The following is a 54,671-nucleotide window of genomic DNA, read 5'->3' as shown; positions in this document are numbered from 1 at the left end:
TATCCATCCCAGTGCTTAGTACAAAGTAAGCACTTAACAAATACCACAATTATTATTATTTTAATTAATTTATTATTTAATTAATTGTTTAATTTCTGTCTCCCTCCGCCAAGCACTGGGGCAGACACAAGATAATACCACACCAGGAAAGGCAGGAAAGAATAAACTTGAACAAGCACCCCACAGTACCTGTATATATGTATATATGTTTGTAGGTATTTATTACTCTTTATTTATTTATTTTACTTGTATATATTTATTCTATTTATTTTATTTTGTTAATATGTATTGTTTTGTTGTCTGTCTCCCCCTTACAGACTGTGAGCCCACTGTTGGGTAGGGACTGTCTCTATATGTTGTCAGCTTGTACTTCCCAAGCGCTTAGTACACTGCTCTGCACACAGTAAGCACTCAATAAATATGATTGAATGAATGAATAATCAGGTCAGACACAGTCTATGTCTTAGCTCTTAGTGGGCAAGGATTGTATCTACCGACACTGTTGTATGGTGCTTTTTCAAGTACTTATTACAGTGCTCTACACACAGTAAGTGCTCAGGATATTCCATTGATTGATTGATTGATTGGAAATCACCTGTGTCAATGACACGGCAACAGCTGGTTTGCCAAGGATTAGATCTTGGTTGGGTTTGCACCCTTTAGTCACACCCTCCCTCAGCCCACAGCATTTATGTATAGACCCATGATTTATTTATTTACATTAATGACTGTTTCCCCATCAAGACTGTAATGTTACTGTGGGCAGGAAATGTGTGTACCAACTCTGTTGTATTATACTCTCCCAATTGCTTAGTACAGTGCTCTGCACACAATAAGAGCCCTGGAGCAGACAGGCTTTTTTTTTTCTGGATGAGTATTTCCTCGTGTGCTCTTCCTAACATTATCAAATAATAATAATACAGACAATATAATAATATAACATTAATAATCTATTATATCATAACAATGGAATTGGTTGAATGCTTACTTACTAATACCAAGCAGTATACGAAATGCTGGATATGAGTACAAGATAATTGATCAGATACAGTCCCCACTCTATTCAAGGCTCACAATCTAAGAGGGAGAGAGAACAGTTTTTTTTTAAATTCCCATTTTACAGATGAGGAAACAGGGGCAGAGAAGTTAAGTGACTTGTTCAAAGTCACCCAGCAGGCAAATTGGCAGAGTGGGAATTAGACTCCCAGTCTTGTTGGGTAGGGACCATCTCTATATGTTGCCAAATTGTACTTCCCAAGTGCTTAGTACAGTGCTCTGCACACAGTAAGCGCTCAATAAATACGATTGATTGATTGATTGATTCTAAGTGCCCATCCTATGCCCTTTCCATTAGGCCTTGCTGCTTTCTAATTGGCCACAGAAGTCACCTAAATGATAGCTGGCGCCAGGAGGAGCCATCTCTAGACCGTAAGCTCCTTGTGGACAGGGAAAGTGTCTGTTATACTGTTATAATTTACTCTCCCAAGAATTTAGTAGAGTGCTCTGCACACAGTAAGCATTCAATAAATATGATTGATTGAGTGACCCTTCCTTGTGGCCATTTGGACTGCCCCAGTCAGAGCACTGGCTTAGGCCCAGAGAACCAGAGGCCTGGTCGCACATGAGGCTGGGAGCCATACCCAGCAGATGGTCAGGGCTCCTCCAGTTTTTAAAAACCTTCAGGAAAACATGATATCCTTCCCAATGTGCCACACTCCACAATCTAGATTCCACCAGACTGAAGCTCCTTGAGGGCAGGAATCATGTCTTTGTGTCAGAGCACTTAGTACAGTGCTCTGCATACAGTAAACACTCGATAAATACCATAGATGGATTTCAACTCTATTGTATTGTACTCTCCCAAATCCTTAGTATAATGCTCTACCTGCAGCAGATGCTCAATAAATACCATCGATTGATTGATTTTCAGAAGCATTTCCTTATACCCGACCTATACCTTTCCAGTTGGAGTCACTGAGCCATCCCAGGACAATCTCTCCTGTTCAGGGACTCTTCTTCCACTGAGAGAGACAGAGGGAAAGAGAGGAACATTTAGTCTCATAAAACCATCTCTGTTGACTGTGAGCTTCCTGGAGATCAGGGTTGAGTGACCATCCCTCTTCTCCCACCCCTTCTATGTTACCTCAGCTTGCTCCCTTTATTTATTTCCACTCCCTGCCCCACAGCATTTATGTACACGTGGCTCAGTGGAAAGAGTCCCCAAATTTAATTCAGTACTCTAGATACGGTAAGTGCTCAATAAGTACGATTGACTGCTTGATTGATAGAACGTGCTATTAAGAGGGGCATGTGGAGTACATTCAAAAATCTCACTCGTTTTATGGCTTTCTTCTTTCCATTCTGCAGGGCTGAAGTTTAGCAGTATATCATTCAGATTTTAGGTTGTATTGGCACTTTTTTTCCCTCCCATTTTCCTTTCACCCATAGCCAGATTGATTTAGCTTAAAATAAGTTTGTGGAATTGTTTTTTGGAGGGGGAAGATTATATTTGGTCTAGGGCATCCAAGATCAGAGTGTTTTCTTTGAAAGAACTTGGGGGTTTGTCTGTTTGAACCTTGAGTACATAGTTGTGAGGCTTAGAATTTAGTGCAGTTTGAGAGGATAACAGTGTGCACTTTTTGTAGCTTCCTAAGAGCAGTATTGCCATTGAAAGCATTTGGGAAGCCATGAAAGCTTGTTTTCCCATCACATCGATATGTATGAATGAATGTTGGAGAATTTTTACATTTTTATTTCTATTTTAAAATACTGTACTTACCTTATTTCTAGGTTGGTGAACACTGAGTTTACTCTTTCATCCTTTTTGCCCTTTGAGGCTTTGGGGAAAGGCTGTGCTTTCAGTAGGAATAGAGTGACCAGATTATCTGAGCACAGTACTAGGAGATACGTTTCAAGTTCGTTCTGAAATTGCTGGATGATAATACTGGAGCGCTTTCACTGTGCAGAACACTGTACTGAGTGCTTTTCTATATATGTTGCCAATTTGTACTTCCCAAGCGCTTAGTACAGTGCTCTGCACATAGTAAGCGCTCAATAAATACGATTGATTGGTTGATTGATTGCTATTTATTTTATTTTGTTAGTATGTTTGGTTTTGTTCTCTGTCTCCCCCTTTTAGACTGTGAGCCCACTGTTGGGTAGGGACTGTCTCTATATGTTGCCAATTTGTACTTCCCAAGCGCTTAGTGCAGTGCTCTGTACATAGTAAGCGCTCAATAAATACGATTGATTGATTGATTGATTGATTGATTTCTAAAAATGCTATTTGTTAAGTGCTTACGTATGTGCCAGGCACTGTACTAGCGCTGGAGCAGATTCAAGATCATCAGTTTGGACACAGTTCCTGTCCCACGTGGGGCTCATGGTCTTTAACGGTCTTAGGGGAGGCAGTGTTGCTCAGTGGAAAGAGCCCGGGCTTTGGAATCAGAGGTCACGGGTTCAAATCCCGGCTCTGCTGCTTGTCCAGTGTGTGACTTTGGGCAAGTCACTTTGCTTCTCTGGGCCTTGGTTACCTTATCTGGAAAATGGGGATGAAAACTGTGAGCCCCCCCGTGGGACAACCTGATCACCTTGTAACCTCCCCAGCGCTTAGAACAGTGCTTTGCACATAGTAAGCGCTTAATAAATGCCATTATTATTATTACATTCTGGAGATCAATCAATCGTATTTATTGAGCGCTTACTGTGTGCAGAGCACTGTACTAAGCGCTTGGGAAGTACAAGTTGGCAACATATAGAGACAGTCCCTACCCAACAGTGGGCTCACAGTCTAAAAGGTTACTCTATTTATTTATTTATTTTATTTATACAAATTTATTCTATTTATTCAAGGATCTTCAAGGACTACAGTAATTCTCCATTAGCACAGTGTGATTTCCGCGCAACCCCTCTTGGAGGCTGGAGGATGGACACTCTATGCCCAGGAGAATATATGCCCATCACTTGTCCGCTGTGTGACCTTGGGCGAGTCACTGAGCTTCTCTGTGCCTCTGTTCCCTGGGGTTGTAACTGTGAGGCCTATGTGGGATGTGGACTGTGTTCACAGACTAGCTTGTATCTACCCCAGCGCTCAGTACAGTGCCTAGCACATAGTAAGCGTTTAACAAGGATCATTTAAAAAAAAAAGATTAATTTGGACTCTTTACACTTGTCTGCCACCTGCTGGCCAGGATGGTCTTAGCAACTGTCGAACTCACAGAATCGCACCAAACTGGGTTACCTGGATTTGCTTCCAATAAACCAATTAATCGATCGTGTTTACTGAACGCTTACTGTGTGCAGAACACTGTATTTAACACTTGGAAGAGTTAGAAGCAGCGTTAGAGCTCAGTGGAAAGAGCACAGGCTTTGGAGTCAGAGGTCATGGAAATGCCGGCTCTGCCAACTGTCAGCTGTGTGACTATGGGCACGTCACTTAACTTCTCTGTAACTTATCTGTAAAATGGGGATTAAAACTGTGAGCCCCCCCGTGGGACAACCTGATCACCTTGTAACCTCCCCAGCGCTTAGAACAGTGCTTTGCACATAGTAAGTGCTTAACAAATGCCATCATCATTATTATTATTATTATTGTTACAGTATTCGAGTTGGTAGACACGTTGTCTGCCCGCCACAGGCTCCAGTGCCTCAGAGGAAGCAGGTGCAAGTATCCTGCATATGCCTCCCTACTTCTGCTCCATTCTTTTCCCTTTTAAGGCCTGTCAATGGCCTCCTTGGTCACCGGGCAAGGAGGCTTTAGGAAATATAGTGAGGCCAGTGTCCATTTTGCTACTGGATGATTTTGGTATTTGTTAAGTGCTTACTACGTGCCAGGCACTGACTCACAAACCCGTAATCTTGGCGTTTTCCTTGACTCCTCTCTCTCATTCAACCCACATATTCAATCCATCACTAAATGCTGTCAATTCCACCTTCACAACATCGCTAAAATCCACCTGTTACCACATTAATCCAATCGCTTGTCCTACCCTGCCTTGATTACACTATCAGCCTCCTTGCTGACCTCCCTGCCTCCTGTCTCTCCACATACTTCACTCTGCTGCCCAGATCATTTTTCTACAAAAACGTTCAGGACATATTTCCCCACTCCTCAAGAGCCCCCAGTAGTTATCCATCCACCTCCACATCAAACAAAAACTCCACATCATTTGCTTTAAAGTGCTCAATCACTTCAGTCTCGTACTACAACCCAGACTGCACACTTCCCTCCTCTAATGCTAACCTTCCCCATGTACCTCCAGCTCATCTATCTTTTGGCTGACCTCTCTCCCACATCCTGCCTCAGCCTGGAACGCCTTCCTTCCTCACATCTGGTAGACATTTACTCTCCCCTCCTTCAAAGCCTTATTGATGGTACATCTCCTCCAAAGGGCCTTTCCTGCCCAAACCCTCCGTTCCTCTTCTCCCACTCCCTTCTGCGTTGCGCTGTCTTGCTCTATTTATTCATCCCCCCCTTCCAACACCACAATGCTTGTGTAAACATCTGTAATTTTATTTATTTATATTCATGTCTATATCCCCCTCTAGACTGTAAGCTCGCTGTGGGCAGGGAATGTGTCAAATGTATTGTTAGTGCTTTACTGAGCACTGTGAACCAACTGACTTACTGACTGACATCTATATTGAGGGGACAGACTGGCTGTCTGGTATAAAACCAGATAATGGGTCAGCCACCCCACCACTCGAGGCCATCCCTTTCTCCTGCTCCAATCTCACTGTCCCTGAAAACACTGGGGCCAGGCTACATCAGCACATTCAGAGAGTCCAGGGTTCTAATCCCAGCTTTGTCACTCCTCTGCTGTGTGACCTTGAGCAAGTCACTTCGCTTCAGTACCTGCACCTAGTAAGTGCTTAACAAATGTTATAATTATTATTATTATTCTTGGTGCCTCAGTTACCTCATCTGTAAAATGGGGATTAAGACTGTAAGCCCCATATGGGACATGGACTGTGTCCAGCCTTATTAGCTTATATCTATCGCAGCAATTAATATGGCGCCTAGAACATAGTAAGATAGTAAGCGCTTAACAAATGGCATTGAAAAAAAGAGTCCCCTGAACATAAAGCCCCTTCCTTCCTCTCCCCCTTGCCCCCTCTCCATCCCCCCATCTAACCTCCTTCCCTTCCCCACAGCACCTGTATATATGTATATATGTTTGTACCTATTTATTACTCTATTTATTGATTGATTTATTTTACTTGTACATAGCTATTCTATTTATTTTGTTGGTATGCTTGGTTTTGTTCTCTGTCTCCCCCTTTTAGACTGAACCCACTGTTGGGTAGGGACTGTCTCTATATGTTGCTAACTTGTACTTCCCAAGTGCTTATACAGTGCTCTGCACACAGTAAGCGCTCAATAAATATGATTGATTGATTGATTGATTGATAAAGGCCTATGGGAAACTTCCATAAAAGGAGAGGAACTAAAGGCAGCGGTCTGCTTTTCTATAGCCCCATTGCCTAGTCTCTTTACTTTCCAGGCCCACCAGGGCAAGGGGGTATGTCTGTGGTCTGGGGAACATGGAGATATTTGCTGAGGCCCAGGAGAGGAGGAGATTGAGAGTGTGTCATAGCCATGGGGTGCCTGGCTCAAGAGTGCTTTGGCTCTTTCCCATAGAGAAATGGTGCAAGAAAGCAACACAGGTCCTAGAAGTTCCTCTTTTTCATCTTCCTCCTCTTCCTTTTTCTCCTCTTCCTTTTTCTCCTCTTCCTTTTTCTCCTCCTCCTCTTCCTCCTCCATCAAAATGCAGGTCAGAAGAGAGGATGCATCCCTGCCCCTCAGGGTGGCCTTGGCTTTCTTTTTTTATCATATTTGCTAAGCTGCTTACTCTACCATTCTATTTATTTTATTTTGTTAATACGTTTTGTTTTGTTGTCCATCTCCCCCTTCTAGACTGTGAGCCCGCTGTTGGGTAGGGACAGTCTCTATATGTTGCCAACTTGTGCTTCCCAAGCGCTTAGTACAGTGCTCTGCACACAGTAAGCACTCAATAAATGCGATTGAATGAACGAATGTCTCACTTGGGGCTCACAGTCTTAATCCCCATTTTACAGATGAGGGAACTGAGGCCCAGAGAAGTGAAGTGACTTGCCCATGGTCACAAACAGACAAATGGCGGGGCTGGGATTTAAACCCATGTCCTCTGATTCCCAGGGCCTGGCTTTAACCACTAGACCAGGCTTCTCTTCTCCGAATTCATTCATTCATTCAATCGTATTTATTGAGCGCTTACTGTGTGCAGAGCACTGTACTAAGCTTTTGCGAAGTACAAGTTGGCAACATATAGAGACGGTCCCTACCCAACAGTGGGCTCAATGCCTTCTTCCTTTGGAGAGGGTGATCCCTTTCTTAAAAAGGCAACTCAGGGCTGGGGTAATCTCCCCTTTTGGGGATTTCATGACTAATGCGTTTCCCAGAGAGAGGGATTTGAGAAGGTGAGCGCAGATTCCCGTTTGGGAGTAACCACACCTGCCTTCCCTGAACCAGTCCCCCCGAGGTGGGTAAGCCATGGTTGGGGGTGGGGAGGACGACAGTAGGTAGGAGTTGGGCCAGCAACATTGCCAGGAACCTCGTTCAAGGTTTGGGATGGAGATTACAAAGGAGGATGGCAGTGATCAGGTACTATTATTATTATGATTATAACGGAAGGAGCATGGAGGAGTAGATAAAGCACATGCCTGGGAGTCAGAAAGTCATGGGTTCTAATCCCGGCTCCACCACTTGTCTGCTTTTTGACCTTGGGCAAGTCACTTCACTTCTCTGGGCCTCAGTTACCTCACCTGTAAAATGGAGATTAAGCCTGTGAGCCCCACGTGGGACAGGGACTGTGTCCAACCTGATTTGCTTGCATACACCCCAACACAAAGTACAATGTCTGGCACATAGTAAGTGCTTAACAAGGCAGCGTGGCTCAGTGGAAAGAGCATGGACTTTGGAGTCAGAGGTCATGGGTTCGAATCCCAGCTCCACCACATGCTGCTGTGTGACCTTGGGTAAGTCACTTCACTTTTCTGTGCCTCAGTTACCTCACCTGTAAAATGGGGATGATAACTGTGAGCCCCACACGGGACAACCTGATCACCTTGTATTCCACCCCCCAGTGCTCAGAACAGTGCTTTGCACATAGTAAGCGCTTAACAAATGCCATCATTATTATTATGGGAACTGCGACTTGCTCCTGGTTAGGCCTATTCATTCATTCATTTATTCATTCATTCATTCAATCACATTTATTGAGGACTTACTGTGTGCAAAGCTCTGTACTAACCGCTTGGGAGGGAACAATATAACAACCAATTAACAGGCACATTCCCACAACGAGTTTACAGTCTAGAGGGGGAGACAGACATTAATAGAAATAAATAAATTACGTATATGGACATAAATGCTGTGGGGCTGGGAATGGGGGATGAATAAAAGGAGCAAGCCAGAACAATGCAGAAGGGAGTGGGAGAAGAGGAAAGGATGGCTTAGTCAGGGAAGGCCTCTTTCATTCATTCATTCAATCATCTTTATTGAGCACTTACTGTGTGCAGACTACTGCACTAAGCATTTGGGAAAGTACAATACAACAATAAACAGTGATATTCCCTGCCCACAAGGAGCTTGCCATCTGGAGACAGACAGCAATACAAATAAATAAAATGACAGATATGTACATAAGTGCTGTGCGGCTGGGAGGAGGGATGAATATGTATGTATATATATATACCTGTATACCACCTGTATATATGTATATATGTTTGTACATATTTATTACTCTATTTATTTATTTATTTTACTTGTACATATCTATCCTATTTATTTTATTTTGTTAGTACGTTTGGTTTTGTTCTCCGTCTCCCCCTTTCAGACTGTGAGCCCACTGTTGGGTAGGGACTCTCTCTATATGTTACCAACTTGTACTTCCCAAGCTCTTAGTACAGTGCTCTGCACACAGTAAGCGCTCAATAAATACGATTGATTGATTGATTGATTGAATAAAAGCAGCAAGTCAGGCTGATGCAGAAGGGAGTGAGAGATGAGAAAACGCAGGGCTTAGTCTGGGAAGGCCTCTTGAAAGAGGTGTGCCTGTGCTAAGGCTTTGAAGGTGGGGAGATTATGCCCTGTACCCACAGTGTATCTATCTCCACACACGAGAGACTCAGGTGAATCAACGGAAATCTCGAGCCCCTCAGTCCCGTGGTGGAACAGATTGCTCACCGTGTCTTGAAAGCAGATGTCTGGCACCAGAGTCATTGTCTCGAGGCCAGAAGAGGTCTGTTAGAACTCAGTGTTCTCCAGGGCGTCTTAGTACAAAGCGGCTGACTTGGGCAGTATGTCCATTTGTGAGGTTGGCCCAGTGCAAGAAACAAACCCCCTGTTCTTTGTGCATGTCCCTCACCGGGGTCAGGGTGACATTCTCTGGGTAGAGCCCTCTGGACCGCTGCCCTGCATCCACTATCCCTGATACTCGCCAAGGGTGTCCAGACTACAGTCAGAGCCCACTCAAACCATTCCTTTGTGTCCTTGGGTTTTCTGGGCCTCCTGCCACTTGCACCCCGAAGAAGTGTCCCCGGGCTTCTGTCAAGGAGATATGTGACCCTCAGGCAAGTCATTTCACTTCTCTTCCTCAGTTACTTCTGTAGAATGGGGATTCAGACTGTGAGCCCTTTGTGGGACATGGACAATGTCCAATTTGATTATCCTGTATCTACCCCAGTGCTTAGTATAGTCCTTGGAACATAGTAAGTGCTAACAAATACCGTAAAAAAAAAAAAAGGAATGTCCTGTTTCCAGGGAATGGTCAGCAGACATTTCTCTGTCACCTCTATGGAGGTTTGATCAGGAAGCTAGATAGCAGGAGGAGACAAGTTCATTCATTCACTCAATCATATTTATTGAGCGCTTACTGTGTGTGGAGCACTGTACTAAGTGCTTGGGAAGTACAAGTTGGCAACATATAGAGACAGTCCCAACCCAACAGTGGAAATCACAGTCTAGAAAGGGGAGACAGAGAACAAAACAAAACATATTAACAAAATAAAATAAATAGAATAGATATGTACAAGTAAAATAAATAAATAGAGTAATAAATACGTACAAACATATATACAGGTACTGTGGGGAAGGGAAGGAGGTTATCATTTCGTATCTCCCCTGGCACACAGTACAGTGCCTGGCACTTAGTAAGCACTTAACAAATACCACTATTATTATAATTAATAATAATTATTATGGCGATCTGGTGTTGGATATGTGTGACAGTCTATTTCATCTGATCATCCCATTTGTAAATGTTTTTTATAACTGTTCTCCCTCTTAGAGTGGAAGCTCCTTGCGAGCAAGGACCTTGTCTCAGGTTTCTGTAGTACTGTCTTGAGCGCTTAGTACAGTGCATTGCAACCAGTGAGTGCTCAATTAATACCTTTGCTACTATCACTACTGGGATGGACCACTTCAATGTCAGTTCAGGAGTTCCCAGAGGAGAAGATGCTAGGAAATCTTAACCTTAAATTGCTTCTTACTGCAATCACCAGGATGTTAATCTGGTTAGAGAAGTTAAAGAAAAGAAACAATCAATCAATCGTATTTATTGAGCACTCACTATGTGCATTCATTCATTCATTCAATCATATTTATTGAGCACGTACTGTGTGCAGAGCACTGTACTAAGCACTTGGGAAATACAAGTTGGCAACATAAAGAGGTCCCTACCCAACAGCAGGCTCACAGTCTAGAAGGGGGAGACAGACAACAAAACAAAACATATAAACCAAATAAAATAAATAGAATAAATATGTACAAGTAAAATAAATAGAGTAATAAATATGTACAAACATATATACAGATCATATATATGTATATTCATTCATTCATTCAATTGTATTTATTGAGCGCTTACTGTGTGCAGAGCACTGTACTAAGCGCTTGGGAAGTACAAGTTGGCAACATATAGAGACGGTCCCTACCCAACAGCGGGCTCACAGTCTAGAAGCGGGAGACAGACAACAAAACAAAACATATTAACAAAATAAAATAAATAAATAAATAGAATAGTAAATATGTACAAGTAAAATAGAGTAATAAATATGTACAAGTATATATACATATATATATACATATATACAGGTCATATATAATGTATATACTATATACATATATATAGTAAGTGCTTAATGAATGCCATCATTATTATTATTAGAATCCATGACCTCTGATTCCCAAGCCCAGGCTCTTCTGGGAGAGTACAGTGCAACAGAATTAGCAGACATGTTCCCTTTCCATAGGGAGCTTAGAGGGAGACAGACATTAATAAAAATAAGTAATTTATAATGTATAATTTAAAGATACATACATAAGTGATGTGGGCTTGGGGTGGGGTGAATATCAAATGTCCAAAGGTCACAGATCCATGTGCGTAGATAATGCAGGAGGGAGAGTAAGTCGGGGAAAAGAGGGCTTAATTGGGGAAGGCTTTGTGGAGAAGATGTGACCAAATAATCCTTTGAAGGTGGAGAAGTAGTGGTCTGGCATATATGGAGGGGGAGTGAGTTCCAGGACAGATGTGGGGGCATAGGGAAGGGGTCGGCGGAGAGATAGACGAGATTGGGGCACAGTGAATTAGTTGGTGCTAGAGGAGCAAAGTGCACGGGCTGGGCTGTAGTCGGATAACAGTGAGGTGAGGTAGGATAGGGTGAGCTGATGGAGTGCTTTAAAATCAATGAAAAGGAGTTTCTGTTTGATGTGGAGGCTGGATGGGCAACCATTGGAGGTTCTTGAGGAACCCCTTGCAGTGGAAGACAAGGCTTGTTGTCCAGGAGCACTGAGTCTTAGAGACAGAGAGCAGGAAGAAGCACCTGTAACAGGTCACAGTGTCTGAGGCCTGGGCCTGCTCCAGGGGAGTGTCTCCCCTCCCTCCTGCCCCATTCATTTATTCATTCGTTCATTCATTCGGATTTGCTGAGTGCTTACTGTGTGTAAAGAACTGTACCAAACCCTTGGGGAAGTACAATCGAACAACAAACAGATACATTCCTGCCCACAACGAGCTCACAGTCTAGAGGGGGAGACAGGCTTTAATATCAGTAAATAAATAAATAAATATATAGACAAATAAATAAATTACAGACATATACATATGTGCTGTAGGGTTGGGAGGAAGGATATATGAAGGAGCAAGTAAGAGTGGCGCAGAAGGAAGTAGGAAAAGAGGAGAGGAGAGCTTAGGCAGGGAAGGCTTCTTGAAGGAGATGTGCCTTCAGTAAGGTTTTGAAGTGGTTTGGAAGTGCTTTAGAAGTGGTTTTGAAGGTTTTAAAGCCCCAGATATGGTAACTGGTCCCTGTGTCCCCGAGATCTGGAGGGGAGCCCTGGGGCCTGCGGAGGTGCAAACATTACCTCACGGCACTTCCTCAACAGGTTCCAGGACAGATCTTTGCTCCTGCTCTTCTTCCCATTTCCCCCTGCATTTCCAGTCGGTGAGTAAACAGGAGCCACTGGAGCTGCCTGAGGCCCTCTCCAGCCCATAATAATTATGGTATTTGTTAAGCACTTACCATGTGCCAGGCGCTGTACTAAACGCTGGGGTACAGACAAGCTAATTGGTCCCTGTCCCACTTGGGGCTCACATTCTCAATCTTCTCACCTACCCTCAGCCTTTACGTCCCAAGCTCCTCTGAACATCTTGGGCACAAAGTCCCTGTCCTACATGGGGCTCATAGTCTTAATTCCCATTTTTACAGATGAGGTAACTGAGGCCCAGAGAATGAAGTGACTTGCCCACGATCACCCCGCAGACAAGTGGCAGACCTGGGATTAGAAGCCAGATCCCTCTGAAACCCAGGCCCGTGCTCTAATCACTAGGCTGCTCTACTTCTTAATATTGATATGGACATAAGCACCGTGGGAACAAGGGTGGGTTGAATTCCAATTGTCCAAAGTGCCCCCATTAGATCATAGGCATTTTGAGGTCAGGTTCATGACTTTGATCTCTCCTGTACTCTTCCAAGCACCTTAGTTAAGTGCTCTGCAAACGTAGGTCATCGAGAAGTGCTACTGAATGAAGGTGGGCAAAGGACACTCTTGTGTGTAAGGAGGCCCTTTTCTGCACCTTAAAGGATGAGCATTCTTTTATTCCTTCAATTCAATCGTATTTATTGAGCACTTACTGTGTGCCAAGCACTGTATTAAGCACTTGGAAAGTATAATTCAGCAGCAGAGACGATCCCTGCCCACGACAGGCTCGCATTCCAGAAGCGGGGGAGATAGACTGCAAAACAAGTAAACAGGCATAAATAATATCGATATAAATAGAATAATAGCTATATTCACATCATTAACAAAATAAGAAAAAAATATGGAATGCTTCATGAATTTGCATGTCATCCTTGCACAGGGCAGAGACAATCTTTTTTTTTTAATGGTATTTGTTAATTGCTTATTATATGCCAGACACTGTACTAAGCACTGGGGTAGATTAAAGATAATCAGGTTGGACCCAATCCCTGTCCCACATGGGGCTCAAAAGTCTTATTCTCATTTTACAGGTGAGGTAACCGAGGCATAGAGAAGTGAAGTGACTTGCTCAAGGTCACACAGCAGACAAGTGGCAGAGCTGGGATTAGAACCCAGATCCTTTGGACGCTCAGGCCTGTGCTCTGTCCAGTGGGCCTCACTGCTTCTCACTGCATGGTGAGAATCCACCCTCTGGGAACCAAGAAGTGGCCTGCCATAACTCCAGCGACTGAACGGAAATTGAGGAGACGTCTCTGAAGTAGTCAGAAATGCCAGAGGCTAGAGCCACTCCCCACTTCCATAGCCTGTCTTTCCCATGTCAGATTCCTGCCCCATTTGAGCCCTCCGCTGTTTTTTCCTAGATGGGGATGGGATTGGAGAGAGTATTTGAGTGGGATAGAGATATTTTCCCCCTCTAGAATGCAAGCGTGTTGTGGGCAGGGAAGCAGCATGGTATAGTGGATAGAACAAAGGCCTGGGAAGCAGAAGGTCATGGGTTCTAATCCCGGCTCTGCCACTTGTCTGCTGTGTGACCTTGGGGAACTCCTCACCCTGGGCTTCAAGGCTGTCCATCACAGTGCCCCCTCCTACCTCACCTCCCTTCTCTCCTTCTACAGCCCACCCCGCACCCTCCGCTCCTCTGCCACTAATCTCCTCACCGTGCCTCGTTCTCGCCTGTCCCGCCATCGACCCCTGGCCCACGTTATCCCCCAGGCCTGGAATGCCCTCCCTCTGCCCATCCTCCAAGCTAGCTCTCTTCCTCCCTTCAAGGCCCTACTGAGAGCTCACCTCCTCCAGGAGGCCTTCCCAGACTGAGCCTTTACCTTCCTCTCCCCCTCGTCCTCCTCTCCATCCCCCCCATCTTACCTCCTTCCCTTCCCCACAGCACCTGTATATATGTATATATGTTTGTACATATTTATTACTCTATTTATTTATTTATTTATTTTACTTGTACATATCTATTCTATGTATTTTATTTTGTTAGTATGTTTGGTTTTGTTCTCCGGCTCCCCGTTTTAGACTGTGAGCCCACTGTTGGGTAGGGACTGTCTCTATATGTTGCCAACTTGTACTTCCCAAGCGCTCAGTACAGTGCTCTGCACACAGTAAGCACTCAATAAATACGATTGATTGATTGATTGATTGATTTCACTTCTCTGTGCCTCAGGGACCTCATCTGAAAAGTGGGGATTGAGACAGGAGGTCCCACGGGGGACAGGGACTGTGTCCAACCCAAATTGCTTGTATCCACACCAGCCTGGCACTTGAGAAATACTATAATAAGAATTATGATTGTATGCAAACTGCTTTTTGCCTAGTGCAGTGCATAGCTGTGACTAGGCTAGTCAGGCCAGGATTGCAGGCAACTCTAAACTTGTTGTGGGTAAGGACTGTGTCCATTTATTGTTGCATTGTACTCTCCCAAGCATTTAATACAGTTCTCTGCACATAGTAAGCTCTCAATTACTACGATCGAATAAATGAAATGTGTTTATATTATATTCTCTCAAGCACTTAGTATAAAGTCCTGCACACAGTAAGCGCTCTTACTGAATGTGTTTACTACACTATTGAATGAAGATGTTCAGCCAGCAGGAAAATAAATTCCTTAGGTGCTCCCTGGCTTCCGTGATTCCCTTCTCCAACCTGGCTCCCTACCTCCCTTTCAGGCTATAACGAAACATGAAATAGAACGCAGACTTCACCCATTTGCTGACCATGCTGGCTCCCACATGTATATCCCTCCCTTCCCTGGCCCAGTGCCCGGGCTACTGGAAACCGTGCCTTTCGCCTATTGTCCCGGGCACAAAAGGGAGTTTGCATGGCAGTGAGGTCGGATGGGAAATGCTGCAGACACCCTCCTCTCCCAAAACCCTAGGCCGGTGGGCTTTTAAGGAAGAAACAGAAATGGAAGAGACAACTCCTTCTCCCTTCACTTACCATCTGAATGATGACTTTACTCAGCTCCACATGGCCCATTGCCCACACACCTGTCCTGCCCAGCTGGTCAGTGGGGACACCCATCCAGAGGTGGGGGTGAGGTCGCATGGGCCGGTCTCTCATTCATTCCTTCATTCAATCATATTTATTGAGTGCTTACTGTGTGCAAAACACTGTACTGAGTGCTTGGGAAAGCACAGTACAAAAAGAAACAGACACATTCCCTGCCAATAAAGAGCTTACAGTCTAGAAGGGGGAGATAGACATCAATCAAAAGAAATAAATTACAGATATAAAGAAATAAATTACAGGCTTGACGTTGGTAAGGACAAAGGGAGCAAGTCAGGGAAAAATATGGAACCCTTCACCACGCTGCCCAGCCTAACTCCCTGCCAGGGAATGAGACTGTTGAAACTGAAGCTCCTTATGGGCAGGGAATGTGTCCGTTTATTGTTATATGGTACTCTCCCAAATGCTTAGCATGGTGCTCTGAATACAGGAAGCACTCAATGAATATGATTGAATGAATGAAACTTTTCATTAATTCTGTTGTATTGTCCTCTCCCAAGTGTTTAGTACAGAGCTCTGCACAGAGTAAGTGCTCAATAAATACAATTGATTGATTGATTGATTGATTGATTAATAACCCAGAGCGTGCACATGAGTGAGCCCATCTCTTCCTCAGTGGGACCTCAGACCCTGGGTTCCAAGGCCAACCCCTCTTCACGGTGCTCCAATTAAAACCAACTTGAAGCAAGCTCAAATCAGATCTCAGACCTGGGAACCGAGCCCCATTCCAGGATTCCAGATTGTAGTAATGATAATAATAATAATTATGGTATTTATTAAGCACTTACTATGTGCCAAACACTGTTCTAAGTGCTGGGGGTAGATGCAGGGTAATCAGGTTGTCTCAGGTGGGGCTCACAGTCTCAATCCCCATTTTACAGATGTGGTAACAGGCACAGAGAAGTGAACTGACTTGCCCAAGGTCACACAGTAGACAAGTGGCAGAGCCGAGATTAGAACTCACATCCTCTGACTCCCAAGCCTGGGCTCTTTCCACTAAGCCACACAGCTTCTGAGGGCAGGGATCATGTCTATTCCTTCATTCAATCATATTTATTGAGCGCTTACTATGTGCAAAGAACTGTGCTGTGTGTCTACTAACCCTATTGTACTCTCTTCCAAGCTCTTAATGCAGTGCTCTGCACACAATAAACGCAAAATAAATTCCATTGATGAATCTATTGAATGAATCTAGGGAGTTGAATCTGTGACCAGGTGATTACCTTAGTGGTAAACTCTTACTCACTTCCTCTTCATTCCCTTCTCTTCCCCATCCCTGCATTACCCTTTCCACTCCTTTCTGTCTCCCTCCCTCTTTCGTTTCTCATCTCCACCGTGTCTCCCCACCTTTTCACGCTGTCTCTTCCCACTCTCCACTCACCACATCTCCCTCTGGGTCCCTCTCCTTTTAACCAGAACCCTTCAACTCTCCTTCTCATTCTTTCTCTTCTCCTTGAGCTCCTCCAATTTCTTCTCCCAAAGTTGACACTCATCCAATCTCTAGCCAAAGCATCCACTCAAGCCCCTTAATTGAGAAGCAGGAGGATTAGAGAGTTGGGGTTGGGGGGGGGGGGGGGGTCTACCTGGATCCTCCCCATCTTCTATCAGGATACCTTTAAAGCCCCTTGAAAGGTGGTCTCAGTGCTCAGACTCCTAGGTAGGGGAGAGGTCTCTCTCAGGCAGGGAGGGGTGGGGGTTCCACCCCCTGATTCCTAAGGAAGTGCAGATGAGACACAACTTTCCTCCAACGTCAAAAGTGAAATTTCGTTGAGTGGTGAAGTCACTTTCCAATTAATCATTTCAAGGTTTTTTTTTTTTTCCTTCCCTTCTTCTGACTTAAATGGCTTCCCCAGATAGGCCGGAATTTAAATCCACCCACTTTTACCTATCTGATAGGTGAGTTAGCAGAAATGCTAGCCACCTCGCTCTCTCCCCTCCGCCTGTATAAAAGGAGCAAACTCTGTCCATGTGCCCTCTCCACATCAGCATCACTCTCCAGGACGCCAGGTAAGCTTGACAGCTTTGCTACCTGAATAAAACTCCTGTCCACGGGTGATTGCTCTTTGACTGGCTCCACAGTCTGTTTCCCTCCGGTTTATTCCTGGGAAGATCAGGGGCATTGGGTAAGGAAGCAGCGTGGCTCAGTGAAAAGAGCCCGGGCTTTGGAGTCAGAGGTCACGGGTTCAAATCCCAGCTCTGCCACTTGTCTGCTGTGTGACTTTGGGCAAGTCACTTCACTTCTCTGTGCCTCAGTTCCCTCATCTGGAAAATGGGGATGAAGACTGTGAGCCCCCTGTGGGACAACCTGATCACCTTGTAATCTCCCCAGTGCTTAGAACGGTGCTTTGCACATGGCAAGCACTTAATAAATGCCATTATTATTATTAAGGAATCTATGATCAGGGTTTAAGGCTGTGAGAGCAATGGAGTGTAGACTGTGAGCCCATTGTTGGGCAGGAACCGTCTCTATATGTTGCCAACTTGCCAAGTGCTTAGTACAATGCTCTGCACACTGTAAGCGCTCAGTAAATATTATTGAATGAATGAGAAGCTATTCTTCAGTTTCCCCAAGGGCAGGACTGGATGAAATAATAATAATCATAATTGTGGTAGTTGTTACACACTTATGTGCCAAGCACCATGCTAAGCACTGGGGTAGAGCCAAGATAATCAGGTTAAACATAGTCCCTGTCCCTGTCCCACATGGAACTCACAGCCTTTAAGGGGAGGGAGAACAGGTATTTAATCCCCATTTTACAGGTGAGGAGTCTGAAGAGCAGAGAATTTTAATGACCTGCCCAATGCCACAGAGCAGAGTCAGGGTTAGAATCCAGGTTTCCTGATTCTCAGCCCTATGCTCTTTCCAATAGACCATGCTGCCTTCTCCATGGGATAATAATGGTAATAATGGTATTTGTTAAGCACTTACTATGTGCCAAGCACTGTTCTAAGCGCCGGGGTAGATACAAGGTAATGAGGTTGTCCCACATGAGGATGACAGTCTTAATCCCCATTTTACAGATGAGGTAACTGAGGCACAGAGAAATTAAGTGAGTTGCCCAAAGTCACACAGTTGATAAGTGGCAGAGCTGGGATTAGAACTAATGACCCCTGGCTTCCAAGCCCAGGCTCCGGCCACTAAGCCACACTGCTTCTCATGAGATTCAGCTTCACATGGGGGCTGTTCATCCCTAGGGCTCCCAAGTGGAGGAGCTAAGGGGAGCATTTGGTGCCCATTGTTTTTTTTTTTTTGTTTTGGTTTTTAATGGTATCTGTTAAGTGCTTACTATGTCTCAGGCACTGTACTGATCGCTGGAGTAGATACTAGCTAATCGGGTTGGACAAGTCCATGTTCCTGGGGCTCACAGTCTTAATCCCTAGTTTAAGGATGAGGTAATTGAGGTGCAGAGAAGTGAGGTGACTTGCCCAAGGTCACACTGCAGATAAGTGCTGGAGCCAGAATTCCCATGGTCTAATTTACTAAGCCAGTGTTTGCATGTTTCTCCCTCCCTGCTTCAGGCATGGGCCACCCCTTGGCTTTGTGAGTGTCCCGTCCCACCCTGGGCTTTAGAACCTCTGAGCCCACCAGAGAGGCCAGAAAGTGTGTAGAAACAGATGGGCTTTAGAATGGAAAGGAAATGCCCCAAGCTACAACCACAAGCAACAGTGATTTGGGTGAGACATTAGGAAGAAGTTCAGACTTAAGAAAGGTGAGTCAATGAGGTGGGATAACACATGCAGGCATGGAACCGCTTACTTTGTTTTAGAACAGGATGGACAAGTGTCTACTTGGACTCACTTAAATGGTTCTGTTTGGAAGCAGGAGCATGGACGAGATGACCTGAGAGGTTCTCCAACTGTTGATCTTTGGAATTAGGATATAAAGGACCCCTTGGCTAACCCCTTCCCAGTCTCGCTCAGGCTTGCTGCTTCCAGGAGGAGATTTTGATGATGCGAAATTCTCCTCTGGGCCACACAGTAAGAATAATAGTATTTATCGAGTGCTTCTATGTGCCAAGCACTGGGCTGAGTGTGGAGATCGATGTAAGGTAATCATATTGGGCGCTTTCCCTGTCCAACACTGGGCTTGCAAACTAAAGAAGGAGATATCATATTTCCATTTTACAGATGAGGAAACTGAGTCCCAGAGAAGTTAAGATATGTTCCCAAGGTCACACAGCAGACAAGTGAGAAGCAGTGGAGCTTAGTGGATAGAACATGGTTCAGAGAGTGGGAAGGACCTGGGTTTTAATCCCGGCTCCACCACTTGTCTAATGCATGACCTTGGGCAAGTCATTTCACTTCTCTGGGCTTCAGTGGCCTCATCAGTAAAATGAGATTGATTGTGAGCCTCACGTGGGATATGGACTGTGTCCAACCTTTTGTCTTTCTCCCCGTTGTTGGGTAGGGACCGTCTCTCTATGTTGTCGACTTGTACTTCCCAAGCACTTAGTACAGTGCTCTGCACACAGTAAGCGCTCAATAAATATTATTGAATGAATGAATGAATGTCTCTACCCCAGCACTTAGTACAGTGCCTGGTGGAGAGTAAGTGCTTAACAAATACCACTACAAGTAATAATAATAATAATAATGATGGTATTTGTTAAGCGCTTACTATGTGCAAAGCACTATTCTAAGCTCTGGGGAGGTTACAAGGTGATCAGGTTGTCCCACGGGGGGGCTCACAGTTTTAATCCCCATTTTATCAATCAATCAATCGTATTTATTGAGCGCTTACTGTGTGTAGAGCACTGTAATAAGCACTTGGGAAGTACAGATGAGGTAACTGAGGCACAGAGAAGTGAAGTGATGTGCCCAAAGTCACACAGCTGACGGTTGGCAGAGCTGGGATTTGAACCCATGACCTCTGACTCCAAAACCCGGGCTCTTTCCACTGAGCCACGCTGCTTCCCTAAAACAATAGTGGCATTTGTTAAGTGCTTACTATGTGCAAAGCACTGTTCTAAGCACTGGGGAGATACAGGGTGATCAGGTTGTCCCATGTGGGGCTCACAGTCTCAATCCCCATTTTACAGATGAGGGAACTGAGGCTCAGAGAAGTTAAGTGACTTGCCCAAGGTCACATAGCAGACATGTGGTGGAGTCGGGATTAGAGCCCACGACCTCTAACTCCCAAACCCGGGCTCTTTCCACTGAGCCACGCTGCTTCTCCTACCATTCCAAATGGCCTCCTTACTTCCAGTCCCATGCTTTTCCACCAGGAACCATCTGGGAATGGTTGACCCTGGGAATGGGCCAAAGGGTCCATATGAGCTAAGCAGCTAGTGACCCTTGCGTACTATCTCCCTAGGAGCCACCAGGCACCATTGAGAAGAATGCAGCTTCTGGCTTCTTTCTCCTGCCTGGCTCTGCTCGAGCTGTCCTGGGCTCAGGGGCCCGGGGCCCGGGGCCGGGGGCTTCACTTCGGAGACTGTCTTGTTCGGGGGATCTCCCTGCCTGAGTTGTGGAAGGCCGTCTCTGCCGTGAGTCTCCCCTTGGTGAGTGATGCCCAGGCTGCCACGCTCTTCCTCTGCTCCGGCTGCCTGGGAAGGAGCCAAAATGGACCAGGGGGTGGGAGGAGGGGGTCCTCACATGCAGCTTCCCCTGGCAGTCAGGGGGATGGGCCACATCTCACTCCGAGCCCATTTTCCCACTGCCTTTCTCCACCAGGCCTCTGCAGTGCCGGACAGTGTCTGGGTTCCAGCCTCATGCACCCAAGGCTGAGATCACCCCCACAGGGGTCCCTCCCCAGACCCTGCATAAGTCACCATGTTCGCTGGGCATGACTTGTGGTCCTACTCTAGCTGCCAACTGGCTTTCCCCATCCCCACAGCCCATGGTTGGCTGGAGCAGTGCTGTGGGGAGGGGAGAGGGGAGTCTCTCCTTCAGGCTGGCAGTCTGTGCCGTAGAGCTCTGCCTTGGCTTGTTTCTCATAATAATAATAATAATAATAATAATAATAATAATAATAATGATGATGATGATAATAATAATAATGGCATTTATTAAGCATTTACTATGTGCAAAGCACTATTCTAAGTGCTGGGGAGGATACAAGGTGATTAGGTTGTCCCACAGGGGGCTCACAGTCTTAATCCCCATTTTACAGAGGCACAGAGAAGTTAAGTGACTTGCCCAAAGTCACACAGCTGACAATTAGCAGAGCCGGGATTTGAATCCATGAACTCTGACTCCCAAGCCCGGGCTCTTTCCATTGAGCCACGCTTTCATGTCACCCTTGGATGCATCACAAGGGGTTGAAATGGTGAAGCAGACAGCTGTAGTTCTCCTTGCAGTTCTGGCCTGGGTTCGACCGGGCGGTCCTGCCCGCCCCCACCTCTAGAGGAGATGCTGTGGGCAGGGAATCTGTCTGTTTATTATTGTATTGTACTCTCCCAACTGTTTAGTACAGTGCTCTGCACACAGTAAGCACTCCATAAATATAATTGATTGGGCTTGGAGCCATGTGGCCCTCTGGTAGATGGGCTGAACTTGGTCCTCCCCCGGGGTCAGAGTGCTGAGTTACAGTCCTGGGATTCAATTGGGTCTTGAAGTCCCAGGGCACCTCAGTCCCCCAGAACAGTGATTCCACTTTCCAACCTAATTTTTCCAGGAGTCCAAGGATGAGCTGGACCAATCAAGGGAGACCTGGGAATGTCCTCCTTGAGGTGTCCACAGAGCTCTGCAGACCTACATCCCTATTGGGCCCAGTGGAGGGTAATAGCTATTTCCAGACCTATTATTATTATTGTGGTGTTCGTTAAGTGCTTACTATACGCCAAGCATTGTTCTAAGCGCTGAGTGGGAAGCAGCATGGCTCAGGAAAGCAGCATGGTTCAGTGGAAAGAGCCTGGGCTTTGGAATCAGAGGTCAGGGGTTCAAATCCCGGCTCCACCAATTGTCAGCTATGTGACTTTGGGCAAGTCATTTAACTTCTCTGTGCCTCAGTTACCTCATCTGTAAAATGGGGATTAAGACTGTGAGCCCCTCTTGGGACAACCTGATCTCCTTGTAACCTCCCCAGCACTTAGAACAGTGCTTTGCACATAGTAAGTGCTTAATAAATGCTATTATTATTATTATTATTATTATTACAAGGTAATCAGGTTGGACCCAGTCCCTGTCCCACGTGGGGCTCACACTCTGAGTTGTCATTTTACAGATGAGGTAACTGAGGCATACATAAGTTAAGTTACTTACCTAAGGTCACATAGCAGACATGTGGCAGAGCTGGGATTAGAACCTAGGTCCTTCTGACTCACAGGCTCTTGCTCTATCCTTTAAGCCATGCTACTTTTCAACATGGAAATGAAAATGGAAATGGAAACGGCCCTACGTGGGGTCCAACAAGAAGGAACAAAAATACTGTTCCAATCTGGAATTCCAATCTAGGGCTTCAGCTCCTGGAGCTACTCTCTCTGTGGGTCTCCCAAGCCTCTGTCTGAGGAGGAGCCTGGAGAACCAGGCTGATTTGTCTCTCTGTCAGCTGGGGAGTTGCAGTCTCTATTTGAGCCTTTGTGGCCTCCCTCCCGTTGGGGACCAGAAGGAGGGCTCTTTTAGCTTCCTTTAGCAGGTTCTGCTAAAGCAGGTTCCTCTCCCAGCCCCCCTTAAAGCCCCTTGAAGCCCCTTAAAGATCATCTACAGCTCAACTGCTTACTTGGTACAGTGTTCCACATGCAGTATGCCCTCAATAAATACCACTGAAGATAGTCTTTCATACTGTGTTCTTCAAAGCTCTTAGTTCAGTGCTCTGCACAAAGTAAGCACTCAGTAAATAGCACTCAAATTGATTGAATGGCTTCTTCTTTGGCCCCCAGCTGCCTCCTAAAGGACACCACACCACTATACTGGACCAACATTGTGGGTGGGTTGCTGTTTCTAAACATCTTAGTTTAGTAAACATCAAGCGCTTAGTACAGTGCTCTGCACACAGTAAGCTCTCAATAAATACGATTGAATGAATCTCTGCCAGGCTACCGTTGTTGGCTTGTGATCTCACATAACATAATAGTGACCAGATTTGCTCCACATCTAAAAGAGGGCCAACAGGGGTAGAGACAATGCTCTGAATAGGGACAGAGGGTGAGAATGGGAGGGGAGAAAAGAAAGAGAGAGAGAGAGAGAGAGAGAGAGAGAGAGAGAGAGAGAGAGAGAGAGAGAGAGAGAGAGAGAGAAACCACATCAAGAGCATGGGCTTTGGAGTCAGAGGTCACGGGTTCAAATCTCAGCTCCGCCAGTTGTCAGCTGTGCAATTTTGGGCAAGTCACTTAACTTCTCTGTGCCTCAGTTACCTCATCTGTAAAATGGGGATTAAGATTGTGAGCCCCTGTGGGACACCCTGATCACCTTGTAACCTCCCCAGCGCTTAGAACAGTGCTTTGCACATAGTAAGCACTTAATAAATGCCATTATTATTATTGTTATTATTATTATTATTATTATTATTATTATTATTATTACTTAGACCCAGAGACCCAAGCAGGACCAGACAGAGAAGCAGAGACAGAGAGAGAAAGCAAAGAGATTGCATGACTGCCTAGCTTTCTTCCCTACCTGCTTGTCCTGGCTCTTCCCTGTGAGGTCTTCTGGTTCCCAGATAAGAACAAGTAAAAGTTCCCAGATAGGAACAAGAGAAACCAAAAAGAGATGGGGAGTTGGCCACTGAGAGAAGACAAAGAGAGGAATGGACCCTGGTATCCCAAACAAAGGCTCAATTTCCTGCTTCCCTCAGCCCCTACCTGCTTTCGCCAGCCATTCCCCTGCCCAGACCCAGACAGTTGCTATCCAACTAGCTCTTGGATGCTTTCAAAACAAATGTTGTGAGAGGGTATGTGCCGCAAAATGAATGTCGTGAGAAGGCAGGTGCCATTGCTCCTACCCCTCACCATCCCTCCTTCCCGAGCCAAAAAAAGGATAGGCTATAGCACTCCTGTACTTTCTGTAATAGCAATTGTAGTATTTTTTTAAGTGCTCAATACATGCGAAGCACTACTGAATGCTGGAGTAGATCCAATCCAATCAGATCAGATACAGTTCATGGCCCCTAAGGGCTGACACTCTATTGGAGAGGGAAAACAGCTATCAATTCTCCCTAGAGCTTGGGCCTGGGAGTCAGAGGACCTGAGTTCTAATCGTGGCTCTGCTATTTGGGCAAATCATTTAACTTCTGTGTGTCTCAGCTTCCTCATCTGTAAAATGGGGATGCAATACCTGTACTCCCTCGTACTTAGACTGGAAGCCCCTGCAACCTTTTCCTCTGCTCCCCCTCCCTTCCGCGCCACCTTGACTCTCTCCCCTTCCTCTTCCCTCCCTATTTGCACCCCAAAGCACTTACGTTTATATGTGTATATCTAGTTCTATTAATTTATAGTGAAGCCTGTTTACTTGTTTTATGTCAGTGTCCCCCACACTAGACTGTAAGCTCGGGATTGTCTCTATTGCTGCATTGTACTTTCCAAGTGCTTAGTACAGTGCTCTGCACACAGTAAATGCTCAATAAATATCATTGAATGAATGAATCTGATTATATTTTATCTATCCCAATGCTTAGTACAGTGTTTTGCATGTAGTAAGTGCTTAGCAAATATTATTAATACGATGATGATGATGAAATTGAGGCACAGAGGAATCAATGACTTACCCATGGTCACACAGCAGGCAAGTGACAGAACTGGAATTAAAACCTAGGTCTTCTGACTCCCTGTCTTTTTCCACCAGTCCATTTGAAAGTGAGTTAGTGGGCTAGTGCGCTGATAGTAACCCTCTAAATTTATTGGATCGTATTTTCCACATATCTCAATGCTGAAAATTAGTTCTCACCCACATGCCTAGGACTTGAAAAACATCAGAATGCTCTGAAGGGAGAAAGGAAGACAGTAGGTCTTTGAGAAATGTGAAATTTCTCTTTTTTTCCCTTTTTGTCTAGTTTTCATTTAACTCTGTGGGAGTGCATTGGTGGCAGGCAATCTATGGGTTCTTCTGAGCCCAGAGAGATGGGGAGTAGGAGGTGGAGATGACATTGGGAAATGTTGCCGGCTTTGAGCACCAAAGAGGAATGTTGTGGCTGACTACCTTCTGGAAACAGCTTACAAAGTTGGCTTCCACCTCCTCTTCTTTCTAACACTGTCTCCCCTTTCTTCTCCCTGCAGCAAGCACAGGATCAAGTTATGGGTGTCAAATTGCTAAAAAGCAAGCTTCTGATGGATGTCAAGGTAAAGTGACTAATTGGGAAAGAGAATTTCCATCCATTATTTTATGCTATTTGTTAAGTGCTTACTATGTGCCTGACACTGTAAAAAGTGCTAATCAAGCTGGACACAGGCCCTGTCCCACATGGAGCTCATAGTTTAATCCCCATTTTACAGATGAGGTAACTGAGGCAAAGAGAAGTAAAATGACTTACCTAAGGTCACACAATCTACAAGTGGCAGATCTGGGAGAAAAACCCAAGTCCTTCTCACTCCCAGGCCTGTGCTCTATCCATTTAGGAAGGCTCCATCTGTCTCCACTGATACCTCCAGTTAATAATAATAATAATAATAATAATAATAATAGTACTTGTTAAGTGCTTACTATGTTCCAAGCATTGTTCTAAGTACTGGGGTAGATACAAGTTAATCAAGTTGGACACAGTCCCTGCCCCACATGAGGTTCATAGACTTATTCCCATTTTACAGATGAGGTGATTGAGGTACAGAGAAGTTAAATGACTTGCCCAAGTTCCCCCTCTGAAGGCTCCAACCTGATCTGTGTCCAGTTCCCCTGTTGGTTCTGGCAGAGACCGAATCCTCCCTGGCATGCATGGTCTCTGGTTCTGATCACTTGCTGCTTGGGCTGTAACTACCCAGGAAAGGAAAAGTCAAGCATGGAGCATATCTAGCTAAGTCAGGTTGGCAGTGGAGGTGGCCACTTTAGAGCATTCAAGCCCACGGAACCTCTCTGTCTGCAATAAAAGTTTTTAATTATCTGGATTAGTCAGTTAATTACCTCCACTCATCAGTTATCAGCATTTTCCTTTGATTTCAGAAGTTTCCATCTTCTCCTCTTTCATCCTGTCTTTTCCTTCTAACTCTTCTCTGGTTGCTCCCCATTCTTTTCTTTTTTCTTCTTCTTCTCCTCCTCCCCTTCTTTCTTTTTCCCGGGCTCCTTGTCTTTCTTTTCTTCTCTCTCCTTCTCTTTCTCCTACTTCTTTCACCTCCATCTCTTTCTCACTACTTCTTCTTCCATGATGATGACTCACACAAAATCAGGGATCAGATGTGACCCCCAAGATTTTTGGGGAATGAGCTTGCAGTAAAAATTTATAGATAAGTGAGACCTAAAATCCCACTTCGGTCGGAGTTACCTGGATTTTAAGACAATAAAATTCCATTACTGGAACAGACTAGTGTTAAATCCAACCCACTATTCTATTCTATTGAGTAACCACTCAATAAACGCCCCTGATCAAGTATTCTGTCTTGGACAGTGGCAGCAGGATATCTGGAGGATATGAATGACAGTGATCCTTCATTAATGTTTAAGGATGAACCATCCATTATCTCTTTTCCCTCTAGTAACCTATCATAAGCTGCTTATTCATTTAATGTAAGAAATACCTATTCTTTTTTATAGTATTTGTTAAATGCTTACTATGTAGCAAACACTGTTCTAAGCGTTGGGGTAGGTACAAGTTAATTAGATTGAACACAGTCCCTGTCATTCATTCACTCAATCAATCATATTTATTGAGTACTTACTGTGCAGAGAACTATACAAAGCACTTGGGAAAGTACACTGCAACAAAAACAGACACATTCCCTGCCCACAACAAGCTTAAAGTCTAGAGGCAGGGAGACAGAAAACAATACAAATAAATAAATTACAGATATACTGGGTAGGGACCACCTCTATATGTTGCTGACTTGTACTTGCCAAGCGCTTAGTACAGTGCTCTGCACCCAGTAAGCGCTCAATAAATGCGATTGAATGAATGAATGAATGAATAAGTTCTGTGGGGCTGGGATGGGGGAAGAGCAAAGGGAGCAAGTCAGAGCAATGCAGGGGGGAGTGGGAGAAGAGGAAAGGTGGGGCCTAGTTTAGGTGGTCCTTTTGGAGGAGATGTGCCTTCAATAAGGTTTTGAAGAGGGGGAGAGTAATTGTCTATCGGATATGAGGAGGGATGGAGTCCCAGGCCAGAGGGAGGACATGAGCCAGGGGTTGGTGGCGAGACAGGTGAGATTGTGGCACAATGGGAAGTTTAGCACTAGAGGAGCGAAATGGGCAGGCTGGTTTGTAGAAGGAGAGTAGTGAGGTGAGGTAAAAGGGGACAAGGTGGTGGAGTGCTTTAAAGCCAATTGTGAGGAGCTTTTGTTTGCTACCGAGGTGGATAGGCACCCACTGGAGTTGTTCAAGGAGTGGAGTGATATGTCCTGAATGCGTTTGTAGAAGAATGATCTGGGCAGCAGAGTGAAGTATGGATTGGAGTGAGGAGAGAAAGAAAACTGGGAGGTCAGCAAGGAGGCTGTTGCAGTACTCCAGGTGGGATACGATGAGTAATTGTATTAACGGGGTAGCAATTTGGATGGAGAGGAAAGGGATTTTAGCGATGTTGTGAAAGTGGGACCGACAGGATTTAGTGATGGATTGAATATGTGGGTTGAATGACAGATGGGAGTCAAGGATACGCCGAGGTTGCGAGTTTGTGAGATAGGAAGGATGGTGGTGCCATCTACAGTGATGGGAAAATCAGAGGGAGGACAGGGTTTGGGTGGGAAGATGAGGAGTTCAGTTTTGGGCATGTTAAACTAAAGGTGACAGGAAGACATCCAAGTAGAGATGTCTTGAAGGCAAAAGAAAATGTGAGACTTCAGAGAGGGAGAGAGATCAGGACTGGAGATGTAGGTTTGGGTATCATCCACATAGAGGTGGTAGTTGAAGCCATGGGAGCGAAGGAGTTCTCCAAGGGAGTGAGTGTAGGTGGAGAATAGAAGGTGAACCAGAACTGAGCCTTGAGGAACCCACCAACAGTTAGGGGATGGGAGGCAGAGGAGGAGCCTATGAAGGACCCCGAGAATGAATGGCCAGAGAGATAGGAGGAGAACCAGGAGGGACAGAGTCAGTGAAGCCAAGGTTGGATAATGTTTCCAGGAGAAGGGGGTGGTTCCACATGGAGATCCTGGTCTAAGTAGGAAGGATAACAGGTATTTAATCCCCATTTTATAGTTGAGGAAACTGAGGCACAGAGAAGTTGAGTTTTTTCTTATGGTATTTGTTAAGCACTGGCTATATGCCAGGCACTGTACTAAGCACTGAGGTGGATTCAAGCCAGTCAGGTTGGATACAGTCCATGTTCCACATGGGTCTCACTGTCTTAGTCCCCATTTTACAGATGAGGTAACAGAGGCATAGAGAAGTAAAATGACTTGTCAAAGATCACACCGCAGACAAGTGGTGGAGCCAGAATTGGAACCCAGGTCCTTCTTGCTCCCTGGTCTGTGCTCTATCCACTAGGCACCGCTTCTAGGCCTGAATCATCTACCAAACAGAGGTCAATAGGCAGAAGGGGATGCATACGTGAATAGCTTACCTGGCAGATTGAATTTACATGTAGATATTTCCTACGTGGTCTTCTCACAGCCAAGCTCTCTACGTCTTTCTGTTTTGGGAATGTCTAGCCCGCATCCCAGCTGCAGAGCTGTGGGCTTGAGAGAGTAGGGCTGGTTGCTGGATTTAATTCTCTGCCATCGGCTTCCTTTCCAGCTGGACGACAGCTGTTGCTTGATCCTTTCCGTGGTCCGGTTCTATCTAGACTGCGTTTTCCGAAGCTCCTGGGTGGAGGAACTCGGGGTCCAGAGGAAAGTCACCCCTGTGGCCAACTCCTTCTATGTTGTACAGAGGAAGCTGAGTCAGTGTGTAAGTGGAGGGAGCCAGCTAGGAGGGTGGGCAATGAGAAAGCTGGCAGGCACCCTTGACATATCAGCGCCAACTCTGGTTCCCGGCTCCCCCTACTCCTTCAGACAAGAAGGGACAAGTTGGTCTGGTGAGGAACAACTTGACTAGCCCTCAGCCAGCTCATTAGGGGTCCAGTGTTGTGTGTGTGTGTGGGGGGATCCTCTATTTCTCCCATCTCCATGGAGAAACTGAACCTAGAATGCAGACATGCCCATTCAGCAGATATCTCCTACAGATATCTCCTGATGAGATCAGTTGTGGTATTTGTTAAGTCTTTAATCTGTGCCAAGCACTTTACTAAGGAATGGGGTAGATACAAGATCATCAGGTCCTGCGTGGGGCTCCCAGACTAAGTAGGAGGGAGAACACATATTGAATCTCCATTTTGTGGAGGATGAAACAGAGGCCCAGAGAAGCTAAGTGACTTGTCCCAGGTCCCACAGCAGGCAAGTGGCGGAGACAGAATTAAAACCCAAGTCCTCTGACCCTCAGGCCCCGGGCTCATTCCACTAGACCAGGCTACTTCTCTCTCCCCCGCAGGGCCCAGAGTGTGGGGCATGCTCTCCTGCTCCTTCTTCCAGTTTAACTCTCCTTGCTTTCTTCTCTTGCTCTGCTTGGTGACTAGGGCAACAGGTGTCCCTGTGGCAACGAGGCAAACAAGAGATTTCAGCTCTTCCAGGATGATTTTGGAAAGGTAATATAGACCCAGGAATTTCCCCAGCAGCTAGCCCTTGGGGATATCCTCTCTCATATGAAATGGGGGCAGAAAAAGAACCATAGTCCTAAGCAGAGTGGAGAAAAGGACGGGGGTTCCGAGATTCTGTAGGATGTCCAGGAGGTTGGCATATCATGGCATTATCTACAAGGGCTGTGCTTTTTAGCTTCTAGGAGTTTTCAATTTTCATTATGAATATTGTGTGGTTTTGGTCGCTCTGATTATTTTCCTCCTGCACAATGCTACCCCACTACACTTTGGCAAGGCTTTTGATAATATCTATATTAGGTCAAATAGCAGTGGAAGGAAAAAAAAATCTTCCGATTCCAAAGGGGTATGAAGTGTGCTGATGACATCTGACTCCCTAACCAGATTATGATAAGGGGGATTTGATTGTTGGGATTTGATGGCAAGTCAGCACCAAATGGCAAAAGAGAACAAGCTGTGGTCCAGTGGACAGGGTCATGATGGCTCTTCATCTGCCCTATTATTACTATTATTATTATAATTATTTTTATTATATTTATCAAGCAGTTGCTATGTACCAAGTTCTGGGGTAGATACAATACAATCCAGTTGAACATAGTCCCTGTCCTGCATGTGGTTCATAGTTTTAGAGGAAGGGAGAACAGGTTTTCCAGATGAGGAAACCATGGCCAAGTGAAGTGCCTTGTCCAAGGTCACACAGCATTTAAGTGGTAGAGCTGGAATTAAAACCTGGGTCTTCTGACTCTCAGTCCTGGGATCTTTTGATTAGGCCTTGCTACTTGTTACAGGTGCTCTTTGGGAGTGTTAGTGGCTCCATTTTTGCTACTCCCTCTCCTTTCTGCATCATCCTTACACTTGGATTTGTACCCTTTACTCACCTCACCCTCAACTCCACATAGCCATAATTTAATTTAATGTCTGTCTCCTCCTCTAGACTGTGAGCTCCTTGTGGGGAGAGAACATGTCTGACAATTCTGTTATATAATACTCTCCCAAGTGGTTAGTACAGTGCTCTGCACTCAGTAAGCACTCAATAAATATGATTGATTAATCAATCTGCCTTCACAGTATAATCCAGAATATGGCTACATTTAAGATCGATTTGCCCCATGCATATTTGCAATGAAACAGATTTTTATAACATCAATACAAATCCCTGGAACATTCTGCCCTGGTAACAGACAGCCTAGAATTGGGTAATTAGAAGGGTCTTCCAGAATTCACCTCATCCATTCCCCTGCATCTGAGCAGGACTACCTCTAGCTCAACTCGGACTCCTCTGTCCACAAAGATCTCCAAGGAAGGACATGTACTCTTTAGCTAGCCTAGCTCACCTGTTCCAGTCATCTTTTCTACTGCCTTTTTTCCACTTTATTTATTAAGTGCTTACTGTGTGCCAGGCACTGTACTAAGCCCTGGGGTAGGTACTGGGTAACCAGGTTGGATAGGGACTCTGGGGGCTCAGTATTAATCCCCATTTTGCAGATGAGGTAACCGAGGCACAGGGAAGTTAAGTGACTTGGCCGAGGTCACACAGCAGATAAGTGGTGGAGTCGGGATTAGAACCCAGGTCCTTTGGACTCCCAGGCCTGTGCTCTAGGCCACTTTGATATTGATTGATTGATTTAGGGCAGGCATTTTGCTAATTCCAATGTCTGGCTTTCCTCCCTTTAGCTGGATCCCAAAGCAGGAGTGATCAAAGCCCTCGGAGAGTTGAATAATCTCTTTGACTGGATGAATCAAGTATATCACCAGTAAGAACTGAGTCCAGAGGCTGACTGAAGGTCTGTTTCACTTCAAGCAAGCCACACACAGCCTCTCCATGGTGAAGTGGATACTCAGAAAATATCTAGTCCATTTGATTAGTGTAGCACCCCCCACTCCCCGAACCCCACTCAAGATAATTCAGCACCCCTCCACCAACAAAAATCAACTTGGGGTCCTGATTTATCCAGGCAACAGTCTAATCTCCAATTGATCTTTTGTGGGGGTCGCCACAGTGGCCATACACTCCCATCCTCTGCCTGAAATGGGCAAAGAAAGACCTTGGTGAAAAGGCAGGTTGATTCATTAGGAAATTAGATATTTAGAGAACGTGCCTTGGAAGACATTTCACAGCCTCTACATGATGCAGCAGCACCCTCGGTCTGCAGGGGAGGGGTTGGGAAATGAAGATGTAAATGTCATTGTTCAACCGTTGTTCTCTAAGTGCTTAGTACAGTGCTCTGCACACAGTGATGCTCAATGAATACCACTGATAATGATGGTGAAAACAGAAGAAAGTGATAAGCTGTAGCAACCAGAAAAGTCACTGTTCTTTCTGAAATCAGGCCTGAGAGCTCATTTCCATCAGCAGTCAAACCAGGCACCCACAGTTTACAATTTATGGATTTTTAACAAAATGAGTTGTGTATACTGAGTGTATTTATTCCAAACCTATTTAATAACTGTTTTGTGTGTAATTTATACTTTATTTATACAGAGAGTGTGGGGCACGTGGGGAGAGTGAGAGGTGCAAGGAAGGGGGTGAGGAATGTTAAAAATCCTTTTCTTTGGATAAATTACTGCTCAGCAGAAATATCACTAAAAATTGGAAAGGGCTATTCAGAGGCAAACTGAACCTGGGTAACAGTTTTTTGGTACTAAAAGTAAATTGTTTTGATGTCCTTTCCTAATAAAGACTAATGATTAACCTGTGGTTATCACTTGTCTTCTTTTCCACTTGTGTTCCTAAAAGGATAGAGACTTGTAATAATAATAATAATAATAATAATGATGACATTTATTAACCACATACTTTGTGCCAAGAGCTGTGCTAAGTGCTGGAATAATAACGGTATTTATTAAGTGCTTACTACATGCTAAGAACTGTGCTAAGCGCTGGGACAGTTACAAGGTATTCCCTATCCCACACGGGGCTCACAGTCTAAGAGGGAGGGAGAACAGGTATATGTAATCCCATTTTACAGATGAGAAAACTGAGGCCCAGAGAAGTTAAGTGACTGACCTAAGGGCCCCAACAGGCAGGTGGAGGAGCTCGGACTAGAACCCAGGTTTCTTGATTTTTGGCCTCTTGCTCTTTCTACTAGGCCACACTGCTTCTGACGTTTTGGCAGAGTAGGTCAGAGAGGCAGGGAATAGAGCTACTCTCGGGGGGTAGCCCTTCCTAAGAGCAAGAAAGAGTCTCTGGCTTCCAGGATCCCACTTGAAGCAGGCACAGCTACTTCAGAGTCCTGAGGTGGATTTAGATCCAACTAGGGTGGACATTCAGAGACTTAGACAGAATATCGGCTGGATATATATCTCCCACAGGTATCTCCCTGTGCTTGGCCTAGCCAAGTGTGGGTGTTATTCCAAAGACAGATGCCGTGAATCCGTCCCTCCCAGCACAGTCTTCCCTGGAATAAGCAGCTCTCTGGAGTACTGATAAGTTGAGCAATGTCCTATGCCCAACAGGAAATGTCCACAGTCACATCTGACACATATTCAAGGGAATTAAGAAGAGAAGGAAGGGAAGATGGCAGGCAAGGCCGGGGGGAATGGTAACTTTTTCTCAACTGACCGGGTAGCCTGCGTGTTACATAGCAGCCGAAGAGGGCAGAGATCCAACAGTGGAAGTCACTGGGGAGAATGATCCCATCCAAGACGCCAGGACGCCATCCAGGACCGGATCTTGTCATCACCAGCACTGATAATCCTTAGAAGGAAGGTCTGGGCCGGGGGAGCAGTGCAGAGGTGTGGCCAGAACAGGAATGTTGACGTAGTCGTCTGAATCAGAGTCGCCTGAATCATCCGGGTATTCCCAGTGAGTGTTCGGGGGGAGCTGGTGGCACAGAGTCTTCGGCACCTAGGAAAGCCCAAAGATGGCATCCCTGGATTGGAGCTGATGACTCCAAAATTGGGAAGTCAGCCTGGGGTTGATTTAAGTGGTCTGAAAATTCATTTAAAAAATCTCCTGGTGCTCTGGGTTGCCGTGACACCCACTGGTGTTGCTGTTAAATTATTTTTCTTGCCTACTAAACGTTCCTTTGTCATACACAGCCTGGTGGTATTCCCAACTCTGGCTAGTATGGATCAAGCAAGGGTCTACTGAACCCCTGGCTCAAAAGCGAATACATACAAATAATAATAATTATTATTATCATTATTATTATTATTATGGTGTTTGTTAAGTGCTTACTATGTGCAATGCACTGTTCTAAGTGCTGGCAGAGGTGGTATTCCCAACTCTGGCTAGTATGGATCAAGCAAGGGTCCACTGAAACTCTGGCTCAAAAGTGAATCCATACAAATAATAATAATAATAATAATTTTGGTGTTTGTTAAGTGCTTACTATGTGCAATGCACTGTGCTCAGTGCTGGGGAGAATACAAGTGATCAGGTTGTCCCATGTGGGGCTCACAATTTTAATCCCCATTCTACAGATGAGGTAACTGAGGCACGGAGAAGTTATGTGACTTGCCCAAAGTCACACAGCTAACAAGCAGCAGAGCTGGGATTTGAACCCATGACCTCTGACTCCCAAGTCTGTGCTCTTTCCACTGAGCCATGCTGCTTCTCCAAATCTATGCATCTATGAGAAATAGCATGGTCTAATAGATAGAGCACGAGCCCAGGAGTCAGAAGGACCTGGGTTCTAATCCCAGCTTCACCATTTGTCTGCTGTGTGACCCTGGGCAAATCACTTCACTTCTCTGTGCCTCAGTTACCTCATCCGTAAAATGGGGATTAAGAGTGTGAGCCCCATGTGGGACATGGACTGTGTCCAACCTGACTAGCCTAGTAGAGTGTCTGGCACATAGTAAGTGCTTAACAAATACCATTAAAAAAATGTAGGACTCTTATTATCCCCCACAGCAGAGGAGAGCTACCATTTTCACGAGGCACTGAGCAGCCTCCTGAACTTATTTGGGTTTCCCTACCTAGGGATGGTGTAGTAGGGTGAGATCAGATCGACCAAAACTGTAGGCCTTTGAAAGACTTGGTTCAACTGCTTAGCACAATGCTCCGCACACACCATCGGAGGAGTGAATAAGCTAGACTCGGCAGACTTCAGCTTGTTCATCGATCCTGGCCTTCTAGGCAATATCATGGGATTGAACCAAACAAGGAAAACAGCCTTGGGTTAGGGAAGTAAATCAGGAAAGTAGAGAAAAGAGATGGATGAGGAGGAAAAAGAAAACAATTTGCTGAGGGGAGATGGTGCCCCTGTTGCAAATCTCTACAAGGCTGCGGCATCTCTCCACCCCAGCAGAGATGTTGCAGAGAGTTTCTGTTCAAACTCCCAGGTTGGGGGCACTCTTGTTGGGGTGCTAGATCCATCAATCAATTAATCATGGGTATCTATTGAATGCTTATTGTGGACAGAGCACTGTACTAAGCATCTGGAAGAGTACAGCCCAACAGAGTTGGTAGGCATGTTCCCTGTCCACAAGCAGCATGGTCTAGAGGATAGATCACCGACTTGGGAGTCAGAAGGACCTGGGTTCGAATCCCTGCTCTGCCACTTATCTTCTGTGTGACCTTGGGCAAGTCACTTAACTCCTCTGGGACTTAGTTTCCTCATCTGGAAAATGAGGATTAAGATGGTGAGCACTATGGGGGACATGGACTGTGTCCAACCTGATTACCTTGTATTTACCCCACAGCTCAGAACAGTGCCTGCCAAATAACAAGCGCTTAACAAATACCGTTAAAAAAAGGGGGATGGGCCCGGGAGTCAGGGAACATGGGTTCTAATCCCAACTCTGCCACTTGCCAGCTGTGTGACCTTGGACAAGTCACCTAAATTTTCTGGGCTTCAGTTTCCTCAGTTGTAAAATGGGGATTCAGAAACCTGTCCACCCTCCGACTGTGAGCCCCATGTGAGAAAGGGACTGTGATTAATTTGACTAATCTGCTTAATTTGTATCTATCCCAATGCTTAAAACAGTGCTTGACACATAATAAGTGCTTAAGAAATACCACAAAAAAGGAGTTTACAGTCTAGAGGGGGAGGCACTAAAGACACTAAATAAATTACTGATCTATAATAATAATAATTGTGGTATTTGTTAAGTGCTTACTGTGTGCCAGTTGCTATACGAAGCACTGGGGTGGAGAGAAGGAAATCGGGTTGAACACAGTCCCTGTTCCACATGGGGTCACCATCTAAATCTCCATTTTACAGATGAGGTAACTGAGGCACAGAAAAGTGAAGTGACTTGCCCAAGGCACAGAGCAGACAAGTGGCGGAGCCGAGATTAGAACCCACAACCTTCTGAATCCCAGGCCTGTGCTTTATCCATTACGCCACATAAGTTCCGTAGGGCTGGGGGTGGACTGTAATACCAGGAGCTTAAATGGTAGAGATACAAGTAAACAGGTAATGCAAAAAGGAGAAGGAATATGGGAAATGAGGGCTTAATCAGGGAAGGCCTCTTGGAGGAGAGGTGACCGGTTTTGAAGGTGGGGAGAGTGATTGTCTGTTGAAGGGGGAGGGAATTCCAGGCTGGAGAGAGGATGTGGGAGAGGGGCCGAAGGCTAGAGAGACGAGATCAAGGCACAGGGTGTTAGAGGAGTGAAGTGTGCGTGCCGGGCTGTAGTAGATCAGTGTGGTAAGATAGGAAGGGGAGAGTTGATTACATGTTTTAAAGACAACAGTAAGTCTTTTGTGATTAGGTGTGAAGGGATGGGGTGGGATGCACCAGTGGAAGGGGTCGATTTTTGAGAGGAGATAGAGATCTCCTTCTGAGATACTGCTGGGATAGATGGGAGAGTCAAAATCAGTACAGGAGGAGTGGGAGGTCTGGAGAGGAGCAAGGAAAATGTTTAAAGATCCAGGCAGGTGCTAGATCTAGGCACCAGAGATTCCTAGATGGCTGCCAAAGGAAAACTCCCTGGGGGTCTCCCAACCTTGAGGTGGGAGGACAGCTGCTCTGTCAATCACTTTGATTGATCCTGGGCTTCCTTTTATCTATTTTGGGAGCCCCCTGGGATCGATCAATCAGTCAGTCATATTTATTGAGCGCTTACTGTCCGCAGAGAACTGTACTAAAAGCTAGGGAGAGTACGACGCTATAGCAGAGTTAGTGGACACGATCCCTGCTCACGATGAGCTTGCAGCCTAGAGGGGGAGACAGACATCAATATTAATAAATGAATTATGGATACGTACATAAGTGCTGTGGGAATGATGGAGGGAGGAATAAAGAGAGGAAATCCAAGTGCTAAGGCGATGCAGAAGAGAGTGGGAGAAGGCTTTGAAGGTGGGGAGAGTAATTGTGTGACAGATATGAAGAAGGAGGGTGCTCCAGGCCAGAGGCAGAACGTGAGCGAGAAGGCAGCAAGATGGACAAGCCTGAGGTACAGTGAGTAGGTTGGCATGAGAGGAGTGAAGTATAGGGGCTGGGTAGCGGAAGGAGAGCAGCGAGGTGAGGTGGCGGGGGTAACGTGATTGAGTGCTTCAAAGCTGAGGGTGAGGAGTTTCTGACTGATGCAGAGGAGAAAAGGGCAACCATATATTATGGTTTTCATTGACTCTCCCTTCCCTGATCCTCATCTGGTAGCTTGACTGGAACTTCCGCCTCAGCAACCCCTCACTGGACACCGTCTGGACCCAGTGGGGGCAGGAGAAATGGGTGAAGTAGAGGGCCGCCTTCCCCAGAGCTGGGCTGGCAAGCCCCAAAGCCAAGGTGGGGAGAAGCCTGGGCCCGAGGAGGAATTCCTTGCCAAGGCAGGAGATATGATGCATTCTCCAAACACCCAGCTGATAGGGAGGGACCTGGAGTTCAGGTGACTCAAGCTCCACTTCCCGTGCCAAGTCGTAGACTGACAGGAGATGCGGGGACCCTGTCGCCGATCTCGGGCGGTGGGGGCGGGTGAGGTCATTTTTATCATAATAATAATGATAATGGTATTTGTAAAGGACTTGCTATGTGCCAGGCACTGTACTAAGCACTGGAGTGGATACATGGAAATCGAGTTGGACAGAGTCCCTGCCCCATGAGGGGTTCACAGTCTCAATCCCCATTTTACAGATGAGGTAACTGAGGCACAGAGAATAATAAAAATAATAATTGTGGCATTTGTTAACCGCTTACTATGTGCCAGGCACTGTACTAAGAGCTGAGGTAGTTTCAAGCAAATCGGGTTGGTCACAGTCTCTGTCCCATGTGGGGCTCACAGTCCCGAACCACATTTCACAGATGAGATCACTGAGGCACAGAGAAGTGAAGTGACTTGCCGAAGGTCACCCAGCAGACAAGGGGCAGAGCCGAGATTAGAACCCATGATCTTCTGATTCCCAGGCCCGGGCTCTAGACACTACGCCACACTGCTTCTCCTTTCAGCAGAGACCTGGAGAAGACTTTCAGGGGAGCTGAGGATGCTCACAGTCACCACGCTGGTGCAAATAATGATTCTGTCATTGTACCCTCACAGAGGGTTGAGGGAGAGAAGTGGTGGAGGGAGTATTTAGACAGCCACCATACTTGTCTAAACATTCTTATGCTCTGCTATTTCCCCTATCCCTAATCTATGTCACTGTCGATCTCCCTCTATTGACTGTAAGCTCCTCATGGGCAGGGATGGCATCTACCAACTCTGTTTTATGGTACGTTCCCAAGTGCTTAGTGTAGAGTTCTGCATTCATTCATTCCATTGTATTTATTGAGTGCTTACTGTGTGCAGAGCACTGTACTAAGCGCTTGGGAAGTACAAGTTGGTAACATATAAAGATGGTCCCTACCCAACAACGGGCTCACAGTCTAGAAGGGGGAGACAGACAACAAACAAAGCATGTAGATAGGTGTCAAAGTCATCAGAACAAATAGAATTAAAGCTGCATGCACATCATTAAAAAATAAATAGAATAGTATGCATAGTAAGCACATAATAAATACCAATGATTGATTGATTGATTAACTCCATGTCCTTTAAACTTCAACTTGAGTTTACGGAATTCAAAATTACTTAAAATGAGTGATCATTAGAACTACTTATTACTCCACAGCCATGTATTACAATAATGTTCCATCTTTCAATCAAGATATTATTGCTTTAGGTCATAACAATAGATTAGGATTTAAGATGCATGTTACATAAACACAGGAGAGGTAAATATTCCATTTGCAAACCTCATTTACAAATGTATTTTTAGGCCGAAAGATAAGCACATACTCATTTTTGCCAAGACTTAAGGGAGATCAGGAAATGGAGCTAATGAGTCAATCAATTGGGTTCTAATCCCAGCTCTGCCACTTGTCTGCTATTTGACCTTAGGCAGGTCGCTTAGCTTCTCTGTGCCTTAGTTACCTCATCTGTAAAATGGGGATTAAGACTGTGAGTCCCTGGTGGAACCTGGACTATAGCCAACCTTATATCTACTCCAGCACTTAGTACAGAGCGTGACACATAGTAAGTGCTTAATAAATAGCACAAAAAATGAATATAATGGCATTCATTGAGTGTTTGCTGTGTGCAGAACACTGTACTAAACCCTTGGAGAGTAAAACAATCTCTGTTCACAAGAAGCTCACGATCTAGCAGGAGATACAGATGACCAAAAAGAGTGTTCCATCCTCTGTCTCCCCCTTCTCCTCCCTTCTAGGGATTCTGTGTGACCTTTAGAGAAATAACAATAATAATGACATTTGTTGAGTGCTTACTATGTGTCAAGCACTGTTCTAAGTGCTGGGGTAGATACAAGCTAATAAGGATGGACACAGTCCCTGTCCCACATTGGGCTCACAATCTTAATCCCCATTTTACAGATGAAGTAACTGAGGCTCTAACACCGGGGCCCGTGCTCTATTCGCTAAGTTTCGCTGCTTCTGGAGCAAGTTTGTTAATTCTATGCCTCAATTTCCTCATCTGTAGAATGGAGTTTAAATGCCTGTTCTCCCTCTTACTTAGACTGTGAGCCCCATGTGGGACAGGGACTGTGTCTTACCTGATTATCTTGTTATCTACACCAGTGCTTAGTAAAAAATAATAATAAATAATGATGGCATTTGTTAAGCTCTTACTATGTTCCAAAGCCTGTTCTAAGCACTGGGGCAGATACAAGGTTATCAGGTTGGACACATTGGAGCTCACAATCTTAATCCCCATTTTCCAGATGAGGTAACTGAGGCCCAGAGAAATTGAGCAATTCGCCCAAGGTCACACAGTAGACAAGTGCTGGAGCCGGGATTAGAACCCAGGTACTTCCGACTCCCAAACCCATGTTCTATTCAGTAGGCCACACTGCTTAGTACAGTGCCTGGCACATAGTAAACATTTGACAAGTACCCCAATTACTATTGTCATTTTTATTATTATCAGTATTATCTGTGGGAGATTCTGAATGTGTTGGCTTCAGGCCAACCTTCCTCACCTCTGAACCTAGCGAGAGAAGCAGCAGGAGGAGAGGATTAGGAATGGAAGGGAGAAAAGGCTTTGGGAAAATCTTGGGACAGGGAAATTTGAATTTGGGATGACAAAGATCATTTTTGTGACTAAATGATTTTTGAAAGTTACCTGCCCTGTGGTTTCTGTGTCAGGCCATTGCCTGGGGCCCCAGCCCAGGGAGGCAAATATGAATGTATAAAGCAAATCAAAGAGCATATCCCTAGTGATACAAGATTACACAGCAGGCACATGGTAGAGCCGGGATTAGAATGCAGATCCTCTGGCTCCCAGGCCATGCTCTTTCTACTAGGCCACACTGCCCCTGCATATATAGAGGAGCTGGAGCAGTCACCACAGAGATATGGGAGACCAGGGGAGCACCAGTCATTGCTGTACCCCCCTGAGAAGGTGATGAACCTACCTGGGCCAGTGCTGAAGCAGCTGGAGCTCCCGGGCCTGTGGAGGATGGGTATCTCTCACCTAGAGGAGGGGAGAATTGATGACTCAGTGGGGGATGGGATGTGCCTCTGCCCCTTTCTCCCTCTTGTTCCATTCCAGCTGGTTTTCCCCTCTTGGGCAATGTGGTTAAGAGGGGAAGGGGAAGAAGGGGTGGAAGAGGCTTATGGGAAGGCTCATCCAGAGCAGAGAAGGGAAGGGAGGTTAATGGGTGTTGAGAGCTTCAACAGGAAACATTCCCTTCAAATCCCAGGCTCTTCTGAGGAGAGGGAGCTGAGGGATGGTGGGAAGGATACAGTTGGTCTGGCCAAGGTGGACAAACCACTCTGAGCCTAGGGAGAGGGACGGTTGAAGCCCCCTGCCCTATTCAATGCCGCTGAGCTGGTCCAGCCCCCTATCCTGACCCCCGATCGCCGAACTGTCTCTTGGACCCTCTCACCGTACTTGGCCCCTCCCTGGGGTCTGCGGGGGCAGGCACTGTAGATGTTATTCTGGGCCAGGGGCCTCTGGGAGTGAGGTCTCTGAAACATGGGCCGCCGCGAGGGGTCCAGCTCGCTCATTCTGACGGCCAGTCGGCTGACTCGGCTGGACAGGGCTTCTCGGAAGGAAGCACAATTGATTATTATGGATAGAGACTGAGTGTTCCCTGAGAGCAAGTCCATTGAGGCCATGAGATTTTGGTCTCAAGTGGATCCATCAGTGTGACTTACTGGGTATTTACTGCTTCCTCTTCCTTCTGCGTCATCCTTCCACTTGGATTCATCCCCTTAATTCACTCCACCCTCTGTCCCACAGCACTTATGTCCATACACAATTTAAATTAGTGTCTTTCTGCCCTCTCAAGTAAGCTCCTTGTAGGCAGGAAACGTCAACCAGTTCTGCTATATTGTCCAAAGCTCCGCACACAGTAAGTGTTCAATAAATACAGCTGATTGATTGATTGTAAAGCACTGAGCTATGCACTTGGGAGAATGCAATAGAGTAAGTAATGATGATGATGATGATGTCATTTGTTAAGTGCTTACTATGTGCACCTCCCCTCCTCTGGCCAGGCCAATGCTGGGGTTCATAGCTTTTTTCTCCCCAAGTCCAGGATACCCTGCTCCAACTAGACTTTGGTTGTGGAAGTTGATGTCAGTTTGGCGATCCCAAGGGGAACTCAGTCCCCTTCAAAGCCTGAGTCCCCCAGGCAGCTTCCTCCCTTCTCTTCCACCCACTTCATCCATCATACACACCTCCGCCCCATGCCCCTCACCCCTCACCTCTCTGTCTTCGGAGTTTCTTCTTCAACATGATCACCAGAATCATCAACAGGAGGAAAGCCAGGACGATGGGAATGAGGACAGTGGGAAATCCCTTGTCTCCTTGCCTATAGAAGCCAAAATTGTGGGAGGATTAAGGGTGTCAAGGAGGGTTTAGGAAAGGGAAGTTGGGATTCAGAAAGGGGCGGCCAGACATCACTGATTTTCTTCCATTTATCCTGAGCATGGTCCCAGCATGGGGAGGGTCTCCTGAAGGTCCCCAAGATGGGGAGAAGCCCCCTGAAGTTCTTCTCACCTATACCTATGCAGGTTTATGTGCTGAGCATAGCTGGCAGTGCGGAGTCTGGAGAGAGCATTCTTTGACTTGGTCCTGGAAGCCAGGGGCGAGGGATGGAGCGCGGGTTGCTGGGCAGAAGCAGACGAGGTTCTGGGAGTTGGAAATGGGCTGATGCCTTGGAGGGTAGAAGGTTCACGCCGAGCCCTCTGACCGGTGGTTCGTTGGGCTTTTGTGGTGACTGCAGGGAACAGAGAGTAATCCTTTTAACTGGGAAATGCCAGTGCCTGCCCTGGCCTAAGTCCCAGGGGAACAGCTGGGGAACAGCCGGGAGAAATGGCTGGGAGAATGGCTTGGTGAACCACCGGGGGAATGAATGTGGGAATAGCTGGAATAATGGCTGGGGGAATGACTTGGGAAACAGTTGTGGGATCAGCTGTGGGAACTGCTGTGAGACTAGCTGGGGGGAATAGCTGGGTGCATGGCTGGAGGAACAGCTGTGGGGATAGCTGGGGAAATAGCTGGAGGAACTGCTGGAGGAATGAGTGGAAGACCGACTTGGGGAATGGCTTGACTTCAAAGTTCTCCATCACCTTGCCCCCTCCTACCTCACCTCCCTTCTCTCCTTCTCCAGCCCAGCCCATACACTTCACTCTGGCGCTAACCTCCTCACTGGGCCTTGCTCTCGCCTGTCCCGCTGTCGACCCCTGGCCCACGTACTACCTCTGGCCTGGAATGCCCTCCCTCCACTCATCCGCCAAACTACCTCTCTTCCTCCCCTCAAAACCCTACTGAGAGCTCACCTCCTCCAGAAGGCCTTACCAGACTGAGCCCTCCCTTTTTCCTCTGCTCTTCCTCCCCTCCCCATCACCCCAACTTCCTCTCTGCCCTACCTCCTTCCCCTTCCCACAGCACTTGTGTACATTTGTACATATTTTTAACTCTATTGTATTAATGATGTGTGTATATCTATAATTCTATGTATCTATTTTGATGGAATTAGCACCTGTCTACTTGTTTTGTTTTGTTGTCTGTCTCCCACTTCTGGACTGTGAGCCCATTGTTGGGTAGGGACTGTCTCTATCTGTTACCAAACTGTACTTTCCAAGAGCTTAGTACAGTGCTGTGCACACAGTAAGTGCTCAATAAATAAGATTGAATGAATGGATGAATGAATGGCTCAGGGAATGTCTCGGGGGGACTGCTTGGGATACAGCTGGGGGAATAGCTCTGGGAATGGCCTGGGGGATTGTTTGGGGGATAGCTTGGGGAATGGCTGTGGAGAGACTAGAGGAATGGCCCTGGGAACAGGAAAGGGCATGGCCGGGAGAGTGGCTGGTGGGACAGCTCAGGGGCCGGCTGGAGGACAGTCTGGAGGAATGGCCAAGGAAAAGTCATGGGGAATAACTGGAAAACAGCTGCTCAGAGCTCCAGAGAGCAGCCTGCAGAAATGCTCAGCTCTTACCCCTCACCCCTCGGTTGAGAGTATCTGGGAGTCAGACTCAAACTGCTGCGATGACCACCTACCCCTTTTCCCCCAGTGGGTGGGTATCTATGATTAGGAATTTAATCCTGAAGAACATGTGGAGGACTGGTGTGGGGAGTAGTTGGAAAGTCAATTTAATCAATTAATGATATTTATTGAGTGCCTATTGTGTTCCGAGCACTGTAGTACATGCTTGGGAGAATACAACATTCCCTGTCCACAAGGAGTTTTCAGTTTACAGGGGAGACAGACATTAAAATAAACTATACATAGGTCCATAAGTGTCCATAAGTCCATGAGTCCATCTATATATATCTGTAATTTATGCATTTACTTATCTATTAATTAATTAATTAATATGAATGTCTTCCTCCCCCTCGAGACTGTGAGTTCACTGTGGGCAGGAATGTGTTTGTTTGTGCAGCATGGCCTAGCGGCAAGAGCATGGGCTTGGGGGTCAGAGGTTGTGGGTTCTAATCCCAGCTCCTCACTAGTCTGCTGTATGACCTTGGTCAAGTCACTTAACTTCTTTGTGCCTCAGTTGCATCATCTGTAAAATGGGGCTTGAAACTGTAAGTCCCATGTGGGGCAGGGACTGTGTCCAACCTGATTACCTTATATCTACCCCAGCTCTTAGAACAGTGCTTGGCACATAGAAAGTGCTTAACAAATACCATTATTATTATTATATATTATATTCTCCCAAGTGCTTAGTACAGTGCTTTGCACTCAATATGCACTCAATGAATGCAATTGAATGAATGAATGAAAGTGCTGTGGGACTGAGTGTGGGATGAATATCAAGTGCTTAAAGGGCACAAGGTGTTATAATAATAATAATAATAATAACAATAACAATAATAATAATAATAATAATAATAATAGTATCTGTTAAGCCCCTGCTAGGTGCAAAGCACTGTTCTAAGAGCTGGGGGGATACAAGGTGATCAGGTTGTCCCACATGGGGCTCACAGTCTTCATCACCATTTTACATATGGAGTAACTGAGGCACAGAGCAGTTAAGTGACTTACCCAAAGTCACACATCTGACAAGTGGCAGAGCCGGGATTAATTAATTAATTAATTAATTAATTCATTCATTCATTCAATCATATTTATTGAGCACTTATTGTGTGCAGGACACTGTACTAAGCGCTTCGGAAGTACAAGTTGGCAATATATAGAGATGGTCCCTCCCCAACAATGGGCTCGCAGTCTAGAAGGGGGAAACGGACAACAAAACAAAACATGTGGACAGGTCTCAAGTCATCAGAATAAATCATCATTAACTAAATAAATAGAATAGTAAATATGTACAAGTAAAATAAATAGAGTAAAAAATCTGTATATGCATATATACATACAGGTGCTGTGAGGAGGGGAAGGAGGTAGGGTGGGGGGGATGGGGAGAACCTCTGACTCCCAAGCCCTTGCTCTTTCCACTGAGCCACGGGTTCTTCTCTGTAGCCAGTGGGAATCAGTCAGCCAGGGGAAGGAGCCGATTCAGCCTGTCCCCTGTTGACCACTGGATTGTGAGGACCCTAGGTTAGCTCCTGGCGGGACTGAGGACAGATGGAACTCAGGGGTGTGGAGCTGATGCTGCCTGCAGGGGGGTCCATTTGGTTATTTAGGGAGGGGTAGTAGAGGCCCCCACTGGGTCACAGTGTAGAGGTGGAGGCCTGAGTGCTCTGGGGGCCGCTGAGAGGAAGAGGAGGCCGGGTGGCCTTCAGAACAAGAGTTGGGGGAATGGCTTCCCCCCTGCAGGACCAGTTGACCAGGCTCAGGAGAGGGAGGCGGAGGGTTGGTTGAGTCCTCACTCCCTCAGGTTCATAGAGTCCCCTAGGGTAACGGACTGGTTCTGGAGGGGCTGAAACTAAATGATAATAGTAATAATAATTGTGGTATTTGTTAAGCACTGATTATGTGCCAGGCACTGTACTGAGCTCTGGGGTGGATTCAAACAAATCGGGTTGGACACAGTCCCTGTCCCACATGGGCTCAGAGTCTCAACCCCCATTTTACAGATGAGGTGACCGAGGCCCAGAAGAGGGAAGTGACTTGCGCAAAGTCACACAGTCGACAAGTGGCCGAACCGAGATTAGAATCCAGGTCCTTCTGACTCCCAAACCCGTGTTCTAGCCACTAGGCTATGCCGCTTCCCAAAGTGTTGAGGGAGGTGAGTTATATCAGCATGGCTCAGTGGAAAGAGCCCAGGATTAGGAGTCAGAGGTCATGGGTTCTAATCCATGCTCCGCCACTTGTCAGCTGTGTGACTTTGGGCAAGTCACTACACTTCTCTGTGCCTCAGTGACCTCATCTGTAAAATGGGGAGTAAGATTGTGAGCCCCACGTGGGACAACCTGATTACTTTATATCTCTCCCTGCGCTTAGAACGGTACTTGGCACATAGTAAGCACTTAACAAATACCATCATTATTATTATATCCCTCTGGAGCCCAACCAGAAGGCCAGAAGTTGACCTAGGCAAGCAGCAAGTTCCTTGGAGTGGTGGCTCTTCCAGAGTGGCCACAGACACCATCAATGGTCCATCAATGGTTCGGACTTGACTCCTAAGGCTTCCTCTGGGCAGGGTCCTGGCCCCTTTAAGGATTTGATTTGGGCTCTTCCTCCCAGGGTAGGGATCCTCACCTGGTTTATTGGCAGTTGCTGGGGAAGTGTCTGCTGGCCAAGGGGGTGGAGGGCTGGTCCTTAGCTGGCTAGTGGAGGGGTCTGTTGACCATCTGAGCCAAGGAGGTGGAAGGATGGTCCTCAGCTGGCTACCTCTCAAGAACTTAGGGACTGGCACCTTCTTTCTGAATGGATCGTGCTCTGTGGGACGGAACAGAGAAAGCATATCCCTAGAGACCGGACCCTCCTGGAAAAACCTTTTTTTAATGGAATTTATTAAGCAGTTATTATGTGCCAGGCACTGTATTAAGAGCTGAAACAGACATAAGGTAATCAAGTTGGATTACTGCATCGGCCTCCTTGCTGATCTCCCAGCCTTCTGTCTCTCCCCACTACAGACCATACTTCACTTTCCCACCCAGATCACTTTTCTACAAAAACATTCAGGACACGTCACCCTGCTCCCCAAAAAATTCCAGTGGTCACCCATCCTCCGCATCAAACAAAAATTCCTCACCATGAGAAGCACCATGGCATATTGGATAGAGCCCGGGCCTGGGATTCAGAAGGTCATGGGTTCTAATCCCAGCTCTGCCACTTGTCTGCTGTTTGACCTGGGGAAAGTCACTTCACTTCTCTGGACCTGTTATTTCATCTGTAAAATGGGGATTGAGGATGTGAGTCCCGCGGGGGACAGGGACTGTGTCCAACCTGATTTGCTTGTATCCACCATAGCACTTAGTATAGTGCCTGGCACAAAGTAAGCACTTAACAAATACCATTATTACTATTATTGGCTTTAAAGCACTCCACCACCTTACCCCTCCTACCTCACCTCTCTTCTCTCCTTCTACAATCCAGCCCGCACACTTTGCTCCTCTCGTGCTAACCTTCTCATTGTGCCTCGACCGCAAGGTGTCTCGCCACTGACTCTTAATCCACTTTCTGCCTCTGGCCTGGAAAACCCTCCCTCCTTAAATCGGAGAGACAATTACTCTCCCCGCCTTCAAAGCCTTATTGAAGGCACATCTCCTCCAAGAGGCCTCCCCAGACTAAGCCCCACGTTTCCTCATCTCCCACTCTCTTCTATGTCACCCTGATGTGCTCCCTTTTTTCTTCCCCCCTCCCAGCCCCACAGTACTTATGTTCGTATCTGTTATTTTATTTATTCGAATTGATGTCTGTTTCCCCCACTCTAGACTGTAAACTCATTGTGGGCAGGAAATGTTACTGTTTATTGTTGCATTGTACCCTCCCAAGTGCTTAATACAGTGCTCTGCACACAGTAAGCACTCAATAAATACGATTGAAGGAATGAAAGTTGGACACAGCTCAATCTCCATTTCGCAGATGAGGTAACCAAGGTCCAGAGAAGTTAAGTGATTTGGTCAAGGTCACAGAGAAGACAAGGGACAGAGCCAAGATTAGAACCTAGATCCTCTGACTCCCAGGCCGTTGCTCTTTCCACTAGGCCACACTGCTCTGCTTCTCATTAACTCTTATCCCAGAACATCAAGGTTGAGCCTAAGGGTCTCAGGCTGTTGTCCTGAGGGAAGGGGCTTGTCTGTGAGGCAGGATATAAGGATTTGGGGGCTCCAGTGGACAACCAAAACCTCGCCTCCATCACCTCGCCCCCTCTTACCTCACCTCCCTTCTTTCCTTCTACAGCCCATCCCGCGCCCTCCGCTCCTCTGCCGCTAACCTCCTCACCGGGCCTCGTTCTTGCCTGTCCCACTGTTGACCCCTGGCCCACGTCCTCCCCCTGGCCTGGAATGCCCTCCCTCTGCACATCCACCAAGCTAGCTCTCTTCCTCCCTTCAAAGCCCTGCTGAGCTCACCTCCTCCAGGAGGCCTTCCCAGACTGAGCCCCCTCCTTTCTCTCCCACTCCCCATCCCCCCCACCCTACCTCCTTCCCCTCCCCACAGCACCTGTATATATGTTTGTACAGATTTATTACTCTATTTTACTTGTACGTATTTACTATTCTATTTATTTTATTTTGTTAATATGTTTTGTTTTGTTGTCTGTCTCCCCCTTCTAGACTGTGAGCCCGTTGTTGGGTAGGGACCATCTCTATATGTTGCCAACTTGTACTTCCCAAGTGCTTAGTACAGTGCTCTGCACACAGTAAGCACTCAATAAATATGATTGAATGAATGAATGAATGAACCAAAAAGAAAGAAGAGGGAGAAAGAGGAAAGGTTAGTAGCTTTGACAAAACCATTCCATCAGGACACCAGCAATGTCGTTACTGGATTAATCCATTCAACACAATGTTCTGTCTCTGATAGTAGCACCAAGGGATTTTTGGAGGAACAGTGGATTGGCAGCTCACCATGACATTCATCACTATGGTTACAGTTAGACCAACTGATATCCTTAACTTCTCGCCCTGATAACCATCACGTACCTCTGGCATATGGTTCAGCCCAACCCCTTGTTGAACCTATTGTTATTTTCAACATGGACACTCTCTAGGGGTAATGAATTCTATCTGCTGACCATTACAGGCTACTGTTCCTCTGTCTTGAACCCATTACCTTCAAGCTTCAGTGGCAGCCCTGGATCCCACTGAAATCTGATATAATAATAATGGCATTTATTAAGCGCTTACTATGTGCAAAGCACTGTTCTAAGCACTGGATGTAATCTTGCTTCTTGTTTATGTCTGGGTAGATGAGCTGTAATTGGATATAGATGGAATATTTCATTTTCCCGGGTGGGGGTAGGAGATGGGGAGATGGGAGAATGCCCAGTTTGTGGTTTCTATAGCTGCCCACAGCTACTTACTGCTCATTAACCCTTTTCCTTGGAGTGGGCAGGTACAAGCAGAGGAGAGGAGGTTCAAATCTGCCCATAGGCCTCTCACTGTATGGTGTAGAGGAGGAGGAGACGTAGCAATGGGGGGAAACAGGAGAGGAGGAGAAAGAAGAGGAAGAGGTTGAGGAAGGAGGGAGAAGTAGAGAAGAAAGAGAAAGAGTAGGAGGAAAGGAAGAGGAAAAGGAGCAAGAGCAGGAGGAGAAGGAGAGGAGAAGACAAGGTAGGAGGGAAAGAGAAAGAAGAGGACAAAGAGAAAGAGAGGGAGGAGGAAGAAAAGGAGAAAGAGGAGGTGGAGAGGGAAGAGGAGGAGAAAAAGAAGGGGGAAGAAGAGGAAGAAGAAGAGGAGGGGAGGAGGAAGACGGGGTGGAGGAAAAGGAAGAAGAGGAGGGGCAGGTGGAGGAGGAGAAAAAGAATGAAGAGAAGAGGACAGGGAGGAGGAAGAGGAGATGGAGGAAGAGGAGGTGGAGGAAGAGGAAGAAAAGGAGGGGCAGGTGGAGGAGGAAAAAAAGAATGAAGAGAAGAGGAGGAAGAGGAGGAGAAGGAGAAAGAGCCATTTTCTAAATTGATGATTTTTCATTCTCTGCTCTCTCTCAAACTCCAGATTCTGTTGGATATAAAGAAACTAGATCAGGAGGGAAATCCACTGCCTCCAATGATCTTTAGGGATGCCAAGACCCAGCTCTCTCTCTCCTACTACCTCTCCTACTTCCCTGGAGCCATCAAGCAGGAGAACCTACCTCTTATTACCCTCAGATTGACCCACAGGGTCTTCCCTCGATCAGTGACCAGGCCTGTCCCACAAGCATAGAGTCCGGTATCACTCTGCGTCAGCTCTCCCAACTCCACCAGGAAAATTTTCTCTTGGGGCACCTCAGTGAGTTTGACTCGGTTCTTATAATCTTTTCCGACGTACTGCGTGTTGGATACCACCGTGTTGCACATGTCTGCTTTGTGTGATTCCCGACACAGGAACTTTCTCCCAAGGCTTTGCTTGGCTGGACATCTGATGGTGATGGAGCCAGCCCACTCTCCGGTCAGTTGGATCCATGGTGGCCTCAGAGCTCCAGAATCTGCCAATTAAGAAAAAAAAACCAATCCATCCATCAACCAATCCATGATATTTATTGAGTACTTACTGTGCGTTCAGAGTACTGTACAAAGCATGGAGGAAAGTACAAATCCACATAGTTGGTAATAATAGTAATAATGGTGGTGTTTGTTAAGTACTTACTATGTGTCACGCACTGTTCCAAGCGCTGGGGTAGATACAAGGTAATAAGGTTGTCCCACATGGGGCTCACAGTCTCCATCCCCATTTTATAGATGAGGTAACTGAGGCACAGAGAAGTTAAGTGACTTGCCTAAAGTCACACAGCTGATTAATTGTGGAGACGGGATTAGAATCCATGACCTCTAACTCCCAAGCCCATGTTGTTGCCACTAAGCCATGCTGCTTCTCTAGAACTTACAGTCCAACAGAGTCATTTGTTTTGGGTTTGATATCACTCATCTAGGTTTATTTGTCTTTAGGACCATTCCTTCCACTAAACTGTAAACTCCTTGTGGGTAGGGGGTCATGTCTACCAACTCTGTTGTACTCTCCCAAGTGCCTAGTATGATGCTCAGCACACAGTAATCAATCCAGGCTATTCAATGAATGATCACTACAGGCAGAACGCTGTGGTAAGCGTTTAAGAAGAACGCATTACAATAGAGTTGGTAGGCCCATTCTCTACCCACAAGGAACTTACAGTCTAGAGGGGAAGATAGGCATTAATGTAAATTATGGATATTTACATAAACCCCCTGGGGCTGCGGGTGGGGTAGACTGTAGAGTGCTCAGCACTGAGAACAGTGCTCTGCACATAGTAAGCGCTTAACAAATGCCATCATCATTATTATTATTATTACAAATCCAAGTGCAAGGGGGACTCTGAAGAGAGCGGGAGTGGGAATAATGAGGGCTTAGTTGGGAAAGGCCCTTTGGAGAAGTTCTTAGTGAGGAAAGGACAGCTACTTTTCTCTGTGGGGCAATGAGCTAGCTGCAGTGAGCCAGCTTGGGATTTAGCTTCAAGAATATGGCCACTAGACAGGAAGGATAAACTGAGACCTGGGGAAATTGGACCTGTTTTGCTACATGTCCCAGAGGTGGAGACCAGGATGGGATGCAGGAATCCTGGTCCCCAAGCTATAGAAACAGTCCAGGAGATCAGGAGGGTGGTCGTCCCTGTGAGGGCGCCTCCCTCCCCTGTCCGCTCCCCTCGGCTCAAGACCACCTTGTAGGGGCAGACCCATCCTGTATTCCCCATCCCCAACTCCTCCATCCCCAACCGGCAAACCTTCCTTCCACCTAAGCGTAGAACGGAATCCCAAAATCCTTACTGCATTCATCGAGATTACGAGAATCACTATAATCACTCCCAGAGCATGTGGAATGCGAAGCCCTGCAAAGCCCTATCTCCGGACCAAGGGACATAATCCGGTTCAGTTCAAATGGTGCTTTTCAAGTGTCGCCTGCCGGGACCAGAGATAGCGGGCTGGGGTGTTGGCCAAAATGGGAACCAAGTCGCCTCTTTTTACAGTTCCCTCATCTGTGAAAAGGGGATTAAATAAATACCTACTCTCCTTTTCCTCTAGGTTGCGAGCCCCTTGTGGGACAGGAACCGTGTCTAAACTGATCAACTTGAATCTACCCAGCTCTTAGAACAGTGCTTGACACATAGTAAGGGCTTAATCAACGCCCCGGCTCTGGCCCTGTCCAGCGCCTGCAGGGTTCACCCACACGAGGCTCAACTTCAACTCCCAAGCCGGACCCCAGGAGAGGTGAGAGCAGAAGCGGGAACATCTCAGGATTCCTGATTGGTTGTGAGTTCCTTAGAGAACCCCCCTCCCTCTCCTGCCCACCTTGGGATCCTTTGGCCCAGTCTCCCCTTCATACTTACTAGACAAGAGGAGGTAGATCCCGAGAGAGAAGGCCGTTGGAGAAGTGGCGCCCATTCCAGGGGCCAGAGGCCAGGCTCGGAAAGGGAGAGACAAATCCTGATGCCTAGTCCTCTCGGGGTCTCAGGTCTCTGGCTCCCCGAGAGGTGCAAAGCACAGAAAGCAGGAAGTCACCCTTAGCTGAGTTTACATGATTAGACCCCCTCCCCCCTACCCCCCCACCCCCCAGCCCTTGCAGTAGGGAAAATAAGAAACCACAGAGGAAGCTGATAGACCAGGTTTGAAATAACACATTGCAACAACTGGGATGGAGAATGCCGGCTCGTTGTTTATGAAAGACGCAACTCCTCGGGCTTATTGGGTGCCTTTTGTTTGGAAAAATCTCTCTGCCTAGCTGACTTCCAGAGGCTCAACCTCAGTTGGGTTGACCTCTGACCCAGCACAAGTGTCTCTCCCGTTATTAGAGAAATCTAGGGATGGAAGCTTAGCCACTGTCTTTGGCTTTGCTGGCCAGAAGCTAGCGGTCAGAACATTCTTCCTGAAGTCAAATTTCCATTTCTAATCTCTCCCAAGCTTTTCTCTCTGCGTTGTTACCAGACAGAGTGGTGAAATCTGGGGGCCTGAGAGTCAGGCTGTTCTATGGGAAGCATGTGGCCTAATGGAAAGAGCATGGGCCGCTGAGTTAGAGAACCTTGGTTCTAGCATGGCTTAGTGGATAGAGCATGAGCCTGGAATTCAGAAGGAAGTGGGCTCTAATCCCGGCTACCATATTTGTCTGCTGTGTGAATTTGGGCAAGTCACTTATAATAACAATAATAATAATGATGGCATTTGTTAAGCACTTACTATGTGCAAAGCACTGTTCTAAGCACTGGGGAGGATACAAGGTGATCATGTTGTCCCACGGGGGGCTCACAGTCTTAATCCCCATTTTACAGATGAGGGAACTGAGGCACAGAGAATAATAATAATAATGATGGCATTTGTTCATTCAATCATTCAATCGTTATTTATTGAGTGCTTACTGTGTGCAGAGCACTGTACTAAGCACTTGGGAAGTACAAGTTGGCAACCTATAGAGACGGTCAATACCCAACAGTGGGCTCACAGTCTAGAAGGGGGAGACAGACAACAAAACAGAACATATTAACTAAATAAAATAAATAGAATAAATATGTACAAATAAAATAGAGTAATAAATACGTACAAACATATATACATCTATACAGGTGCTTTGGGGAGGGGGAGGAGGTAAGGTGGAGGGGATGGGGAGGGGGAGGAGGGGGAGAGGAAGGAGGGGGCTCAGTCTGGGAAGTGGTGTTCCATCCACTATGCCATGCTGCTTCTATTGTGGGATTTGTTAAGCGCTTACTATGTGCCAGACGTTGTACAAAGTGCTCTGGTGGCTACCAGCAAATCAGGTTGGACAGTCCCTGTCCCAGATGGGGCTCACAGTCTTAATCCCCATTTTACAGAAGAGGGAACTGAGGCCCGGAGAAGTGAAGTGACTCACCCAAGGTCACACAGCAGGCAAGCGGCAGAGCTGGGATTAGAACCCAGATCCTTCTGACTCCCAGCACCAGGGTCTAACCACTAGACCAAGCTGACGTTGCCAGCTTACTCCCCAACACAGCTCTGGTGGAGATTCAGGGGGACCCAGAAGAATGATTAACGACAACCACATCTCTCTCCACTTGCTGGCAGAAACCCGTGATTTGCCGCGGAATAATGATAATAATAATAATAATAATAATAATAATAATAATAATAATAATAATATTTGTTAAGCGCTTACTATGTACCAGGTGTTATACAAAGTGCTGTGGTGGCTACCAGCAAATCAGGTTGGACAGTCCCTGTCCCAGATGGGGCTCACAGTCTTAATCCCCATTTTACAGAAGAGGGATTTAAGCGCTTACTATGTGCAAAGCACTGTTCTAAGCGCTGGAGAGGATACAAGGTGATCAGATTGTCCCACGTGGGGCTCACAGTCTTCATCCCCATTTTACAGATGAGGTCACTGAGGCCTAGAGAAGTTAAGTGACTTGCCCAAAGTCACACAGCTGACAATTGGCGGAGCTGGGTTTTGAACCCATGACCTCTGCCTCTTAAGCCCGTGCTCTTTCTATTGAGCCACGCTGCTTCTCTTAGAGAAGCTAAGTGACTTGCCCAAAGTCCCACAGCTGACAATTGGGGGAGCTGGGATTTGAACCCATGACCTCTGACTCCACAGCCCGTGCTCTTTCCATTGAGCCACGTTGCTTT

General features: G+C 46.3%; 1 protein-coding gene across 1 annotated transcript; it reads right to left on the bottom strand.

Annotated features, from left to right (window-relative positions):
* Positions 1 to 33,268: 33,268 nt before the first annotated feature.
* On the bottom strand, positions 33,269 to 52,537 carry LOC119930828 (fas apoptotic inhibitory molecule 3-like). Its single transcript, XM_038749527.1, has 8 exons — positions 52,409 to 52,537; positions 50,204 to 50,536; positions 46,667 to 46,846; positions 42,553 to 42,772; positions 42,258 to 42,364; positions 41,435 to 41,590; positions 40,961 to 41,019; positions 33,269 to 34,014 (listed from the first exon to the last, which is right to left on the bottom strand). The coding sequence occupies exons 1-8, from the start codon at positions 52,461 to 52,463 to the stop codon at positions 33,847 to 33,849; spliced, it is 1,278 nt and encodes a 425-aa protein (XP_038605455.1). The 5' UTR covers positions 52,464 to 52,537; the 3' UTR covers positions 33,269 to 33,846.
* Between the last annotated feature and the right edge of the window lie 2,134 nt (positions 52,538 to 54,671).

This window comes from Tachyglossus aculeatus, chromosome 7 (genome assembly GCF_015852505.1).
Source record: "Tachyglossus aculeatus isolate mTacAcu1 chromosome 7, mTacAcu1.pri, whole genome shotgun sequence".
In the NCBI taxonomy this organism is placed as follows: Eukaryota; Metazoa; Chordata; class Mammalia; order Monotremata; family Tachyglossidae; genus Tachyglossus; species Tachyglossus aculeatus.
This window is presented reverse-complemented; position numbering and strand designations above follow the sequence as displayed.

Excerpts from the sequence above, each read along its gene's own strand:
- LOC119930828 (XM_038749527.1), bottom strand. The coding sequence starts at position 52,463 with ATGGGCGCCACTTCTCCAACGGCCTTCTCTCTCGGGATCTACCTCCTC. Across the intron at positions 50,537-52,408 it reads GATCTACCTCCTCTTGTCTA|ATTCTGGAGCTCTGAGGCCA; the intron begins GTAAGTATGAAG and ends CTTAATTGGCAG. Across the intron at positions 46,847-50,203 it reads CAATCTGAGGGTAATAAGAG|AGCACGATCCATTCAGAAAG; the intron begins GTAGGTTCTCCT and ends TCCGTCCCACAG.